Here is a 72,089-nt window from a genome sequence, read left to right on the forward strand (position 1 = left end):
AATTTATTAAATTATATTAGCCAATTAGCTATTTGTAGCCAAAAAAGGTCAGTTTTTTTTCTTTTGAGTGGGTGTTATTAGAATAGATTTGGTACATCTTAAGGAGCATAAATCTTAGTTTTGGGATGATTTGGTGGAGTTTTTAGGTGGTTTGAAATGAAAATTCTAAGTATAAGATGAACATGGTATCACATATGTATCATATTATATCAAATGTGTATCACGTGTTATCCATGTATACATATGTGTTAAAAACATGCAAGATACATGTGTTACAGAAAAAAATTTTGAACTCGATTTTAACTACGAATTTTGATACCAAATTAGTCCAAATCACCTTCAATCTTCCTCAAATTTTATATATTGACTCATCTATATGTTTTCAATGAATTTTAACCATATCCATTGAAAAGAGTCCTTTTTGCTTAAATTTTTGGAATCTTATATATATATATATATATTATTACCTTATTTGCATGAAATTTTATTTCATTCTTGCATCTGATGTTGCTGATCACGCTTAAAATATGGAAGAAGATCTTTATATGTGATTCTTGAAGAGAAAGAACCTTATTTATTTATGTTTTTAATTTTTATATGTGTTTGGCTTGTTTTAATAAATGTATGTTTAATGACTAGAGGTTGATAAGTTTGAACTTATTTAGGATATTTCTTTAAGATTTCCAAAAAATTAAGGGAGTTCTAAATAAATGCCCATGTGGCTAAAAAGGACGGAATTACGGCACATAGCCTAATAGCCAACTGAAAATGGTGTAGGTTTGAAGTTCTTACCCGGTTTAGCTAAGTTATACGTAACATGAAAGAAAATTTTCAGCTTTATCCCATTATTATAGACACACTTCTAGATTTCTTTATTTTCTTCTTTCTTCATCCAGAACATGAAATTCTCTCCCCCTTTCTATCTAACCCATATAGATCCCCTCCTCCTCTCTTACCCTAGACTCTGTTATTCTCCCTCCCCCTACCCCCTACCCCCTACCCCCTACTTAGTTCTTGCATCAATGGCTCTGAAGAAGGCTCAGGTTCCTCCTTCGTCGTCCAAGCCAACCAAGTCCGATGGTGGCAAGCAGAAGAAGACTTGAAAATTTTGGGGGAAATGAAAACTCATGCAGATATGAAAATTTATAGCTTTCAAAATGATTTGCAATGAAATATAGCCTCTAATTTTGGAAGATTTTGAAGTTTGAGATTGAGTCAACATTGTTACAACCTTTAAATCTCGGATCTGAAACTGTGTATCTTGTGTGGGTATTGAATTTGGAATAGTTGGCACAAAATTGTGAACCTATTGACGAATGGAATCATCCAATACATGCTGCTACAACTCAAACTTGGGACAAAAATCATAACCATGTAGCAGATATCCAAATGTTTAAAACTTGGGACCTTTAAATCACACTATTAATTTAAAATTTGACTAAGAATTCAGATATCCAAATGTTTCATCACTTAAAATATACTAAAAGATTTAAATATTTCATTGTCAAATCATGTTTTACCCTAAGAGAAAGAGAAAATAGGAGAATGTTTAATATAATACATAATTCGTTGATATTTATGTTGCCGACCCCCAACCTCTTTTTTTCTTTTAATTTTGTTACTGCAATCATTACTTTGTACCGATTAGATAATAAGTTAAAATTTCTAAAGTTAAACAGCAACATAACTTATAAAGAAATTTTCTCTTTCTAGAAAAAAAAGATCTTCGTACACTAAACGTTATTTCTTCCAATGGTAACTAAATTTTCCCTTTCTAGGAAAGTGGTGCCACGCACCCTCTAATGGGCATGACGACGGGCACCTAACTGACACGTCACATTATGCACACTGCCCCTACTACGAAGGCGACTAACACTAAGAAAGAAATTCCTCAGAAGTTTGATTATGCATATGCAGTAGCAGCTCCTACAAAATTCAAAGGTAAACGATTGGGGGATCCAAATGTCAAGGCAAGGATCAGTACCGACAATGGCATACCCACTATCATCTTTAAATCCACTGATTGCGATGGTGTGATGGTTGAGGGATGCAAATTCACAATCATCGGAAAGTTTCTAAGGAATCGCCCAAATATAGAGAGGATTAGGTCTATTTTGGCTGAGAAAATCTCTCTTAAAGGAGAGGTCAAAATTGGGGCCTATGATTTCCATACTGTCTTCATCGATGTTACTAACGATGAAGATTGCAAAACTGTATGGTACAAATGATCTATTGAAATTGATGGAATGGTCATGTGGTTACAAAAATGGACACCGAATTTTAGACCGGAGGAGGATTCCACAATAGTACCAATTTCAGTACTTCTGCTGGGTGTTCCCTTTCACTGCCATACGTGGTATTACATAAAGCAGATTTTGAGCCCTGTTGGTGTTACTCTATCAATGAACTTAGCGACAGATTATGGAACTAGGCCAGGTATGGCCAAGGTTAGAGTCGAGGTGGATCTAACAAAGCCGCATCTTTAATCTGTGTCGGTTGACGAATACAATCCTCTAAAGGGATTCACTTAGAAATTTGAATATGAGGGAGTTCTAAAATACTATAAACATTACAGGATTTTGGGCCATTTAGTTGTTCAATGTAGAATTCTGGAGATGGAAAGGCAAAAGGAAAAAGGAAACAAAAAATAAGGAATCGGAAAAGTAGAATGCCAACAATGAAAAAACAAGGAGATGCTAGGAATCAAAAAGAATCAGAAGCTAGTAAAACCAAATGGGAGCCAGGCGAAATACGTGAATCAGCAAAATAAGGGAAAAGGGAAGCTGGTATTTCTAACAAAGGTATTAGTCTTGAGCAGAATACTAAGGAAGCTATTGACTATAATCAATGGTAAGTTCCCAACACCAAAAGAAACATGAAAAAAAGAAAGCAGGAGGAGAGAGCGAAGGAATATAATGAAAAGAAGAAGAACTCTGATCAAGAAAAAGAACAAGAGGATGAATCAATCAACAAAGGGAGAATAATCAACAAGAAGAGTAAAAAAAAAAAGAAAAAAAAATGCCGCACAAAAGAAGTATAGTCCTTTTTAAACCTGTTGTTGTGCAAAGAAAGAGTAAGAAGAAGAATAACACATGAGCAAGAAAAGCAAAATACAAATCCTTCCAAATACAGATGTTGAAGAATTGCTTAAAGAGTTTACTAAGTCAAATTATGATGAACAAGCAAAGGAAGATCAAGGCAAGGAGAATATTTCTACAGGGGTTCTGGACAATGCCAGAGTGACAATACCATAAGAGAACAACATGAACAACACCGTAAAGGAAGGTCATAAAAGGCAGCCTAATAAGGTAATGCCCACAACAACTTCACAAGAAGTGGCGAAGTGAAACAATGGGTGCAATATCAGATGCGATTCTGTTGAAAATAAAGAAAAAAGTTTGAGTTCTGATCAAGAGCGCCTAGAGAGTACACAAGATAAAATGTATGACAGAAGAGAACAATGTGAAGATGATATATTTGAGACAGGAGAAAGGGAACATAGACTTCAAAACTTTCAAATAAGTAACATTCATACAGAGCTCAAAAAGCACTACCAATCCAATTGGTTGTGGACTTATGCTATAACAATGCTTTTAGTTGCGACAAGCAGAGAAATTTGGAGGAAGAAGAAAACTTACAGCAGCTCGAGGAAGTACATACGAAACCAAAAAAAGATAAAGAGATAAAAAATGCAGGGAACTCAAAAAATACTCAAAATGAAGATGGTACTGATAATGGTAATTGGTCACCTAATGGTAGAGGAAGAAGCAGACAATGACGAAGAGGAAAAAGAGTCATAGAGAAGAACACTTCTGTTTCACAGAGGAGATGTGCTAAAATAAGGGCCTCAAACCTCTAGTCTTGGTGCAATTTTCTGGAATATTAGAGGGGTAAGGTCAAAAAAGGCTATTCATAGATTAAAAAAATTAATCAACATCAATAAAAATGACTTTGTTGCTATCTTTGAACCTTTCATTGATAGTCGAAAGATTGAGGGCTACAAAAACTTCTTGAGCTTTCAACACTGGCTAGTAAATACCAATGACCAAATATGGCATTTCTGGAATTGTCAGGTGGAGATATCTAAAAACGAGGATCAACAACTCACTTTACATATTAAAGCACAGATAAGAGCGATATCCATGCTACTACAGTATATGCCATGTGTACTTCCAAAGAGAGAAAGGGTCTTTGGGCCAATATTGAAAACATTAGTAATGGCATTGTTGGCCCATGATCTTTTGGAGGAGATTTTAATGTAATCATGGACTCAGAAGGGAAGCTGGGAGGAGGGGAGGCAGACCTCATCGAGCTCATAGAAGCCTTGATTTCACTACTACTATGGAATACTGTGGCCTTATGGACTTAGGCTATGTTGGACCTAGGTATACTTGGTGCAACAATCGAAGACCCAGCAAAAGAATTTGGAAAAAGCTCAATAGAATTCTAGTTAATGATGAATGGATGCAAAAGTTTCAAAATAATTATATTAGGTTTTTAGTAAGGACATAGTCAGATCATCGACACCTCCTTATGAAATGTCACAGTGAGTAGCATGAAGTGATTAAATACATCAGGTTCCTTAATTTCTTGGTGCAACAACCAAATATTTTAGAGGTCGTCCATAATAATTAGAGTACACAGATAACAGGTAATGCTATGTGGAGATTGAAATAAAAATACAGGCCCTTAGTAAAAGGCTAGACCAATGGTATAGGGAAATCTTAGGAGACATCTACGACCAATTCAACAATTGGGAAGCGAAATTGCAACAACTTGAAGAACTCAACCTTCATATGAACACTGAAGACAGCAGGGAAAAATTAAATAAAGCTCATGTGGAATATGTTAAATGGCTTGGAGTACAGAAAATTATTTTAAGGCAAAATCACAAATAAAATAGTTCCGGGAAGGAGACTACAACACTAGCTATTTTCACAGTGTGCTTAGAGACAAAAGAAGAAGATCGTACCTCCATAGATTTAAAAATCACAGGAACAGGTGGGCCAAAAGAGATGACAAAATTACAAAGGCTACTATAAAACATTTTGAAAGTCTGTTTAACATGAAGGATCCAGTCATGAATGATCAACTACTAGAATTCATTCCTACTTGTATTTCGACAGAGGGGAATGAGTCCTTGATTGCTATTCCATCAATGAGAGAAATCAAAAATGATGTGTTCAGTTTGAATGTCAATAGTGCAGTTGGTCCGAATGGCTTCAATGGGGTTTTCTTTCAAAGCTGTTCGGAGATTATCAAAGAAGACATCATAGCCTTTGTTTAGGAAGTTTTTAACGGCAAAAAACTTACTAAGTTCTACTCTCATTCATGTTTGGTTCTTATACCAAAAGTGGAGTTTTGAACAACCTTCTCTGAACTTAGGCCTATAAGTCTGAGAAATTTTACAACCAAGATCGTCTCTAATGTGTTGGCAGCCAGACTAAACGGTTTCCTTCCAAGGATTATATCAAACAATCATATTGGTTTTGTGAAGGGAAAACTCATAACAGAGAACATCATGCTTGCTCAAGAAATCATAGAAGATATTGGCAAGGAAAACAGTGGGGGCAATATTATTATGAAGCTAGACATGGCCAAGGCTTACGATAGATTATCGTGTTCATTCTTAGCCTCAGTGCTGAGAATGTTTGGTTTTGCGGAACAATATATTGATATTATATTGAGATTAATATCGGATGTGTGGTATTCTATAGTAATCAATGGCACCAGGAAGGGCTTCTTTACCTCATTCACAAGGCCTTAAACAAAGAGATCCATTATCACCCTCCTTTTTTCTCATTGCGGCAAAAGTGTTAACTAGGTCTCTCAACAAGCTTCTTTCCAATCCTGATTTCATTCCTTTTAACATGAACCAAAGGGGCCCCAAAATCAATCACCTTGCCTACGTGGATGATATAGATGGGGGTTATAATAAGTCTATAAGACTAATAATGAAGCAAATTAGCAAATATGAGAAAGCTTTTAGAAAAAAAGTAAACAAAGAAAAAAGTTTTTTTTTTCACTGACCCTAAAGCAAGAGCCCACAGAATCAATAGAATGAGGGAAGCTACTGGATTTATGAATAATATTTTTCCCTTCAACTACCTTGGCTACCTATTATATGTGGTGAGAAAGAAACTTTCCTACTTCGATCCTATGGTGGACAAAATTGCTAAGAGATTGAACGGGCGGCAAGGTGGGATTTTGACTTGTGGGGGACGTATGGTTCTTATAAAAAGTGTTCTCCAATTCCTTGCAATTTATGCTCTATTTGCTACGATCCCCCCAAAGGGTACTTTAAAATTAATTGAAAAATATTTTGCTAACCTTTTCTGGAGTTCTGTAGGTGATAAGAGAATGTATCATTGGAGCTCTTGGAGGAATCTTTGCCTCCCTAAGGATGATGGAGGAATTGGTGTTAGGTCCATGGAAGACATCAACAATACTTTCGCCATAAAAATATGGTGGAGATTTAGAACTGTAGTTTCCTTATGGGCATCTTACCTTAGAACTAAATATTGCATCAGATCACATCCAGGGGCTATGAAATGGACATACGGAAAATTTGCATTCATGGAAACATATGACTCAATTAAGGAGCTAAGTGGAAAGTTATATATATTAGAAAGTTAACAAAGGCATTTGTAGCTTTTGGTAGGATAACTGGTCGGGAAAAGGTGCTCTAACATATCTATTTCCCCATAGGATAAAGAGCAAGATCACCACGGTGAGGGAATTCATTACAGCAGAGGGTTGGTGCTAGCTTATATAAGTCCACCAAACTATAGAGCACCTGATCCTCTATGAGTTTCTACTTATAACACTTATGAAGCAGTAAGTAAAAGAGACACGGAAGTTTTACGTGGAAAAATCCCACTCAAGGGGACAAAAACCACGACCTACCCTTGTAGGCTTTCAACTTCACTAACTTGTAATCTCACTATTACAAGACACTTTGTAATTAACTCTATTACAAAGAATTCAACTTAACTAACTTGTGATACTCTTACCACAAGCTACTTTGTCACTCTCTAGTTACAAAGACTTTAACTTATGACTAACTCTAGTCACTACACAAACTTAGAGGGTTGGTGATTTTTGGGTTTCCTAAAACACTTCTTCTAAGAAAGCAAGAGAGGAGTTATAATAAAGAACAAATAACAAAATTACAACTCAACTACGGATACACATAGACTCATTGTGAAACTGAACCTTTAGTGGAGTTGTCTTCTTGTTCTTGACACACTTGTGACTTCAATGCCGGATAAACACTTTTCTGATTAAGAGAATATCACTGAATGCCCAAGTGAATGTCTTGTGCCTTGTATTAGATTGTTATACTACAAAAGACATCACAATAGTGATGTCAATTCTTGGTATATGCTTCTTTCCAATGAGAAGTGACTGCTGCACTATCGCGTGTACAGTTGCAGACATTCACTTTCTGCAGTTACGTTCCAGCTGTATAGTTGACTTATACTTCTATCAAAGAACACCAAGGGATCAATTCCCTGCTGTGTTTCTCTTTGGAGCAGTTTATTAGACTAGACTTCGTTCATTTGAGATGTGTACCAAGTGAGTCAGGTTCTCTATCTGGTTCTTAACATAAGTTTGTTAGATCATCAAAATATAAGAAGCATAAGACAAAGACATTGAAAACCCATCAATTTCCCCCTTTTCATGATGACAAACTTAGGCATTGATAGTATTTGTTTAAAGTTGAAATAACTAGATGAGGTACCAGAAACTTCACAGGTTCCCACTGACCTTTTGCTTTTGATCCCCCAATTCAGAATACATACACCCACTATCATAGTGCATACACTACTCACTAATATCACAATGCATACTCTACTCACTATTATCTATCTTCTCCCTTTTGGCATCATTAAAAATAAATAAGCAGGCAAAAAACATAACGAAGTCTAACACAGCCAACTCATGCCACATATGTGCACACAACATGATAGAAAAACAGAAGCCAAAGGAAAACAACATTGTACAAGCAAAAAAGAAGAGTTGCCTCATGATATTAACAATGGACTAAGAAAAATAGGAGCAGGAATAGTGAGATCCAGCATGCCATCAACAAAAAGACAAATAAAAATAGAAACAACAGCCACAAACATCATAATAGAAGACAATGGTCACTAGGGGGTATCTAAGAGGCACTAGAAGAGGAAGACTAGGAGTGAGAAACATCAATGATTGTGAGAACCAGGTCCAGTCGGGCATTTGCAGACAGCTGCTCTTCAAGCAGTTTTGCGCGAAGCTTATCATTTTCCTTTTTCAGGTGGGCAACTTCTTCATTAACGGAACTGGGTCCTTTAACCGCTTGACTGACATGAGTTTCTAGTATGGAATTCTGAGCCCTCAATCTTCTGATCTCTTTAGAAGCAGCATTATGAGCATTGATCAGCTGAGAAATGGTCGAGATATTTCCACCAACCTTTTCTACGCACTCACATTCTTCTAGAGTGGTTTTAGAGAATGTTTGCTTGCATGTCTACTCTGGGATTACCCAAAGGGACCTTGTAAAATTTAAACACTTGAGTAAGGAGAAAGACATATGGTAGCCCATGATTTCCTCCTTTAAAGTTTGCTACCTTTTGCATATGATCTATCATGATTGCTGGCAGATTGATTGGGACAAAATCATCAAGAGCCTCCATTAGGACCATATCAGACTTTGTAGCAATAGACCGCCTCTCAAAATGAGGTAAAAGTACCTTGTTAACTAGCTCAAAGAGAAGCTGATACTCAGGGAGTAATACCTTCTTATGCACCTATTCCTCCTGCTGAATAGCTTGATCTTTCATGATACCTCTCCTAAAGTTCACACCATAGACACCTTTGACTAAGGACATTCCTTCACATGGAATTTGGTGAACCTTCCCTAATGCTGAAGCATCAAGTACAATGTCTACTCCATTACTAGCACACAGATGTGATTCCCCTCAATAGTAAAGAGAGATGCGTAGAAACTTTGTACCGCATCTTCATACACCAAAGGCATGTTCCCCTGAAACAAGTTCTCCTATTATTGAAATTCCACTATTTCCAGAATTTGCCTCATACCAGCCATCTCTGAAATTGCTGGATAAAATGTACGACCCCATAAGAATTTTTGAGTTCTTAATCTCTCCTGCCAAAGACCACTGTCACTGGGTATGGTCTTCATAGAACCAGGTTCCCCTACAGTTGCCCATTTTCATTTTCCAGATCCTTCAACATACTTCCCTTTCTGGTTTACCAGCCCCACAAGATCTCCTTCAGACATAGCTTGCTCAACTACACTCTTCTTAAACTTAGCTTCATCGGAAGCTCCATCCACAGACTTCTGGATTTTTATAGGTCATTCTACTAAGGAACTGAGCTCCTTTAGAGCATCTTTGTCAACCTCATCTACTGAAATACTTCTGCAAGTCACAAATACCTCTTGTTTCATTAACCTCTTCTTCCTTGTCTTGACACTCCTCTTACTTTTTTTCAAGGTAGACTTGTAGCCCTCTTTCTACTGCAACCTGATAGTGGGTGACTTGGAATAGGATTATAAGTGCTTAGGATAATCAAGAGGTTCAGGAGTGGGTTTACCTGTAAGAGAATTAGGTTCTCCAGCAGGTTTTCCTGGGACATTTTCATGGGTTAAATACTCAAAGAGTACTATGGTTCTTTCATCGCCTAGGAATGGAGTTTCTTCCCCTTTATACTCAAACTAGAGATATGCTCCTTCATTCATCAGACTCTCAACAGTGATAGCCATGATGTTATGCGCTTCTTCCTTTTCTAGTGACTCTGTGAGAGCCACTGAGTTCAAAATGGAGGAGTTCAGATACTAATCAGGATCATCCTCAGAGACCTATGACACCTGAGAGGTAACATCTCATGAGTGTTCTTTGATGAGATTAGAGGAATGAGGAGACATGGGGTTCTCAATACATGGAAGGGAAACATGGTTTGATAGAAAAGGAAAAACTAGATAAAATGAGGAGGAAACAGGTGTGGGTGCAGTAGTATTGGAAGGAGTGAAAGTGTGAATTTCTGGAGATGACTTTAAGGATGATAGGGAAGTGGGAGTGGTGTTCATGGTGGGAGAAGGAAGCGATTGTTTGGTTTCCATTATAGGAGGATTTGATAGGGATGTTGAGTGACAAAGAGATGAAGAGAGGATCACAAAGATACAAAAGAGATGAAGGTTCATGACTTGCTATGAGAGAGAAAAAGAGTTTTATGTAAAGAAGGGCTAATGATGAGTAGAGAGAGAAACGGGTTCTGAACAGTCCTAAAAATGGCAGTAGGTTTGTGGGAAAACGTTATCGTGCAGAAAGGATGAAGGGATTTAAAAGATAAGACATGACATGCAGATTTTGAAAAGTTGGATGATGTGGCAGTTGAATTAATTTTGTTAACCCTTTTTGAGAAAGCATGAAAAATAACACATTACTACTAACCTGTGGTACAGGAACCTGATGCCCGAACAGTTTTTGAAAAACAATTTAGCAGCTCTTCTTTGGCAATTCATAATTGCACCTTTAGCTTCTATGATCGTCATGCGTGTTTACCTACAATGGTATCGATGTGAGTTAGGCTTGGCTAGAAAACACTTTAGCTCATTTTACCTGAAGGTAGTTTTCATAGCCAACTGATGGAGAATCAGGTTCTCAATTTGGCTTCAATACCCCCAGGTTCACCTTGTTTCTTTTATGAAGTTCCCTACTCAAGGATTTGGTGAAGATATCTGCAATTTTGTCTTCTATGCTATAGAACTTCACATAGATCAACCCTTTCTCCACATTGTCCTTCAGAGAATGATGCCTCACATCAATATGTTTGGTCTTTTTGTGTTGTACTGGATTCTTGGCCAAACTGAGTGTACCGGTGTTGTCATATAGAACAGGCACCCAATCAGTTAACACCCCAAAATCCTCCAGTTGCTACTTAATCCATAAGAGTTGAGCACAATAGGATACTACAGCTACATATTCAGGTTTAGCCATTTCAAGGACCACTGAGTTTGCTGCCTTGTGCACCAAGGCATAATACATAATCATAGAAATTGGCCATTCCAAAAGTACTTTTCCTTGTACTACATCTTCAACTGTTTCTTCAGCTTTATTGGTAGTAATTGAAGTACCAGGTTCCTCTTGAGAAGTGGAAGAGAATGTTGCATTTTCATCACATGTGTCCTTCATCTGACTTATCATATCAGTTTTCCCATTTGGAACATCAAATATTTCCCAAGGACAGAAAGTAGTTCATTATCTTGATCGTTACTGTTTCCTTCCTTGTTAGAAGAAGGAGTCTATTTGAATAGCTCATGAACACTTTCTTCCACACACTGTGCTCTTTTGTTGCAGAATTTGTAGACTTTTGTTTTTGTATTAGATTTCCCAAGCTGGTCCTTTCTTTTGTTGAGATCATAGCATTCGCATCCAAAGATTCTTAGGAGAGTTATCCTTGATTGTCTTTCGTTGAGCAGTTCTTGGGGATTTTAGGAAGGACCTGATCATATACTTGTTCGCCAAGTAGTAAGCAATGTCTATTGCTTCTGCCTAGAATTCCTTGGCAATTCCTCTATTGATGAGCATTGTCAATTTCTTCCACAATATTGTTCTACATTTCAACAACATCATTTAGCTTTGCAGTCCTTGGTGCTGAGAAATTTTGAGTGATCCCATTTCCATTACTAGACCCATCAAATCTTGGTATTGACATATTTTATCCTGTGGTCAGATCTGATACGCGCTTCCTTCAGTTCCATATCCACTTGGATCTTCTTGACAAGTGTCGCACATACTTCAAAATCTCTTCCTTTCCTCTAACAAGCAGTGTCCAGGTGGATCTAGAATTTTGCAGTCCACGAACTAGGTTCTTCTGAGTCAGTTCATTCAGAAGTGGGAGCCTTGAGTGTTCCAATCCTTTATTCCAAGTTTTAGCATCATTGTCAACAGCCTTTAAGCAGCTCATATCACCAGTTTGTAGGGATTTAAGGTCAGCGAAGTAGATGTTCTTGTTGTTTTGGCGACTACGACCACTTCACCAGTTACCAGATTGGTAATTGTGTGCATTTTTTATAAGAACTCCACTTTACTCCCTTTACCACAGATTTGAGACACAGACTTTCCATCTTTTCAACATTGAGAATGTACCCCACTTTCATTTTCCTTTTTTTTATTATACATATACATGATACATTCTCTTTTCTGCAGGGCTTTCAGTGAGAGACAGTCCATAGTGTTTTTAGCATCCACTGTTCGTGAACCATTGCAGTCCACTTCTTCTCACTGTTCCCAGAACATATAAATAATGGGTTAGATTTAAGAACCCAAACTAGTTTGGGTCCCTTGTTATGAGAAAAGGGATGGATGAGGGCTTTTCTAGTCCATGCAGGCAATATTTGTTTCTTGCGAGAGGTACCTGGTCCCTCTTTAGTAGTCATTTTTTCAGTAAACACTTTGTTTTTCTGAACAGATTGAACCCTGGCCTGACAATTTTCTTTGAAGTACCCATTGTTCCCACAGTGGGTACATATCTAGTTATCAAGAACAGTGACGTAGTTGCTGTGAGGATTGTAGGGAGTTTTCTCCTTTTGGAACCCGATTCCCTGCATGTTTCCACTATTGTTGAAGTATATGGCAGTGATAACATCTGAGGACCAGGTCCACTTCAGAGATTTCTCAAGATCAATTTTTACTTTCTCCAATTCAACTTGAAGTTGCCTATTTTTCTCAAGTTAACCACATAGACTAGTTTTCACATCATTTAATTCCTTCTCAAGCTTGATGTGTGTCTCACTAGCCACTTCATTCCCTTTCCCAAGATTCACAGTCTTATGTTTTAAATTGAGTCCCTCTATGGTTTCCTCTAGGTCAGTGATTATTACCAAAAAGTCATCCCTCTCTTGCTTAGTAGCTACAATTTTTTCTTCTAGAGTGTGTTTCTTATTGCTAAGACCTTCTATAGTTTCCTTCAATAACAACTACCACTACAATAATATCATCTCTCTCATTTTCTACACTATTTATTTTTTCATTCAAAACTTCCTTTTCCTTTTCAAGATGGATATGGTCTCATTCAGGTCCACTAAACAGACCACCAGATCATCTCTAGATTATTTAAATTTTCCTAGTTCTATGGTCAGGATTTCCTTATCATTATCAATGCTATAATATGCATCAATTAGAACATTTGTTAATGACCTTAACTTCTTAGAAGAGTAGGATTTCAGATTTCTCTAAACATCCCTGAAATTTACCTCATCATTTCCATCCTCTTCATCATCGTCAGACTGAGCCATCAACGCAAACAACGAGCCATATTTTGTTTCTTCAGTTTCCACTGCCATCATGGAGCTATTTTCTGCATCTGGTTCCCCTTCTGATTCACTGGAGGAGTCTCCCCAAACAGCAAGATCCTGTTTCACAAAATTTTCAACTGCACTTTTTGACTAAATTGTTTGTCTGGAACCGGGTTCCCTTTTGCTTCTTTGTCAGGGTTTTGTTTGTATTGCTCCTATTTCAGAAGTGGACAGTCTTTGATGAAATGCCCTGGCTTTTCGCATCTGTGATAGAGATTATTGTTCCTTACCTTACTTGACTTGCCCCTCTTTGGTATACCGTCATTCCTTCGAACCATCTTTTGAAACCTTTTAGTAAGATAGGCCATATCACTATCTTCTTCACTTGAGTCACTGTTTTCAGCCTTGAGTACCAGGTTCTTTTCCTTCTTTGGCTCTCTCCTTTTACAGTTTTTCTTTCTTTTCATCTCGTATGTCTTCAGATTTCCAATCAGCTCATCCATGGTTAGAGTTTGTAGATCTTTAGCTTAAGTGATTGCATTTACCTTACTCTCCCAAGAACGAGGTAGAACACTGAGAATTTTCCTTACAAGCTTGTTTCTAGGAATAGCATCTCCAAGTGAATGAAGCTCATTTATGTTGGATGTGAATCTAGTATGTATATCCTGTATAGACTCATCATCCTTCATCCTGAAGAGCTCATACTCAGTGGTGAGCATGTCAATATTAGACTGTTTAACCTTAGTAGTTCCTTTGTGTGCGGTTTGCAATGCTTCCCATATTTTTGTGGTAGAATCACAAGATGAGACTCTATTGTACTCATTAGGTCCTATACAGCATACCAAGATTTTCTTGGCGCGATAGTCCTTTTCTACTGCTTTTCTGTCAATACACTGTACTCCTTTCTGTCTTTCGGCACCATTGGTCTAGTTTCTCCAAGATTCTTCATAGGAACATGTGGACCATCACAGATGATATCATATAGTTCTGAATCTTCGGCCATTATAAAATCATGCATACGAGTCTTCCACCAGCCGTAGTACTAACCATTGAATCTAGGAGGTTTGTAGGTTGATTGTCCTTCCTTAAAGTTGGGTAGAGCAACCATTGAGATCCTTTCTAGGTGTTAACCTTTTAGAAAGAACCCGCTATGATACAATTGTTAGCTTATATGAGTTCACCAAACTATAGAGCACCTGATCCTCTATGAGTTTCTACTGAAAACACTTATGGAGCAGTAAGTAAAAGAGACACGGGATTTTACATGGAAAAATCCCACTCAAGGGACAAAAATTATGACCTACCTTTGTAGGCTTTCAACTTCATAAACTTGTAATCTCACTATTACAAGCCACTTTGTAATGACTCTATTACAAAGACTTCAACTGAACTAACTTGTGATACTCTTACCACAAGTCACTTTGTCACTCTCTAGTTACAAAGACTTTAACTTATGACTAACTCTAGTCATAACACACACTTACAGGTTTGTACCTTTTCGGTTTCCTAAAACACAGCTTCTAAGAAAGCAAGATAGGAGTTACAATGAAGAACAATAACAAGATTACAACTCAACTACGGATACACATAGACTCATTGTGAAATTGATCCTTTAGTGGAGTTGCCTTCTTGTTCTTGACACACTTGTGACTTCAATGGTGGATGAACACTTTTTTTCTTGAGAGGATATCACTAAATGCTTAAGTGAATGTCTTGTTTATTGCACCAGGTTGTTATACTACAAAAGATATCACAATGGAGATGTCAATTCTTGGTACACACTTCTTCCTAATGAGAAGTGACTGTTGTACTGTCTGCTGCACTATCGCGTGTACAGTTGCAGACAATCACTTTCTGAAATTTCCTTCTAGCTGTATAGTTGACTTGTACTTCTGTTAGAGAACACCAAGGGATCAGGTCCCTATTGTGTTCCTCTTTTGAGTAGTTCATTTGCTGGAGATCAGACTAGACTTCGTTCATTTAAGATGTGTACCAAGTGAGCCAGGTTCTCTATCTGGTTCTTAACATAAGTTTGTTAGATCATCAAAACATAAGAATCATAAGGCAAAGACATTGAAAATCCATCAGCTGGGATATGACGAAGTTTACTAATACACTTGATGACCACACAACTCTACAAATCAGAGACATTGCTCTTTGAGATTCTAAAAAGGATGACTATGCTATTTGGGATGTTGAATCTAGCGGTCACTATACTAACAAGAGTGCTTGGCAGAAGATTAGAAGCAGGGAGAAGAAGAAGGATGCTTTAAATAAGATGTGGCTCAATTGCATACCTTTAAAAATCTCATTCCTTTCTTGGAGATTGTACCTCGGTAAGCTTCCTTTTGATTAAATTATTGATAAATTTGGTAATCAAATTGTTTTTAGATGCAGGTTTTGTTAGAGTCCTAAAGAGTACACCATTCAACATGTCTTCATTGAGGGGGATGCAGCCAAATTTATCTGGAATAGCTTCATAGCTCCTATGGGCATCAAATATGAAACATAGCCAGTTAGAAGAGTTATCAAACCTTAGTGGGACGAGAAGTCTAAGAACAATATTCACAAGTTCATTCTTTGAGAAGCACCATTAGCTATTAACTGGGAAATATGGAAAAGTTGGACAGTATGTAAATATGGCGAGCAAAAGAATTTTCAACCGAGAAAAATGGAGCATCAAGTGATGTGGACTATCCAAGCAGCTTTGTGCATGGCCTTCCCCAAATGCAAAGTTACATGTCATGGCGTATATTCTGTGAAAAAGTAGAGCATTGGAACTCGACTCCAATAGTGCATCAAGTAACTTGGCGAAAACCCCCTACTGGAACGATTAAAATCAATACTGATGGAAGATATTTAAAAGAAACGGGAAGAGCTGGAATAGGAGGCATTTTTAGAAATGAAGAAGGTGATCTGATAATGGCATTCTCCTTGCCAGTCCAAAGCAACACAAACAATAGCACTGAAGCAATGCCCGTTAAAGTAGGAGTTCAATGGTGTATATAACAGGGTTATAATGACTTCTATATGGAGATTTACTCGCAGATAGTAGCCAACATGCTCATTGCTAGAAACACCGAGAACCTTCATTTAAAAGGCCTGATTGAAGACATTACTAGGCTCATGAACCATGTCAAAGTTAACATTACACACTGCTCCAGAGAAGAAAATCAAGTGGATGATATTTTGGCAAAAAAATACAGTAAAAACCGGGAGTAGTGGCTATTATTACACTTTCCAGTAGCTCCCAGGAAATGCTAAAGGACCTTTCCAGCTGGATAAATGGCAACTACCTAGTTTCAGAATTAGGTATGATAAAGCCAATTTTTTTGTGAGCTGATGTACATTCTTTTGTAGATATGAGAGGTAGGATATATTTTGATTAATTACCTTGCCTTTCATATCGTTTTGTTAGGAGGTAAGGTCCATGTCCCCCTTCATTGTACGTAACATGTTTTTGTGGGAATAGACATGGTAGGGGTCTCGCTAAACCCCCCAACATTCCAGGTAATGAGAACCTGGGTGATTGGCTTTAATAAAAAAAGTTAAAATTGATGAAGTCCAATCTTCTAGGCGTATATTTAAGATTCATATTTATATTGCATTATTGGTCTATTATTTTTTGGGCTAGAGATTTGTGAAGTTGTGACTGAGCCACGTGGTTGCAATGTATAGGTACGAGTAGTACTTATATGTAATTCTCTCTTATTCCCGACTATACCCATGTAATCTTAATACTTTCAATATCCATTAAGCCAAGCCAAGTGAAGCCAAAATTTGACTTAGAGTTCATTTTGAAAGCCAGAGTTCAAAGTTTGTCCCCATTTTATAAAATTTTGCAAATATATAGACCAAATCACAAAATATCATTCTTCTTCTTCTTCTTCTTCATCCTCCTCCTTCTCCTCCAACAACTCAATGTAAAAATCAGGAGAACTCACCAAGCCAGAAAAATGGAGTAGTTGTCCCTTAAATACATATAATCCAAATATAGTTAAATTAAGAGCGTGTTTGGCAAGCCACCTAGGAATTAGATATGGGTGTAATTTCACAGTTTGACATGTTTGTCTCACCAAGTAATTACTTCGTTAACATATAATTGGTTGTTATTTTAGAGGTATAATTATACTCTCCAATTCTCGAGGGGGAGGTGAGAATTGATAATTACACTGTGTAGTTACAATGCTACTTTTTAATTTCTTTCCTTTTTATTTTTATTTTTATTTATTTTCTTTATAATTTTTTATTTCCATTATTTTAATTTCTTACTATTTTAATTTTTTATTTTATTTTTACTTTTTAATTTCTTTTTTAATTGTAAAATATATTTTGTTTGTATATTATATATATTTTATTTCTCTACCTTACTTCTTGTGATTCCATGTAATTGCTCATATATGTTATTTCTTATTTGTTTTATTTTCTTCATTTTGGGTAATTTTGTTATTATTCTAACTTTTGAAACTACACTTCCTAATATTAAAAATAATGTATCATCAACAAACATGGCATATAGTGAGTGATGTTATTAAAGTAGAATTTCGTTGTTGCATGAGATTATAAACTTATTATGTTTCTGTCACGACCCAATATCCCTCCTTAGAAGTCGTGATAACACCTACTCTTTAAGATTAGGTAAGCCTAATAGTTATTGAATTAATAATAGAATTTTAACCAATTAACTATTAAACGTCAACCAGAAATTTCTATATAGAGCAAACAATCTCAAGTAGATATACAACATTCCAAAACCAGTTGTACAAGTTATAAGCTCTGCTAAATTCACTACAAAATTTCTAAATACAATTTTTCCATTAGCGAAGACAACATAGAGGCGAGGAGCAGGAATTTTAGAGTGAGGGAACCGCATTCCAGTCTAGCAGCCAAGGTTCGGTAGAAGGCTTTAGTTAACCAAATAAATCGTATCCTTGATTTAATTAGCGGATACTAGTAAGTAGTAAGACATTCAATCTAATTGAAGGAAATGGAGAGATACTATGATAGGTGGCTAAACTAAATTGCAACGCTTGACACATCTATGAAGGGCAAATTCACTCTAAACATAAAAGCCAACAACGGTTGGGGCTTCCATATATCAACTTTGTCATATGCCTATAAATACTGAAAATGCTCCACCATTAAAGGGAAGTCAACCAAAGGACTCGATGATCAAAATTCAAACACTAAACATTCTAACATGTGACCTCACAACAGATTTTTCATTACAACGGTATTTTTTTTGATGGTTGTACAAGTAGGTTCCAAACTGGACTCTGCATGAGTCCTACGAGAGAATAAAATATTGGGATCGAAATAATATGGTGCATACGAAATCTTACAATGTAAAGCTGGTGGACGGTAAATCAGACAAGAAAATAATTATACTAAAATATGATACTATAATGGAGGTTTGGTCAATTGACCTACATATAAAAACTAGGATAAAAATATAAAAATTATTTAGAGAAAAATCTTCTCATAAACAAGACTCTTTAATGACTACATTGTGGATACTATTATTGTTGTTATGAGAAGAAAATGCCAATTTATACAAGTACAAAACTTCTCCTCTAAGAAAAGGATAAGGCATATGAAGAAAATTTATTCCTTTTTACAATCTTTTTCCATTCCTTCGAGAAAGAGAGTCTTAATAGATTAGAATTTCAGGACAAAATCATAACACAAAATACTAAATGCCATATATGAAACCAGCTCCATGAAACTTGTTTCTTGTCAATGCATCAATACGCTCAATTGTCATAGCATTCAGGTAGTTTTTATGATCCCCAACTACACCTTGTCGGAAGAAAGAATTATAGGGAACTTGAAACCAAGAAGGAAAATCTTCAGATTTGTTCACTTCATAGCTGCTCAGAATGTCAAAGCTGCAACTCTTCACAACCTCCTCTACTTCCTCCTCTCTGTCAAATGGGCATCCTAGAAACTCAGCCAATCTTTTGACATGAGTGTTTGTGTCTGTCATTAGCTCCTCATAAGTTATAAAGAAAATATTTTCAGGTTTCTCTAAGCTTGCCGTTTTGAATCCCATAACATGGTCATAATAAGGTCCACCAGGAAATATTCCAGCACAAAATTTCTCTATGGCTTCTTCAAGGGGCCATGGCCCATCTTCTACGTCCTTCCATTTATTTGTGAAATGCCACATTGATACCAGTGTGTCTTTTGGGTTTCGGGTAATGTAAACAACTCGACAGTGAGATGAATCAAGAGTTTCTCCTATAAGCTGGTAAGGAATATGGGTAGAGAAGAGCCTCCTTGAATCTAGATTCTCAATTTCAATTGGAGATGGTTCAGTTCCTCCAAAGACTTGGACCTCAAGCGTAGGAACAAGCTCGTGGGGATTGTGGTTGACTAATGACTCTTTGGAGGATCGATATATGATAGAGAAAAGAAGAGATTTAAGCCATGTTGTCCCAGTTTTTGGAAAGGATGCTAAAATTACATCATTATTACGTGGTTTGAACTCATTAAGAACACGAAAAGTTCTTGGCACAAATTTAGGAAGAAACCAGAAACCATCTATTTGACAGACATAGTTATCTCGCCACCAATTTTCTTTTGGTAAGGACGGATGGAGAAGCTCCACACTATTCACCATGAAATAATACTAGTACTGATACACGAGGAAGACGAAGTACTAAGAGAAGTATGTGTAATGAATCTGACAAATATAAGCAGTCACTCCTACAAAGCTTACTCCCTAATATATAGTTGTAAAATGTGAAGATTGTAGATCAAGCATTTAATGTAATTCAATAAAAGTCCTCTCCGGATATCGTAAACTTTGAACAAACTCCCACATGGGGCACCGACTATGGTCATTGGACCTTGTGGTTTGGCATTTGTTCAGCAACAACAGACATGAAATTTGTGAATTAATTTTTTTTTTAAATTATAAGGTGGGGAATCAAATCTCCAAAGTCGAACGACTAACAAAACAAAGTTCTCATAATCAACCAAGTGTACAACTAAAATTTCTCTAAGATATTTGTGTTTCATTATTGAAAGCTGTAGGAGGGCTTTTTAAAGCTAGCAACTCTAATTTGATTTGCCAAATGAGTTTCAATCTCATAACTAAATTGGTATGGAATTTTAGACGTTAAATTATTCAGTTGCGAAATTATACAGTCAAAACTAATTGGCGTCATTTATATTAAATCAGGGAAAATATTCGAATACTTAACGCGCTTAATTTTTACTATTTGTCTTATATATGCTCTACTAATAAATATCTTCTCATAGGAGCACACACCGTATAAGTCTTTCGTCTCAAATACCCCTTCCACCAACAGTTTTCCACCATCAAAATTGGCTTGATTTGACTGATTATGGAATATTTAGAGGTATACTTAGATTGTTTAAATTGTTCAAGGGTATTGTAGGTCTCTTCTTTGACGGGAAAAATATGAACAAAATTGGAAAAATTTAAGAAAATATAGCACTTGAACAAGCATCCATTAATATATTTTCTTCCTTTTAGTTTATTTCTTTTTGGTGTATTAGTTTTAAACCAAACCTAGCAAGAAAAAACATACAACAAAAACATTCACAAGCTTGTTCCATTGGTAAGGTTTCACTAGTAATGAAAAGATGATTTAATTTGTTTCGATACTGATACTGTAACGATCCAGCCGGTCATCTTGTATATTTGCGCCCTGTTTTCCCATTTGATGTTTCCCGTATGTGTATTTGTTGTTACGTGACTTGTGGGGATGGTTGGTTTTGTTTCGTGAAGGTTTTGGATTGAATTAGAACACTTAGATCCTAAATATGAAGCATAAGTTGGAAGGATTGACTAAGTTTGACTTTGGTGTATTTGATATCAGATCGAAGTTTTGATCGCTCCGATAGGTCTGGAGGGTGATTTCGGACTTGGGTATATGCCGTATTTGAGTTTCGATGTTCTTAGATGATTTTGAGGCTAGTTATCGAAAGTTAGAAGTTTGAAGGTTTAGAGAGTTGATTGGTTTGAGTCATAGTTGACTTTGTGGTTATAGATATCCGTTTAGGATTCATAACCTTGGAATAGGTTCGTATGTTGATTTATGACTTGTGTGTGAAATTTGGGTTCATTTCGAGTTGTTTGAACTTGTTCGAGGTATGATTGGAATTTAAAAAATTTGGATTAGTTCATTAAACTTGAATTGAGGCGCGATTCATGGTGTTGATGTTATTTTGTTTGATTTGAGCCTTGAGTAGGTCCATATTAAGTATTGGGAATGATTGGCAAAATTGGATGGAGTCCCAGGGGCCTCGTGTGAGTTTTGGATGGGATTCACATAATATTGGTGAAGTTTGGAACTGTTGAATTTCTCATGTATGGTGTGCCTCGCAATCGCAGAGAAAGTATCGCGATCATGAAGGCTATTCAGGGAAGTGTATTTTGATGCTCTTTCCGTTCACGATGGGAGTGTCGTGTTCACGGAGCTTGGTGGGCAGTGGCCTTTGCGTTCGCAATCTGAGCGTCACGTTCGCATATAGGGAAGGCAGGATAGGGTCGTAAAGCTTTTGGCCTTCGCGTTCGTGGATTGGCCATCGCATCCGAGTAGGCCATTGGTGGTTATGCATTGCGTTTGTGGGTTCCAGATGATGTCCGTGAAGTACAATTTTGGGCCAGTGCTAGGCTGTGCTTCTCGAACTCGTCCCATGGGCCGATATTTAAGTTCTTATTTTCAAACTTTGGGTTTGTTTTATGATTCCATCCTTGATGCAATTTTCAATACTTGAATTGGCATAAGTATTTTTGACTTGGATTTGATTATTATTCAAATTCCATCCTTGAATTTGGCATTTGATTGATGAATTTAAATGAGAAAAATTAAGGGGTTTGGAAACATTTTTGTAAAAAGAAAAATTGGTATTTAAACACTGATTCAGAGTCAAGTTTGGATGAAACTTGTATGGTTCGACTCGTATTCTAATGAGTTATCGAACTTTGTTACTTTTGTCGGTTTCCAGGAGGCACGCCCGTGTTGAATTTATGGTTGAATTTTTTTATTGATATAGATCCGAGTTTTATTACTTGGAATCGATTTCTATAGTCGTGAGTGATGTTGCTGAGTTATTTTTTGCTAGATTTGACCTGTTTGGAGGTTATTTGAGACGCAAGGGCTTCTTAAAATATCAATTTGGCTTGTTTGAGGTAAGTATCTTGCATAACCTTGTAGGGGAAATACCCCTTAGGATTTTGTTACATCTCACATTTTCGTACGTTAAAATTTCGTTTTTAGTTAACCGACATAGACTCAGGGATGAGATCATCTTGACGTTAACGTACTTACGTTTTTATAACAAGCGATAAATAAGTGTTATGAAGGATAAAGGAGTATATGGATTAAAGAAAACAAGTTTCGTTGAAAGCGGACAATTTGGAATAAAATACAGGTCGAGCGATAATACCCGATAATTATGAACTAGTACCATGCAAGGTACCATATGACCACGGTAGTATAATATATAATGTATATATGAAGTATTTTAAAAATAAATAAAATTTTAAGTAATTTGTGGTAATTTCTTAATTATACGGATAATTGGTACATATCTAAAAAGAATTTGGATAAGGTTACTAAGGCAAGAACGTGGCAACTAGGGGTTAAGTCATTGTGACTCATGGCTCTTGACAAATAAGTAGCATGTGTAGGAAATTTTTAGGATTAAATAAACCCCAAAAGTGGGCCCTACAAGTCTTTAAGGTAAGACATTCTTATATAATGAAATTAAGCACTTATGTTGCTTCAGCAAGTTGTTTTACGTGATTTCATTACAAAAAGACTCAAAACCCCATTTTCAATTCATTTTCTGTCTCTAAGATTAATGAAAAGGTGCAGCAAGAAGGTTTCCTCCAAGATGATACTTGATAGTAACGTACGTTACTTAATTTCATACGAAACTTCTTAGAAAAATTAGCCACGGGATTTTGCAACTCTAAAGGAGTACGGTGCAATCTTTCTCAAGAACATCATACAAATTTTTCCCTACTCCAGGTATGTTAAGGCCTTCCCTTCTTTCTTTTGGCATGGTCTAGATTATACGAAAGAAACGAGCAAATACACGGTTTCTATAAATTATTCTATTCATAGAAATAGTAGGGGTGTCTATATTCTTGATTCCCCATGAGAATTATTATTTCCTTCTGTTCATGGGTCTTAGAATAATACGCAGTTGGAAAAATTTATTCGGAAGGAATATTGAGATTATTACGTATTTTTCATGCATTTCGTACATGTGCATTGACCCATGACCAGATGGCGTTATATACGCGTATATATGTAAATATATGTATATGGGATATGGGAATAAGTTACGGCGTTATATACGCACCACCACCTGATCAGTTGGTATATGATCATGATATTGCCCGCAGTGGCTAAAATATGATTTAAACGGCGTTATATACGCGTATATATGTATGTATTCAAACGGCGTTAATATGTATGTATATATATATATATATATGGGATATGGAAAAGATTATGGCGTTATATACGCACCACCACCTGATCAGCTGGTATATGTTGATGATATTGCCCACAGTAGCCGAGATAATATGATGGGATTCCCCCAGTGGCTTGATAATATTATGTACACCATACCTATGCATGGCATGACATTTACATGCACGTGCATGACGTTATAAACGTTTCAGTATTTACAAAGTTATTCAAATTTTAAAATGTGTTTCAGTATTCCATGTTTCATCTATGTCTTTTACGTACTAATTTCCATGCCTTACATACTCAGTACATTTTTCGTACTGATGCCCTATTTCACGGGGCCTGCGTTTCATGCCCGCAGGTGCAGGTAGGCAAGCTGACGGTCCCCATTCTTAGGATCCTTGATCAGCGAGAGTTGGCGTGCTCTATTTGATCCGGAGCTGCTTTTGATATTGGTACGATATGTTTGTATATATATATGTATATAAGTATGACGTGGCTCAGTCCCGTCTTTGTACAGTTATGTTTCTGTTAGAGGTCTGTAGACAGTATGTCTAGTTGGGTTGCATATGGCCTTGTCGGCTTTCCGTTTTTAATGTATAGTTGTCTATAGCAGCCTTGCCAGCTCGCCCACTATATTCTGCTTGTATACGTACATATGCCTTGATGGCAGGCTTCTTTCACGTATATTAATTTTTTAATGCAGCAGATGTTATTCAGGTTCATATTTTAGACGCATGCTTAGGGGTGTTTGATAGGTAAGACTCAGGCGCCCGTCAAGGCCCATCGGTTTGGGTCGTGACAAAAGTGGTATCAGAGCAGTTCTATCCTAGGGTTGTCTACAGACCGTGTCTAGTAGAGTCTTGTTTATGGGTGTGTCATGCACCACACTTATAAACAGGAGGCTATAGGCAAATAGGATGTTATCCTCTCTCTTTATCTCAAGATCGTGCAATACAACAATTCTTGTTCCTAACGATACGTTATATTTTCAGCAATGCCTCCAAAGAGTACGGCCGCCCAGAAGGAAAAGTCTGTGGCTGGTGAGACTACTAGTCGAGCACCACGAGTTACCAGGGCTCGGGGAGAATCTCATGGTGAGATTCCATCTCAGACTTCACATACCCCGCCTTTTCCAAAAGAGTTCTGAAGGGCACCAGCTCCATTACCCGCCCCTATACATTCAGCACCTCAGCAGGATACGTCGGGTTAGGAGAGGAGAGATGTTGTTCAGTTATTGACCCGATTAGTAGCCGCACAGGCTCGGCGTTAGGAAGCCGGTATTGGTCACGCAGATAGGTCCGTGAGCGCGAGGGTTCGTGACTTTATTAATTTAAACCCTCCAGTATTCACTGGATCAGACCCGAATGAGGACCCTCAAGTATTTATTGATAGAGTACAGAGGACGTTACGGGTAATGAAGGCCACTGAGACTGAGTCAGTTGAGCTAGCTTCCTATAGACTCCGAGATGTTGCAGTTAATTGGTACGAGTCTTGGGAATTGTCCAGAGGTGAGAATGCCCCTCCAGCGGTATGGTAGGAGTTTACAGAAGCTTTTCTTCATCATTATCTGCCACCAGAGCTTAGGCGAGCCAGAGTTGATAGGTTCTTGACCCTTCGGCAGGGAAACATGAGTGTTCGGGAGTACTGTCTTCATTTTGATTCATTGTGTAGGTATTCTCCCACTATTGTATCTAAGATGGAGGATCGGATTCACCGGTTCATGATGGGATTAGAGCCTTACTTGCTTAATGATTGTATGTCGGTTTCACTTCATCCAGACATGGATATTTCTCGTATTCAGGCGTACGCTCAGGGTGTAGAGGAGTGTAAACAGAAACAGAGGGCCGATCGTGAGCATGATAGGGCCCAGAATAAAAGAGCGAGGTCTTCCGGTCCTTCTGGTGAGTTTCGAGATGGTCAGAGGCAGCAGTATTTGAGATATCCATCCCAGCCCTCGGCTAGCGCGCCCCCTCAGTTTGGAGGAAAGAGATTTGATCATTCTACATATTCAAGGCCTGGTCAGAATTTTAGGGCCTCAGGTTCTCAATATAGGGGTGAGTCAAATCAGATGAGGCCACCCTTGCCACGATGTACTCAATGTGGTAAGCAGCATACCGGGCAGTGCCGTATGGGACTAGATGTTTGTTATACTTGTGGTTATCCGGGCCACATTATGAGGGATTGTCCGATGAGAGGTGATGCAAGCATAGCTCAGCCAGCGGGATCTGTGGTTGGATCGTCATCATCAGTACGCCCCCTTAGGCAAAGTCCCCAAGCACCATTGAGTCATGGTAGAGGCAGAGGCGGAGCATCTAGCTCGAGCAGCCCTCAGAACCGCATTTATGCATTAGTAGGGCAACAGGACCAAAAGTCATTGTCTGATGTTGTTACAGGTATATTATCAGTCTCCTCCTACGATGTATATGCACTAATTGATCTAGGTTCCACCTTATCATACGTTACTCCGTTAATTGCTAGTAAGTTTGAAATAAAACCTAAATTAGTTAACCCTATTGAGGTGTCTACACCTGTTGGGGACTCGGTGATAGCTAAGCAGGTATATAGGGGTTGTATAATAATAGTTCATGGTTGACCTACCATAGCAGACTTAATCGAGTTAGATATGGTAGAATTTGATGTTATAATGGGTATGGATTGGTTGGCTCTTGTCATGCCAATGTTGATTGTAGATCAAAGATATTCCGATTTCAATTTCCCGGGGAGCCTATTTTGGAGTGGAAAGGCAACACGACATCGCCGAGATGTAGATTTATTTCCTATCTCAAGGCAAGGAAGATGATCAGAAAGGGCTGTATTTATCACTTAGTTCGGGTTCAGGATATGGAAGTAGAGTCACCAACCATTCAGTCCATCCCTGTGGTAAATAAGTTTCCAGATACCTTCCCTGATGAACTTCCGGGTCTCCCGCCAGGGCGAGAAATTGAGTTTTCTATTACCTACTACCAGACACTCACCCAATATCTATTCCTCCCTATAGAATGGCCCCCGCAGAGCTGAAAGAGTTGAAAGAACAACTAAAGTTCTTGCTTGAAAAAGGTTTTATCAGACATAGTACGTCACCGTGGGGAGCACATGTGTTGTTTGTAAGGAAGAAAGATGGTTCCTTAAGAATGTGTATTGATTATAGGCAACTAAATAAGGTGACGATCAAGAATAAGTACCCGCTCCCGAGGATTGAGGACTTATTTGATCAGTTGCAAGGTGCCAAGTGGTTTTCAAAGATAGACTTGAGGTCCGGGTACCATCAAGTAAGAGTTAAGGATGAAGATATTCCGAAGACAGCATTCAGGACTAGATATGGGCATTTTGAGTTTCGGGTTATGTCGTTCAGTCTGACCAATGCCCCAGCAGTATTCATGGATTTGATGAACCGTGTGTTCAGGCCTTTCTCAGATCTGTTTGTAATTTTATTTATTGACGATATATTGTTATATTCTCGTTCAGAGGATAAGCATACTGGTCATCTGCGTACGGTGATCAGAGTTCTATAAGAAAGGAAGTTGTATGCAAAATTTTCTAAGTGTGAATTCTGGTTTAACTCTGTAACTTTCCTTGGGCGTATCATTTCGGGTGAAGGCATCCTGGTGGATACAAAAAAGATTGAGGCAGTAAAGACTTGGACTAAGCCCACAACACCAACAGAGGTTTGTAGTTTTCTTGGGTTGGCATGATATTACAGGATATTTGTGGAAGGATTTTCTTCCCTTTCAGCACCTTTAACAAAGTTGACTCAGAAGGGAGCAAAGTTTCAATGGACTGATGCTTGTGAACGGAGTTTCTAGGCATTAAAGGACAGGTTAACTTCAGCACCGGTTCTAATGCTTCCAGAAAGGACCGATGGTTATGTTATCTATTGTGATGCTTCAGGCGTTGGATTGGGTTGTGTGCTAATGTAGCATGGTAAGGTTGTGGCTTATGCTTCTAGACAACTAATAAAGCACGAGAAGAACTACCTGACCCACGATTTAGAGTTAGCTGCGGTGATTCATGCACTAAAGATGTGGAGGCACTACTTGTATGACATTCATGTTGATATCTATACGGATCATAAGAGCCTCCAGTACATCTTCAAGCAAAGGGAATTGAATCTTCGTCAAAGGAGATGGTTGGAGCTACTTAAAGACTATGACGTTAATATTTTATACCATCCGGGGAAGGAAAACGTAGTTGCCGATGCTCTCAGCCGTAGATTTATGGGTAGCTTGTCGTATTTGCAGCCAGAAAAGAGGGGAATAGCCCATGAGGTTAATCAGCTAGCTAGTCTTGGAGTTCAGTTACTGAACTCAGGTGACATTGGAATTACTCTTCAGGATACGACAACATCATCTTTAGTAACTGAAGTAAAGGAACGCCAGTACGAGGATCTTGTGCTAATTCATTATAGAGATACCACTCTTCAGAAGGAGAAGACACCATTTGTAATTATCGAAGATGGGGTCCTCAGATATCAAGGGCGATTATGTGTTCCTAATGTTGCAGGGTTGCGTCGGCAGGATATGAGAGAAACTCACTATTCCCGTTATTCTATCCATCTAGGAACGACAAAGATGTATCATGACATCAGGGAAATATATTGGTGGGACGGTATGAAAAAGGATATAGCAGAATTTGTTGCTCAGTGCCCTAACTGTCAGCAGGTTAAGATCGAGCATCAAAAACCCGGTGGATTATTGCAGGTTATGGAGATTCCGACTTGGAAATGGGAAATAATCAATATGGACTTCATCATAGGCTTACCTCGTACCCAGTGTAAGTTTGATTCAATATGGGTGATCGTTGATAGGCTCACAAAGTCAGCCCATTTTCTGCCCGTTAGAACTACGTATTCCTCAAAAGATTATGTGAGGCTTTATATTAAGGAGATAATATGACTGCATGGTGTACCTGTATCTATTGTCTCAGATAGAGGAGCTCAATTTATAGCTAAGTTTTGGGGGTCCTTCCAAAAGTGATTGGGGACTCAAGTAAGTCTTAGTACAACATTTCATCCCCAGACAGACGGACAGGCTGAGCGTACTATTCAAACACTGAAGGATGTGTTGCGAGCTTATGTAATAGACTTCAAAGGTAGCTGGGATGGTCATCTGCCGTTTATTGAGTTCGCATATAATAATAGCTACCATTCCAGCATTCAGATGGCTCCATACGAACCTCTTTACGGACAAAAGTGTAGGTTACCTATAGGGTGGTTCGATGTTTGAGAATCTGGATTACACGGGCCAGACCTGGTTCAGCAAGCCATAGAAAAGTAAAGCTTATCCGGGATCGACTATTGACAGCTCAGAGTCGTCAGAAGTCATATTCAGATATGTGACGTCGAGATTTAGAGTTCAGGGTTGATGACTGGGTATTCTTGAAGGTGTCGCCTATAAAGGGTGTGATGAGATTTGGCAAAAAGGGTAAACTAAGCCCACGGTATATTGGGCCTTATAGGATTATTCGGAGAGTGGGCTGAGTAGCTTATGAGTTATAATTGCCCTTGGAATTGGAGTCTGTCCATCCAATTATTCACGTATCTATGTTACGAAAGTGCATTGGCAATCCTACCCGAGTGGTGCCCACGAATGATGTACAGATTATAGAGGACTTGTCATACGAGGATATTCCGGTTGCCATTCTAGACCGACAAATCCGTAAGTTGCGGAATAAGGAGGTAGCCTCCATAAAAGTGCTTTGGAGGAACAACAATGTAGAAGAAATGACTTGGGAGGCTGAGGAAGACATGAAGTCTAGATATCCATACCTATTTCCTCTTCCAGAAAAGGGTCTAACTAAGACGTCATAAACTCAAGGTGCGTGTATAAAGTTTTTTGTTAATAATTGTTGTTGTCATGTGTATCGTTGATTTATTAAGCTTCTACAAGGAGAATTGGTAGTAGTGCTATGACCAAGCCGACGCTGCCAAAGTTATGTTTCTAAGGGGGGAAGGATGTTACATCTCGCATTTTTTGTACGTTAAAATTTCGTTTTTAGTTAACCAACGTAGACTCGGGGATGAGATCATCTTGACGTTAACGTACTTACGTTTTTATAACAAGCGATAAATAAGTATTATGAAGGAAAAAGAGGTATACGGATTAAAGAAAATAAGTTTCGTTGAAAGCGGACAATTTGGAATAAAATACGGGTCGAGCGATAATACCCGATAATTATGAACTAGTACCATGCAAGGTACCATATGACCATGGTAGTATAATATATAATGTATATATGAAGTATTTTAAAAATAAATAAAATTTTAAGTAATTTGTGGTAATTTCTTAATTATACGGGTAATTGGTACTTATCTAAAATGAATTTGGATAAGGTTACTAAGGCAAGAACGTGGCAACTAGGGGTTAAGTCATTGTGACTCATGGCTATTGACAAATAAGTAGCATGTGTAGGAAATTTTTAGGATTAAATAAACCCCAAAAGTGGGCCCTACAAGTCTTTAAGGTAAGACATTCTTATATATTGAAATTAAGCATTTATGTTGCTTCAGCAAGTTGTTTTACATGATTTCATTACAAAAAGACTCAAAACCCTATTTTCAATTTGTTTTGTGTCTCCAAGATTAATGAAAAGGTTCAGCAAGAAGGTTTCCTCCAAGATGATACTTGATAGTAACGTACGTTACTTAATTTCATACGAAACTTCGTAGAAAAATTAGCCACGGGATTTTGCGACTCTAAAGAAGTACGGTGCAATATTTCTCAAGAACATCATACAAATTTTTCCCTATTCCAGGTATGTTAAGGCCTTCCCTTCTTTCTTTTGGCATGATCTAGATTATACAAAAGAAACGAGCAAATATATGGTTTCTATTAATTATTCTATTCATAGAAATAGTAGGGTTGTCTATATTCTTAATTCCCCATGAGAATTATTATTTCCTTCTGTTCATGGGTCTTAGAATAATACGCAGTTGGAAAAATTTATCCGGAAGGAATATTTAGATTATTACGTATTTTTCATGCATTTCGTACATGTGCATTGACCCATGACCAGATGGCGTTATATACGCGTATATATGTAAATATATGTATATGGGATATGGGAAAAAGTTACGGCGTTATATACGCACCACCACATGATCAATTGGTATATGATGATGATATTGGCTGCAGTGGCTAAAATATTATTCAAACGGTGTTATATACGCGTATATATTTATGTATATATATGTATATGGGATATGGAAAAGGTTATGGCGTTATATATGCACCACCACCTGATCAGTTGGTATATGTTGATGATATTGCCCACAGTGGCCGAGATGATATGATGGGATGCCCCCAGTGGCTTGATAATATTATGTACACCATACCTATGCATGGCATGACATTTACACGCACGTGCATGACGTTATAAACATTTCAGTATTTACAAAGTTATTCAAATTTAAAAATGTGTTTCAGTATTCCATGTTTCATCTATGTCTTTTACGTACTAATTTCCATGCCTTACATACTCAGTACATTTTTCGTACTGACGCCTTATTTCACGGGGCTTGCGTTTCATGCTCGTAGGCACAGGTATGCCAGCTGAGTGTCCCCATTCTTAGGATCCCTGATGAGCAAGAGTTGGCGTGCTCCATTTGATCCGAAGCTACTTTTGATATTGGTATGATACGTTTGTGCATATATATGTATATGAGTATGATATGGCTCAGTCCCGTCTTTGTACAGTTATGTTTCTGTTAGAGGTCTATAGACAGTATGTCTAGTTGGGTTGTATGTGGCCTTGTCGGCTTTCAGTTTTTGATGTATAGTTGTCTATAGCAGCCTTGCCGGCTCGCCCACTATATTCTGCATGTATACGTACATGTGCCTTGATGGCAGGCTTCTTTCACATATGTTAATTTTGTAATGCAGCCAATGTTATTCAGGTTCATATTTTAGATGCATGCTTAGGGGTGGTTGACAGGTAAGACTCAGGCGCCCGTCGCGGCCCATCGGTTTGGGTCGTGACAGATTTGGCCTTAATTGTTTTTCGTTTTATGTGAAAAAATGACATATATACGAGGTGAAGAGCAAATATATGGGTGTTATTTGTGTCTTATGACTGGATTAGACCTAAGACTATTAATATGCCTTAAGTTTAGGATGTTTTTTATATGAAACATGCTTAATTGCTTTGTGACAACATGAACATGATCTTTTCAATTGACTTTGTCGTAGGTATGCTTTATAAATTGAACACCCATATGCATTTTTATTGTTGTCATGTCCTTGTGCACATTGTAGAAAAATCATGAGCTTATATTTTGATAAAGTTTGACATTATTGTTTTGTGATTATTGTGGCACATGAAGATTGTTTGGATGTTGGAACGAGGGTTTTATCGAGTGATTGTTATTGTGATTTTTGTTCGGGCGGAGCGATACGGTTTGATATTATGAGTTGTGTCAGGACAGAGCGATACAGTTGGATATTTTGATTTGTGTCAAGCGATACAGTTGAATATTTTAATTTGTGTTAGGGCGGAGCGATACAGTTGGATATTGTGATATGTGTCAGGTCGGAGCGATACAATTGGATATTGCGATTTGTGTCAAGGCAAAGTGATACGGTTGGATATTGCAATTTATGTCAGGATGGAGCAATACGGTTGGATATTGTCATGACCCAAAATCTACTAGTCGTGATGGTACCTAACCCAATCAGCTAGGTAAGCAACACAACAATTTTTTCGATTTCCAAAGAAGATAAATATGAACTGATTAAAAGAAATATCTAAACTTCTATACAAAAATCAATGGATTAGTACTATAAATCATGAGTGTGTAAGACTTAGATTTTACAATGGTATGAAATAAATACATTATCTATTTGAAAAATGCATAAACAGATTAGCAAAACTAAAGCTACCAAGGACAAGTGGCAGCTATATCCGGAGAGCAGGTATATCTTAGACGCTGGCTCTCGCCATGCACAACAACATCAGCTCCAAGATTTGCATGCAAGGTGAAGAAGTATAATACAAGTACAACCGACCCCATGTACTCAATAAGTAACAAACATAACCTCAGGTTGAAAGTAGTTATGATCTCGAATGATGGTTAGAGTGCAAAACCAACAGTCAATAACACTCATGATAATGTAATGAAGATAGTAAAAGTGAATATCTTCAAAGTCATTGTGCTCAGCTCGTTCACAGCTACGGGAAAAGTAGACATGCTTTTCAAGAATAATAGTGAAATACAAAATCGTACTATTGAAATCCATTTAAATATGTGTTTATCAAAAGGGATTGTGTTTTCCTATTTACAACATCAGATAAGACTATTCGTTTACAAAATAGCATGAGGAAAGTATATCTTTATGCCTACATATCAAATATACATGTCATGCCATCTAATGTCATATTACTGTCTAGCATGAGGAGAATACATCTCTATTCCTATATGTGAGATATACATGTCAACTTAATGATCTCACAGTGATAACCTCAAGTACTCTCACTTTTAGCTCACTCAAGGTTCCTAACTCACTGCTCATTTCATCACACACCCACATAATCACTCAGCACTGTACGGGTGACTGGCATCAATGCCCCTCACCAAAGCACGTGTATATATATACTATGCCTGTGCTCACTGCTTGTATGTCAGACTCCGGAGGGGCGGATCCTACCCATGAGTTACTAATAAAGCTAATAAGGCTTGTTGTGGCGTGCTGCCCGATCCAAATAACAATTAAGCCAATATGGCATGTTTGAAGTCTCATGATCCCCCTAGCTACGTGAGTACACTACTATATCATCAACGAATACTATGATAAAAGAATCAAGATATGGCTGGCATACATTGTTCATCAGATGCATAAATGCTAATTAGCATTGGCCAGCCGAAAAGACATCACAAGAAACTCGTATTGACCATATCGGGTCTTGAATGCCGTCCTCAGAATATCAAAATCCTGAATCTTCAGTTGTTGATACCCGAACCTCAAATAAATCTTCAAAGACACTCTAGCTCCCTGAATCTGGCCAAGTAAGTCATCAATGCGCGGTAGTGGGTACTTGTTCTTTAATTGTAACTTTCTTCAACTGCCTTTAATCAATACACACCCTCATAGTACCATCCTTCTTCTTCTTCACAAACAAAATCGGTGCACCCAAGGTAATACACTAGTCCTAATGAATCCCTTATCAAGAAGCTCCTGAAGTTGTTCTTTCAATTGCTTCAACTCTGTTGGTGCCATACAATACGAAGGAATAAAGATGGGCTGAGTTTCTAGCACCAGGTCAATACCAAAATCCCTATTGGGTGGCATGCTCAGAATGTCTGTAGTAAATACATCCTGAAAGTATCTCGCTACCGGAATGACCTCAATGGTAGGAGTATCAACACTAACATCCCTCACAAAGGCCAAATATGAAAAACATCCCTTCCCAACCATCCGTTGAGCCTTCAAGTATGAAATCACTCTAATGGGAACATAATCCGGGGAACCTCTCCACTCAACCCAAGGAAATTCCGGCATAGCCAATATTAGGGTTTTTACGTGACAATCTAAAATACATAACACAGTGACAGCCAATACATGCCTAAAATCTCATCAAAATCAACCATGATAAGCAGTTAAAGATCAACTCTTGTCTCCTATCATCTAATAGTCACCACACACGACTGATATTGTCATGCCCCGACCTCAGGAGAGCACGACCAGCGCTCAACTGAGATAACCCGACCGAGCAAGCCTGCTAGATTTCCTTCTACCCAACTCACCCATAATTAAAGAGGAGATATATATCTCATTAATTAGATAGTGAGGAGTTCATGTGAATGACACCGATTCTTCTCCACTAGTTACTTCATTTTTAAGTCTCAAAATGCATACACTTTCATAGTTTGAAGTAGAACAAGTAATTCAAATACAACATTACTAGTTTGACTTTCCCCACACCAATATAAAACCCACACTATGTCTTCGGAGCCTCTAATAGATACAAAAAGGTACTATGATAGTATCGGCAATAAGGTCCCTGCTATACCCCAAAACATAATACACAAGGGACAACATATACACGACCTCGAAATTAAATGAAGCGGGGCTCACCAAGTCAGCTGGGAGGAGGGTGTACCATTATCACTAATCAATGCCGCCTGTTGTAGAACCACCTGCATCATTTAAAGATACAACGCCCTCGAAAAAGGGATGTCAGTATATATGGAATAGTACTAGTATGAATGACTAAAAACCCTCTCAATAGAATGAGTAATAATGCAAGAAAGAATAATCATATAATCAATGGGAGCCTCAAACAATACCAAAACATCAAGTTAGGAGCAAAATAAGATTTTCAAGTGAATTTTCATATTTTAGGTTGGGAGATCTTTAGTACCAATATACCATTGTGTCTTTAGGACGGAGTCCGATCACGGACCGATCGGCTAGGCCATCTCACCCGTAGACATCCAATCACAATCACAATCACAATCTCAATCACTATCTCAATCACAATCACAAACACAAACACAATCACCACCATGTGCGCGACAGGGAATTCGATCTCAATCCGATCGGCTAGGCCATCTCCCCATAATGCCGTGTGGATTGACATCACCCTTCGCTAGAATTCAACTCATCCCAATTAAAGGGAATAATCTCATTACATCAACCTCATCCCAAATAAGGGGAATAATCACAATCTACTCCTACACCGTCACATGTAGTTTGGGGTTAGGTTATTTTAACCTACCCTTCCTCGGTTACTAATGATACTCCCAAATGTTTATTATATAAAGGACTTTCAGCTCATTTCGTAGTCGTTTACTTATTCTTTTCATTTTATTCGCACTAGTGGCCACAAATGTAATATCATTCTTGGCATGTGGGCAATATTTCATATTTCATATTTCATATTCACTCTTTTCACTTTCAAGCATCATCAGGGATTATTAACAGCAAAGCATCTCTAATCACGACTTTTAGTACACATATAAGAAAATAAGAGTGTAAGGCACATTGAGTTTTCTTCCACAATTTGGCATAATAACATGCAATGGAAACCTGATTAAATGCATATATAATATTTTGACAGATTGCTCACATTTGAATACGTTCCCGAAGGATAAAACAATATGATAAGAGCATTAGAAACACATTTTGAACATATATCTTTCGATACAAAGTTTATTCGAAATAGTTAAATTTATAATAAATAACTCGGGACTTACAAGAACATCGTGGGATTTAATTCTAAGAGAGAAGTTTAGCCAACATACCTCACTTTGAGCTTCCTCAAATTACTACAATGTTCTAGAAATCCAAGCAACCCCAATCTATTTTGAGACATAACAAAATCGAACCCAAATTAGGAAGATATTCGTGGTTTCAGTTCATTTGAGCATTTTATCAAACACTAGGTGGGCATTACGATTTTAAGGTCCTCCTATGGTGGATTCCTTCATCCCACAACCCAATATCTACCCCTTTGAGATCAACAGCCTTCCCACAACTTTGTTGATACATGTATGCATAGATAATACCCCATACCTATGAATCACACTCCCCATTACCCATATTCTACCCCAAACTCGAAATTGAAGACTAGGGTATGGAACCTTACCTCTTGAATGAAGACCTTGGGTGTTTTCCTTGTGAATTTGCCAAGTCTTGAGCAACGATTGACGAAACATTATCTTGGGGATTCCTCCTCTCACTCTATACTACTTTCCTCTCTCCAAAATATCAGTTTAAACCAGCCAAAATAACCCTAAGTTGTTTTTATAAAAATGGAATCGGGTGAATTTTTTCCAAAACATAAACTCATGAAGTCGGGTGTGCGGTCGCAAACTGTTGTAGATACCCAATTTTTCCCTTACGTATTTTTAATATATATATACACTTTCAAAATAATACATATGCAATTATACACATGCATAAGCATTTTTATAATTTTTCCTACAGTTTTAAAAGCTCCAAATTAATTTATTTCTCCTCTTTTATTATATAAATATCAAATAATTATCCTTCAAATTACTTTTATGATGATTTAGCCATCCAAATTCATTATTTATGCTAACATAGTGTTTAAATATTTTTGAGCATTTTCCGTAATTATATTTACATTTTTAAGCTAAATTGCACATCTTTGCAATTATAGCCCTTACTAATGTATAATGACATTATTTATCCATAAAATATTCTTTTATATTTTTAAAATATTAAATAACTATTTTAAGTCATTTAGTACACAAAGATATTTTTGGCACTCATTTATTATTTTTTATAAATTATTTAGTTATTAAAAGTGGCTATTTAAAATTTGGCCTATTTTTGTTTCAATTTTGGTCCTAATTCAACCCAACACTAGCCCAATTTCAATTTAAACTTACCTAGCCCAAACCCTAATACCCGATCCGACCCCAAATCCTTTTAGTCTTGGCCGTTGATCATAAAGATCAACGGCCACAATCAGCCCCTTCATTTTATAGTCCCAAACGACCCCCAAACCCTTTCATTTCCCACCGTTCGCCGCCCTATAATCCCTCTCCTCTCTCAAATGCTCTCAAACCTAACCCTAAACGGACCTCGCCATCACTCATCTATGGCTATCTATGGTGGTTCCTCACCACCCCCAGGCTTCTAGTAGCCTCTATTGTACTGGTATCATCATCTTCAGGGTCCTCAAGGGACCAAGGTTAGTTTGCTTGCATCTATGGCCGTTTCTCGCCTATTTCAGGCTATCCTAGTTTGATTCCGAACGAGATATTCCTATATTCATCTCTTTGATTGTTCTTCTCGAAACACTAATTTCTTTCTTCTGAACTTCTTAGATATGTATAGATCTTAGATGGTTTAGACCTATTTCATATGAGTTTTACAAGATCCTTTTGGTTTTTACAAAAATCATGTGATTTTCGAATGATTTTTCATTTTTTATAAACTAGGGTTTTTGGAAATTTCTTTTCCAAAATATTTGATGATTTTTAAGTGTTTGATCTTCTACTTCTTATGTGTTTTGGCTGATTTCGTAAGTCTGCTACAACCTTAACTCATTTATACTAATAGCCCTAATTTTTGACATTCTTTGTTTGGTTTCTGAGTACTGGTGTATTGATTGTGTTCTTTCTTTGGTTCTCGTGATTTCTCTTTAGCCATTTGAATGTCTCGTGGTTTTTGAATCGTAATATGCCTCTACTAAGTTTCTTAGTTCAACTCTTTTACTGATTTTATATGTTTGTGTTCATTCTGACTATTCATGTTAAGACCTATATCTTTCTCCTTAAATCAGTGTCGTTTTCATTATTTACCAATTTGTTTCGTGTCGAATCCTGACTATTTATTTTTTAACTTATTTTTGTCTGTGAAACTTGCTGACTCTTTACGTGATTTTCTCTTTGATTGAACCCTTGACTATTCCGAGGTTCTTATTTCTTGATTTAATTTGAACTATTTTCTTTAACAAACTTTAATTCTTATTTTTGATTGAACTCTTTGCCTTAATTATTTCCCTTGACTTATTTGCTATTTGTTGATTCTTATTGATTGTTTTCTTAATTGAAACTTCTGTTCATTTACCCCTATTTACCTACTCTATACCCAAACCTTACTTGATTCTTTTCCTTAAATATCTATCATGATTTTACCGCTAATTGGTTATCCCTTGATTAAAGGGAAGACTTACTGATTTACATGTGTGATTGATTCCATGAATTTTCCTGATTGCTACTTAATTGATCCTTTACCTTATTTTATTTAACTCTTGATTACTGTATAAAATCCCTCATATTCTCACTTCTGACACAAACAATAGTTCAAAAAACTACCACTTTACACTCTAAAAGGCTCTTTCTCTACTCTCTCTCTGCTCTCTTTGATACTTGTGATCCCTGTTATTCTAGCCGGTTGCAAGCCAAAGTTGGGAATTGGACAATACCTTGCTCACATCTTTTGTCTTCTTTCTTTAAACTAGGTATGCTTCTGATTAATTTTAAGAATCGAAACCTATGTGTTTACTTACTGCTTTAGTTCATGTGGCCTGATGTCCCTTCTTACTTCAGTTTACTGCTTAACTAGCATGACAAATCCAGCCTACTCAAATTTGTGATCAACATGTTTAAACTATGCTTGCTTGTTTGTTGTCTTGTTTAACATATCTACATATGTAACTTAAGCCTGTTTGGACTAACTACTGTCATTCCTAAACTCTTCTTCTATATAACTAACATACCTTTATTGTTAATACTTGCCCAACATGCTCATTTAAGTCGTTGCCAGTTCTGTTTCACTTCTATTAAGTCAGTCAATCTCTTTAAAGTGATTCTAGTTGTGTGGTTTAGATGCCTTTGGCATGTTTCTTCTGTGAACTTTGCTGCATCTGTAGAACCTTCTCAAAACTCTCTATATCATATTGCTTGTATGCTTCATTAATGTGTACCCTCTATGTTCCCAACCCCTATCCCCTTGTGTGAAAGTTATTCCTAAAACTTGTTCTATGACTTGTGTTCTAATTGTAAATTGTTTTCTTCACACTTTCTCTCAAACTATTTTAACACTAATGGTTTTCAGAAGTTTTTTTCAGTCCTAAGACCTTTCTATTAAACTCTTTCAAACTATTATACACTTCCACTTACTCTTAGAATACTAGGTTCTGCCCCTCTTATATTTGTACTTCCTTGAGACCCTTGAGATCTCTGTGAACTCTGACATGTCAGGATTGGCACTTCCACACTGCACCTAAATCAGTTACTATTTGAGAAAGGTCTAGGTGTGAGCACTGATTGGGATCCTCGAGATCCTTAGGGAACTCTGACACAACTAGGCATGAAATTGGCTATGGAACTTTGGGTATTTGAGACTACTGGAGGCTTGGAAATCATTTGGGCCCACTTCAGGCTCCTTATAGATTAATTTCTATTCTATTTATGTAATTTTTATTCAGTTCATTAGTCTGTAATAATTGTAAACAAATAGTGGGGTGATTAGTGAAAAATGAAGGGTAGTTATATATTATAAAATTGGGTAGATACCATGCCTATAGGGTCTATGTTGATTCAAATGTGTTTGTTAGATAGCATGCCTATTGGATCTGCTTTGGTTTAAAATAAGTTCTGTTTGCTTTACTTCAACACAATTAGAAGCCATGCTTATAGGACTTAAATCATCCTTTAATAACTAGATACCATGCCTATAGGAGATAAAATAAGCTTTTAATTGAAATCATGCCTATAGGAGTTAAAATCAGATTTAATAGAAATCATGCCTATAGGGGTTTCACTTTGGTTAAATTAATGTTGTTTGTTCACCTTATGCTGAATTAGAAATCATGCTTATATGACTTAAAACCAGTTTAGTTAGAAAAATAGTTTAATTCACGTGTGTTAATTCTGAATTGGTTTAATTAACTAATCTGTGCACTTCTTTAAAAAGTTTCAACGCCGCCTTAAATAATTCTGCTAGAAAGCATGCCTATAGGATCCAAACTGTTGTCTAAAACTATTTGTTGTTTTGTTACATTCTTAATCAATAATAGATAACATGCTCATAGGACATTACCCTTATACGCCTAGGCAAGCCTATAGGACGATCAAAAATCCTGCACATGTAAAGCTGTATTCTGTCATTTGTAACTGCTCATAATCAACTATCTAAAATCAGTAGGCAACTAAACAGGTCTTTGACACTTTGGTCCTGATTCAATACTATGTAATCGCTGCTCACCTATATATCATGTTCTAAGGTTTTCTCTTGAATATTTGAAACTGTTTTTTGAGACGTGCACTTATTTGTTATGTTTGTGGAGGTAAATATGATCCTTTAATTGTTCTTTGAAATGCCGTCCTAATTGTTTTGATTGACTCTTAGACTTTTCTCCTTTAAATACCTTAGGATGTTCTACAACTACCCAAATTAGAGGTCCTAAATACCTACAGAGCCACACGAAAGGGACGGGTAGTGCACGCATAGGATATCTCTCAAGGTTGCTAGAGTGCTTTAGGCTATGACCAAGGGGAGGTGTTAGTTTGTATGAGTCCACCAAACATTAGAGTACCTGGTCCTCTATGAGGTTATGCTGCGAATACTAATAAAATTGTAAGTAAGTGAGACACGTGATTTTTATGTGGAAAAATCCTAACTCAAGGGGACAAAAACTACGACCTACACCTTGTAGGCTTTCAACTTCACTAACTTGTAAACACCTATTACAAGCCACTTTGTAATAACTCTATTACAAAGGATTCAACTCAACTAACTTGTGGCACTCTCATCACAAGCTACTTTGTGACTCTCTAGTTACAAAGGCTTTGACTAACTTGTGATACTCTCACCACAAACCACTTTATCACTCTCTAGTGACAAAGACTTTAACTTATGACTAAACCTAGTCACAACATAAACTCAAAGAGTTTACAGATTTTACAAGAGGATTCCTAATCAACGCTTCTAAGTAAGCAATTTAGGAGATACAATAAGAACATTCACAAAGTTACAACTCAACTATGGACAACAACATACTAACTTTAGGAACTAGTCCGTAGTAGCGTTTAACTTTGTTCTTCAAGTTCGTGAGGATTGATTTCTCTGTTTTTGCAAAAGGCTTGAATAAGAAACAGAAATGTTCAAGTGATATTTTGTATAAACTCATTGTTGATACACCTTGAAGACATCACTTGAAATGATGTAAGCACTTTAGTTGGTCAAGGAATAAGTGGATACTGGAAACAGTGCAGTGCTGGCAGAAACAGTGTAGGCAGTCACATCGCTTCCAGCTGTGTCCAATTGACTTTATACTGCTGTGAGGAAATCACAAGGGTTTTAGGTCCTTGTTAGGTTTCCTATCTCTTGAAGCTATAGCAGTTCACCTTTAGCTGAAATCCATTAAACTTGCAGTATAGTCCAAGTGGGTCAGGTTCCATATCTTGTTCTTAACAATAAGTTTGTTAGATCATCAAAACATAAGGCAAGTACATTTAAAACCTATCAATTTCCCCTTTTTTGATGATTAGAAACTTAACATTGATAAAGTGGATTTAGGTTAGTAAGAACCAGATTAAGTAACAGGAGAACACAAGTTTCACAATTAGTTCCCCCTAACTTTATGCCTTCCTTATTTCTTATTTTTATCTACTACACTTGTTTATCATTTTTTATTCTCCCTTTTGGTATCATTAAAAAGGCACAAATAGATAAACATCATGAAGAAGTCTAGCCGAACTAACTCATGCCACATATGTGCACACAACATGATAGAGTAGAGAAACATAGAATTTAAGCAATGAGATAATAAAAAGAGATATATTTGATATTGATAAAAATTTATATGCCTTTGCTTAAAAAGCGAAGGCAACATTGGATTGTTAAGACGGGAGCAACACTATTTCATCCCAACCACATCAAAAAAGAAAACAAAACATCTGCCAAAAAAAAACTTAAAAGAACATATCCAGAAATTGGTCACTGAAGAGGTACTTTGGGGGCACTAGGAGTTCAGGGCTTGGAAGATGCAACAAGTGTTTGAAGAACAAGGTCTATTCGGGCATTGGTCGACTTTTGCTCAATGAGCAGTTCTGCTTTCAAGTTCTCTACTTTCACCCTGAGATCAACATTCTCTTTTGTCAAACAAGCTACCTCATCATTTGACGCCGGAACCCCTTGGGCTTGCTGACCTTCCAGGATAGCATTTCTGGCCTTCAACCAACGAATCTCCTCAGTTGCACTATTCTGAGCATTAATAAGTTGTGAGATGATTGATGTACTTCCTACTCCCCACCTTCCCTGTCCCCAGCGGCACCTCAAAGAATTTAAACACTCGCGTAAGCAAGAACCCGTACGGAAGGCCATGATTACCATCTTTTAAGGTGACATCCTTTTGCATGTGTTTAATCATAATAGTAGGCAGACTCATAGGGGTAAAGCTGTCCAATTGCTCCATCAAGAACATGTCAGACTCAGAAGTCAGTGATCTCCTCTCAGCGCGAGGCAATAGAACTTTGTTTACCAATTCGAATAACAGCTTATAGATAGAAATAACACTTTCTTATGGATCTGGTCCCCCTTATGGTATGCATTGTCTTTTGCCACAGCATTTCTGAAGTTAAACTGCACACATCCTTTACACTAGACAACCCAGCTATAGGAACTTTAAGAATCTCTCCAAGTAACTTTACATCGAATACGATATCCACTCCATTCACCAAAGCACAAATGTGGCGTGTCTCAACAAGAAAGAGGATAGCAATGAAGCTTCGTAGCTCATGCTCAAATGCCTTAAGTGCATCTATTTGGAATAGATGTGCCCATCGTTGAAACTCGAACATTTCAAGAGTTTGTCGCATACCAGCCATCTCAGAGATTGTTGGGTCAAAAGTACGACCCAACAAGACTTTTTGGTGCCTCAAGCGTTCTAGGCCAAGGTTGACTTCACTTCTTATCCTTTTCAAAGAACTAGTTTCCTGAATAATTTTAGACTTTCGTTTGCCATATTTCCCACCACTGATTTCTCTTTTCCATTGGATTTGACTAACACATCCTCGTCAGACATCGAGAACTCACTCATATCATCCTTTTACTTGGAGCTAGAGGCTGAAGCCTTCTCTACTAAAGCAGGTTGCTTCCTTTTTTGAGACCGTCTAACCAATGAACCAGGTTTATTTGGTGTTTCCTATTCCACTTCTACTACAGGGATCGCCTTATCACTTACAGACACACCATCTTTCACCAGCTTCCTCCTTTGTGTCTTACTATCCCTTTTGATCTTTTGAAGGGCAGAGTAGTAGGACACTTTAGCTTGCAACCTAGTAGTGTGTCACTTGGTGGACGACTCAGGGGTGGACACCACCTTTCGCTTTACTATGAACGCATCAAGAGCTAGGTTGTCTAAATATTCCTCATCATTGGACCTCATCTCAGGTGCCTGTATTTCCATGGGCACAACATTGAATGTAGGACCAAAACTGTCCTGGGAATGAGAACCCTGACCTGGGTCTTTTGGAGAGGGGTCAGGTTCCTCATGTGAGGGCCCAGTAGTATCTGTGAGTGTAGCGCCTTCAATAGTTACAATGGCCCATTCATCCCCCATACCTTGTACCTCATTTTTCTGGGAGATTATCTCATGTAGTACAACATCAGCAAACACCACAAAGACGGTTACAACATTTTCTTCCTCAATCGGTACTACTACCACCATAGAATCGGTAGCAATAATCGTTGAACCCTCTGTGACCTCAGGGTTTTAGCCTTGTTTACCACTTGGTCTTTTATTAGTGGGAACCCTAGAAGGTGGAGAGAACGAATCAACAATTTTAGGGGTTTCTAAAATAGAGAGAGAAGGGGAATCTGGGTGAGGTGTGATTTTAGCGGGAACTGTAGGAGTGGTTAAAGAGGGCTCAGTAGGGATGAAGGACTCCATAAGTCTTTCAGTAACAGGTATGACTGAGGCAGTAAGGTCGGAGTTTGTATCAGCCATTGGAAAGATGGAGCGAAGGTGCTTAGGGAGGTTTGAATAGAGGACTTATGGATTATGGAGAATAAAAAGAGGGGTTTTATTAAGAGTAGATAATTATGAAGATATAGAGATAGGCACCGATTCTGAAACAACGGTTGGGCGTGGAGAAGTGCAATGTTTCAGAGGGAGATGGAATGATTTGAAGTGAAGATATGTGACAGTAGGATTTGAAAAGTTTGATGACATGGCAGTTGTGTTTTGTACCTTTTTTAAGACGTGTATTAAAGAATGCGCAGAACTACTAACCTTTGGTACAAGAACTAGGTTCTTGACCTATTATTTGAAAATATTAAACCTCGTTTATCTTCCATGCACTGCATCTAGCTTCTATAATCATCATGCGTGTTTACCTGCAATGGTATTGAAGCGAGTTAGACAGGGCCATAAAACACTTTTAGCCAATTTTTCTTGAATATGTTTTTCATAGTCAAATAATGAGGAATCAGGTTCTCAATTAGGCTTTAAAAGCCCCAACTTCACTTTGTTTCTTTCAAAATATTCCCTACATAGTGCCTTGGTAAAGATGTCTGCAATTTGATCTTCTGTGCTATAGAACTTCATACATATCAACCCTTTTCCTATATTGTCTCTCAGAAAGTGATACCTCACATCAATATGCTTCGTCCTTTTGTTTTGAACTGGATTCTTGGCCATATTGAGTGCACTTGTGCTATCACATAGAAGGGGCACACTCTCAGTGAGTACCCCAAAGTCCTCTAGTTGCAGCTTGATCCACAAAAGTTGTGCACAGCATAATGCTGCAGCTACATATTCTACTTTAGCTGTTGAAAGAGCCACTGAGTTTTGCTTCCTTGTGCCCCAAGAGATGAGACATGAACCTAGGAACTGAACCATTTCAGAAGTGCTTTTCTTATCCACAAGATATCTTGCATAGTCTGTATCAGTATATCCAATAAGATTAAAGCTGTCACCTGAGGGATAATAAAGGACCAGGTCCTGTGTTATTTAAGATATATCAGAATTCTTTTGGCTTTCTTCAAGTGAGATTCCTTGGGATTTGATTGAAATCTCGTATATAACCCCATACTGAAGACAATATCAGGTCTACTTGTAGTAAGATAGAGAAGAGACCCAATAATGCCTCTATACATGGTTTGATTCACAGGAAACCCATCTTCATCCATGTCTAGTCGAGTGGCCATAGCAATGGGAGTGTCTATCACCTTTGATGCTTCCATGTCAAACCTCTTCAAGAGCTCCCTGATGTATTTTTGCCGACAAATGAATGTACCCTTTGTGGACTATTTTACTTGAAGACCCAATAAGAAGTTTAGTTCCCCCATCATACTCATTTCTAGAACACTTCCCATGAGTTTTGCAAATTCTTTACACAGAGAATCAGATATTGCCCCAAAAATGATATCATCAACATAAACCTGAACAATGAGCAGGTGCCTTCCCCATTTCTTTAGGAACAGGGTTTTGTCAATTTTCCCTCTTTTAAAGCCATTTTCCAAGAGGAATTTTGACAGCATTTCATACCAAGCTCGAGGAGCCTGCTTCAGCCCATACAATGCTTTGTCCAGTTTAAACACATTTCGGGGTGTTCATGACATTCAAACCTTGGAGGTTGCTTTACATAGACTTCTTACTTAGGAAGTCCATTCAAAAATGCACTTTTCACATCCATTTGGAACAAGGTGAATTCTATATGAGATGCAAAAGCAATTAGAATTCTAATAGCTTCCATGCGAGCTACCGGAGCAAATGTTTCATCAAAGTCAATCCCTTCCTACTGATTGTAGCCTTGAACCACTAGTCTGGCCTTGTTCCTTGTGGTATTTCCATATTCATCAAGCTTGTTTCTAAATACCCACCTGGTTCCTATAATGGTTCGATCTGAGGGTCTGTGTACCAGGTGCCAGACATTGTTCCTTTCAAACTGATTTAACTCGTCTTGCATGGCTGTAATCCAATCTACATCTTTCAAGGCTTCCTTGATATTCTTGGGCTCTATTTGACCTGATTTGTACTCCCTGAGAAGGCAAGTGAATTTCTGGCTTTTGACCTAGTTTGTACTCTAGAATCTAGAGGAGTAATTATGTTGTCAAGAGGATGAGAGCTTTTGTGTCTCCAGTTAGACGTTTGAGGTTCATTTAGAGAGAATGTGGGTACATTTGACTGGTTTTCCTGTGTTCTCTTAGGTGCTAGTGGAGTACCCTGAACTGCATCAACCACTCTTTCTTCAGCTTCAGTGATTGTAATTGAAGTACATGGTTCTATTGAAGATGAGGCAGTGTTGTCTTCACTCAGGTCTTTTACTTGGCTCATCATGTCTACCTTTCCATTTGTCATGTGAATGTCTTCACCGGGAACTAGTAAGGGTTCTCCATCTTGATCTTCTTCAACACTCTTCTCACAGGATGAATAAGACTCATCAAAAATAACATGAACACTTTCCTCAACATATTGATTCCGCTTATTATATATCTTGTACGCTTTGCTTTGAGACGAGTAGCCCAGAAATATTCCTTCATCACTCTTGGCATCATATTTACCAAGCTGATCCTTTCCATTATTGAGAACATAAAATTTGCAACCAAATGTTCTTAGGTGAGTTAACTTGGGTTTCCTTCCATTCAGCAACTCATATGGGGTTTTGTTCAGGAGGGATCTGATCATGCACCTATTCACCAAGTAGCAGGCATTGTTGACTGCTTCAGCCCAAAAGTTCTTTGCAATTCCACTATTGATTAGAATTGTTCTTGCCATCTCTTCTAGAGTTCTGTTCTTCCTTTCCACTACTCCATTTTTCTGGGGAGTTCTGCGAGCTGAGAAGTTGTGGGTAATGCCATTTTTATTGCAGAACTCATCAAATTTTGCATTGTCAAATTCTGTTCCATGATCTGACCTAATACATGTGACTCTAGACTCCATCTTTACCTGGATTTTCTTCACAAAGGCCACAAACACTTCAAATGTTTCATCTTTAGTTCTAAGAAATAGAGTCCATGTGAATCTGGAGTAGTCATCCACTATCACAAAGATGTATCTTTTTCCTCCACTGCTTTGCACTCTCATAGGACCACATAGGTCCATATGCAGAAGCTCTAGTTGCTTTGAAGTGCTCACATCCCTTTTAGACTTAAAAGAGGACTTCACATGTTTTCCCCTAGCATAAGCATCGCAAAATATTTGCACCTTGAATTCTGACATGGGCAGGCCATGGACCAGGTCCTTCTAAATTAGTTTGTTCAGAAGAGAAAATCTTGTGTGCCCCAGTCTTCTGTGCCACAGTTCGACATTATCATCAATGGCTTTCAGACAACTCAGATCACCACTTTGTAAGGACTCAAAATCATCAACATAGATGTTCTTGTATCTCTTGGCCACAACTACCACTTCACCAATTGCCAGATCAGTAACTGTACATATCTTGGACAAGAATTCAACCTTGTTTCCCTTATCGCAGATCTGAGAGACACTCAAAAGACTGTACTTAAGGCCATTGACATAGTACACATTTTCAATAGAATGAGTGAGTGACTTCTCGACTTTTCCAACTCCAAGAATGTATCCTTTTTTCCCATTGCTAAAGGATACACTCCCTCCTTGCAGGGCTTTTAATGAAAGAAAGTCCATGGTATTCCCAGTCATGTGCTTTGAACACCCACTATCCATAAACCATTATTGATCGCTTTCTTTCACTGTTCCCTGCACAAGAAGGTCAAGAGTTAGTTTTAAGTACCCAAACAAGTTTGGTTCCTTTATAGTAGGCAAGAGGATAAATAAGAGCTCTCTTAGTCCATGCAGGTAATGTGCATTTTTTGTGAGTGGAACCTGGTCCCTCTTTTGTAGTCACCTTTTCAGCAAATACTTTGTTTTTCTAAACAGATTGAACCCTGGCCTGGTAATTTTCTTTGACATGCCCATTGTTCCCATAGTGGGTATAGAGCCAATTATCAGAAATAGTGACATACTTACTATGAGGGTTGTAAGGAGTTTTCTACCTTTGGAACTTCCCAGACTGTTTCTACCACTATTAGTGTATATGGCAGTGACAGCTTCTAAGGACCAGTTCCACTTTAGGAACTTTTCAAGATCATTTTTTACTGTTTCCAGATCAGTTTGGAGGTTCTTGTTTTTCTCAATTTCATCACACATCCTAGTTCTCACAGTTTCAACTTATTTTCAAGCCTAATGTGTTCCATACTGGCTATCTCTTTTCCTTTTCCAGAATTTCCAAGTTTTGACTTAGTCCCTGGTCTCTCTATTGTTTCCCTTAGGTATGCAATTACTGCCAGGAAATCATTTCTATCTTTTTTGAGTTTTTTAATGGTTTCCTTATGGTCAATAACTACAGCTACTAAGTCATCTCTAGTTTGTTCAGCTTCTTCTAGTTTTACTGTCAAGGAATCCCTATCCTCCAGAAGACTATGATAGGCATCAATCAATATACTAGCTAAAGACATGAGTTTCTTAAGATAGTAGGATTTCATATTTCTCTGAACATCCCTAAAATATACCTCATTGTTGTCATCGTCTTCATCATCATCTGATTGGGCCATCAAAGCAAAGGCTGAGTCATATTCATTTTGCTCGCCTTCAACTGCCATCATGGAGCTATCACCAGCATCAGTTTTATCTTCAGACTCACTAGAGGAATCTCCCTATGCTGCAAGAGCCTGTTTCATCACATTATCAGCAGATCGTTTTCTTTTGAAGTCCTTAAAAGAGACCGGGTTTCTCTTAGCTGCTTTTTCAGGGTTGTTCTTGGAGAATTCTTGCTTCAAGAGAGGGCAGTCTTTGATGAAGTGTCCAGGCTTTCCACACTTATAATAGAGATTATAGTTTTTTGGTTTGCTAGAGCTGCCCCTTTTTGGCATTTCTCCATTTCTTCTGAAACCTTTTGGTTAAGTAAGTCATGTCAACATCTTTATTACTTGTGTCATTGCTATCAGCTTTGATTACCAGGTTATATTCTTTCTTTGGTTCTCTTCTTTCACTGTCTATCTTCCTCTTCATCTCGTAGGTCTTCAGATTTCTAATAAGCTCTTCTGTGGTCAGCTCCTGCAAGTCCTTTGATTCAATAGCTTCATTGTCCTTCATCCTGAAGAGTTCATACTCTATAGTGAGTATATGGATCTTAGATTGTTTTACTTGGGTAGTTCCCTCATGAGTTGTTTGTAAAGCTTCCTATATCTCTTTAGCAGTGTCACAAGTGGAAATTCCATTATATTCTTCAGGTCGTATTCCATACACCAGAATCTTCTTGGCACGAAAATTCTTCCCCACAGCTTTCCTGTTTGCTTCAGTGTATTCTTTACTATTTTTTGACATTGAAAATGGGAGTTCTTCCAGTACCTTTGTTGGAACATAAGGACCATCATATATGATATCCCATAACTCAGAATCCTCAGCCATTATAAAATCATGCATTCTTGTCTTCCACCACCCAAAGTATTGTTCATTGAACCTGGGTGGTCGGTATGTAGATTGACCTTCTTCAAAATTTTGTGTATTAGCCATAAGGATCTTTCCTAGGTGTTAGCCTGATAGGAGGAACCTGCTCTGATACCAATTGTTAATTTGTATAAGTCCACCAAACAGTAGAGTACCTGGTCCTCTATGAGGTTATGTTGAGAATACTAGTAAAACTGTAAGTAAGTGAGACACATGATTTTTACGTGGAAAAATCCCAACTCAAGGGGATAAAAACTACGACCTACACCTTGTAGGCTTTCAACTTAACTAACTTGTAAACACCTATTACAAGCCACTTTGTAATAACTCTATTACAAAGGATTTAACGCAACTAACTTGTGGCACTCTCACCACAAGCCACTTTGTGACTCTCTAGTTACAAAGGCTTTGACTAACTTGTGATACTCTCACCACAAGCCACTTTGTCACTCTCTAGTGACAAAGACTTTAACTTATGACTAATCCTAGACACAACATAAACTCAGAGAGTTTACGAATTTTACAAGAGGATTCCTAATCAACGCTTCTAACTAAGCAGTTTAGGAGATACAATAAGAACACTCACAAAGTTACAACTCAACTAAGGACAACAACATACTAACTTTAGGAACTGGTCCGTAGTAGCGTTTAACTTTGTTCTTCAAGCTCGTGAGGATTGATTTCTCTGTTTTTGCAAAAAGCTTGAATAAGAAACAGAAATGTTCAAGTGATGTTTTGTATAAACTCATTGTTGATACACCTTGATGACATCACTTGAAATGATGTAAGGACTTTAGTTAGTCAATGAATAAATGGATACTGGAAACAATGCAGTGCAGGCAGAAATAGTGCAGTCAGTCACATCGCTTCCAGCTGTGTCCAATTGACTTTGTACTGCTTTGAGGAAACCACAAGGGTTTCGGGTCCTTGTTTGGTTTCCTATCTCTTGAAGTTACAAAAGTTCACCTTTAGCTGGAATCCGTTAAACTCGCAGTATAGTCCAAGTAGGACAGGTTCCATATCTGATTCTTAATAGTAAGTTTGTTAGATCATCAAAACATAAGGCAAGGACATTTAAAATCTATTAGGAGGGAATTGGGTAGTAAAGAATATGATGACTACGCGCTAATGTTACGTGTAGCCCCTCGTTGAGGAGTGTTTACCGGGCATTGTATGGGTATGATCATATAGGCTAATCAACCTAGTACCCCTCTTTCCCAACTTCCGTTGTTTAAATAAATTTACTTTTCTTTATATATGTGCATCTTGTTCCATTGTCCCATTACTTGAATCTTACACTTGCTTTAAATATCAAAACATGCCTTTAATTGCAAGTACGTGTTAAAACTGTTTATTTATTAAAATGACTAATTCACATAGTTTAAGTTCAGTCGGGACCCACCATTGTGGTCCGCGAGGAGTGCCTAACAGTTTCCCCTCAAGGTTATTTCGAGCCTTTACCCTAAATCTCTGGTAATGCAAACTAGTCCATGAGTTAATTGCTCAAGGTTCCCTAACGCACCATAATCTGTTAGGTGGCGACTCTTCAAATACCCAATTCCCAAAAGGAAACGAGTTATTCCCCCCATGAATGTCGAAACCTGGACTTCCCTGTCAAAAAGGGAAAAGGGGGGCGCGATAGCATGGCGACTCTGATGGGGATATCTTTAGGCTCTTACCATAACGAACTTGTCTTTTGTGAATTAGTCGGACCATGTCCTATCCCACGTACCCTTTCCGCTTATTTGAATTTAACTATTTATTTTCAAGCATTTATGATCTCTTTTCCTAAAACTGACTTGTCTCCTTGTTTTCTTTTTCTGTAACCATCTCTTTAATTATTTAAATATTGCATTTATTATTTTTTACGTGCAAATACTTGACAACATGCTATTTATTGCTGCATAAATCATGCTCAACATCATACTCCACTCGTACGTAATTAATTCTATAGCAATGCTTGATGAGTGTTTGCGCTATTCCTATATATCAACCTTTAAATTCGAAAAGGCGTATTTCGGTAAAACTAGTCGATTATCAGTGTGTTTGATGGTTCTGTGCCTTTCCCCCTCAAAGGTTCGTCTGATTTAATTGTATATGCATCATGGTCAAACTTAGCCGGGTGAATATGTTGTCCACATAATAACCCTTTAAGACCATCCTTGTCCAAAAGTCCATCGGGTTTTCCATAATCCCAACGGACGTAACCACAATTATGTGCATTAATTTGGAGAAATAAGTGCCAATATGCTAATTATTATTGTATAAATAGATGAACCTGGAGGGGGAAAGGGCCTAACTCTCTTTATTTTGCAGAAAATGAGGCACGAGGTCCCCAGATTCGGTATGGTTAGAATACCTTCACTTTTGCTAGATAGGTGGAGGGATCTTCCTTCTTATGACCAAAACCATATGAAATGAGTCTTAGAAAACTTTCCTTTTTTGATGGACCTTCAGCTCAACAAAATGCTGATCGAGGTTGCAACTATGTTTTGGGAAAAGGAAAGGGTTGTGTTCCGTTCTGGGAACATAGAAATGACACCTCTTCTAGAAGAGATAGGTGGATTTGCTGGGTTACCTTGGGATAGTCCTAATCTTTTGGCACCTAAAAATTGCACTGCCAAGGGATTTCTGAAAATGGTAGGGATGAAGAAAAATGACAACTTGAAATGCCTAAAGGACTCCTACATACCTTTTGAGTTCCTTTATGAAAGATACGGTCACAGTAGTTCTTACCGCCTCTTTGATGATGAGTTCTCAATCATTTCTTTAGGTTGGATTTATCGTAGGGTCTTTGTATTTATCATGTGTTTTTTGGGCATGCTGGTATTCCCAATCCAAGAGGATAGGATCGATACTAGGTTGGCCATGGTGACCAAAAATTTAATGGACGGGATCGAGGGGGAGACATACATTATTATTCCTATGATTGTTGCAAACATGTACTGGGCTTTGGAGCGATGTCAGAAGGGGTTCAGGTTCTTCGAGGGCTGCAACTTACTACTACAAGTCTGGTTGTTGGAACATCTCCAAAAGGGACAATACCGTCAAGAATTTCCACGAAGGCCGTGGAATGATCATATAGCCTTCCATCATCCCAAAAGAATGAATTATATTCCAGATATGTTTGCTCAGCCAGAGGACGCTGCAAGATTGGTACAACCTTTTGAAAATTTGACTGAAGATCAAGTCCAGTGGATGTTTGAGTGGTTCCCTACCAATGAATTCATCATTAGATCCAGGGATTTTCCGCAGTTGGTGATGTTCGGGTTGAGGGGCATATATCTTTATGCTCCTCTCAGGGTTATAAGACAAGAAGGCAGGAGACAAATCATACCACAGGTCACCAAACCGTGTAACTTCAGACCCAATTTCCAAGGTAACGCCATTCGGTATAAGAATTAAGTGCAACACATGTGGAACATAAAGATTATTGTAGAGAAGGATACTATTGAGCCGGACCGATATCACGCGGGCCACTCATACCTTTACTTTTCGTGGTTGGAGGACAACATAACTGGGGTTGTTGAGCCAAGTGCTGGGCCAGGAAACAAGGTTATAGATGAGGTTGCTGAAGTGGGGGTGAAGTACAACAAGCTGTGGAAAAGAGCATATGGCACTGCATAAGGCTGATATAGAGATGATTAACGAGTGGAAAGAAAGAGCTGTTAAATCCAGTGAGAGCCTGGAATACTTGGAGTACAGTTTAATGGAATTGGAAGGGAAGATGAGAAAAAGGGTCACTGACTGCCAAAACATTGAAAGAAACGAAGGAGGGCATCTTGCAAGGGCATTCCTGCTGCTGAACCTGCACGAGTTGGGAGAGTTGATCGACAAGAGCATCCAGTCTGGAGAGGGTCCTTCTGGGACCAAGTAGATTAGATTTATTTGCTTTCCATTCAAATGTAATAAGGCCAAGAACCGTTAGTGAAATTATCTTATTTAGTTTTGTTTTGGTTCGTTTACTTTTACTTTAATGAAATGAGGCAATTATTGGCACTAAATTTCTCCAAATTTATTTGTTGCTAGGCCTACCTCGGGAATAATAAGGCTCCCAAATTAGGACATGAATTTACATTCCCGCAATATGTGTTTAAATATTGCAAACATTTCAGAATCCTCACTGGCTTGTTTACCTTATTGCTTTTCTTTATTTCTTATTCCCATCCCCTAAGGTTGGTTTGCTCATACTGGTATTGTCAGCATACCACACTAAATCTAGAGGCCCTCTACCTCCTCCTCCTCCTCCAAGAAATACAAAAGGAAAAGGAAAAGCAAAAATGGATGATTTAAGTGGTATCTGAAAGGAGAATGCTAAGAATGCAGAAGCTTCAGATGGTCGGAGTACTCCGGCACCAAATGATCTAGTGTTGAGGTTGGAACAAAATATATTAGAGATACAGGGAGAGCTTGAGCAGGTTTGTAATTTGAAAAACATGTCACTCACCCTAAATATCCCCGACGATACCCAACAAGGCATAAAGAACCCAACACCTACCCAAAACATACCAAACCAACATCTGCATAACCCTCATGTACTGCATCAATACGCAACCCCGCCCTAAAATCTCAATCCCCTACCAATACCAATTCCGCCACAACACCACCATCAACCAATTCAGTACCCACCAACCACCACTTACAACACTCCCCAAAACACACCACAACCCATTCCCGTTCTTCAAAACTCTACTAATGTCCACCATTACACCCAAGCACCGGGCACTCACCAAAACAACCCCATATACGTGGAAACCATGCCTCACTCTATCCAACCAATCTCCTATACCCCAGAATCCTCCGAGAATGACCCGCTTATTCAAAACATAGCTAAAGAACTCAAGAAGTTCATAAGCCGAGTTGAAGGTATCGAAGGCGGCAAAGGAATATAAGGTTTGAACTATAAATACCTATGCATACAGCCAGATGTAAAACTACCAGAGGGATACAAACATCCCAAATTCGAGATGTTTGACGGCACAGGTGATCCCAGGGTCCATTTGAGGACTTATTGCGACAAGCTTGTTGGTGTCGGGAAAGACGAAAAGATCCAGATGAAACTCTTTATGAGGAGTCTTGCTAGATATGCTTTGTCTTGGTACATCAACCAGGATCCCAAGAAATGGTCCAATTAGGTCAGTATGGCGTCAGATTTCATGGACCGGTTCAGGTTCAATACATAGAATGCACAAGATATTTTCTACATCCAAAATCTTAAGAAGAAGCCCACCGAAACCTTCCACGAGTATGCTACTCGTTGGAGGTCAGAAGCGGCCAAGGTCAGGCCATCTTTGGACGAGGAACGGATGAATAAGTTCTTCGTCAGAGCACAGGATTCCCAATATTATGAAAGATTGATGGTCATTGAAAAGCATAAGTTCTCTGATATTATCAAGCTTGGGGAAAGAATTGAGGAAGGCATCAAAAGCGGGATGGTAACAGGCCACAAATAAGGCATTACAATCAGGCGGTATATCAAAGAAGAGAGATGTTAGGGCAGTAATGGTGTCTCAAGGCCCGAAATCTCCACTTACCTACCAAACACCTCCACCCACATACCAAACACCTCCATCCACATACCAGACACCTCCACCCACATATCAGACACCTATACCCGCATATCAAGCACCACCACCCACATATCAACCCTCATCTCCCAGATATTCCCAACCAGCTACTGTCCATCACACCTATAACTCCAAACCATCCCATTTCCAATCACCTCCAACTCGACAAAACTTTACAAGACCACGACCAAACTTCGACCGCAAGCCACCCAGACAATACACCGTCATTGCTGAACCCGTCGATCAACTATATGAAAGGTTGAAGGCCACTGATTATGTCACCCCCATTCCTGCTATGGCATTAGAGAATCCATCCCAATAGGTCAATCCAAAAAAAACTTGTGCGTACCATTCCGGTATGAAGGGGTACACCACTTATGAGTGCCAAACATTGAAAGATAAGATCCAGACGCTAATTAAAAACAAGGTCATATAGGCAAAAGAAGGTTGCACCTAATGTCCGCAACAACCCTCTCCCTGATCATAGAGGTAGTGGGGTACATGTGATGGGGAGGAATGAAGAATGGGACCCTGAGAGGTCGATTGGGCTTATTCAGGAGGGCAATGACTTTAAACCCTCGGTCATACTTACTCCTATAATAGTACGGACTCAGTCACCAATCGAGGTTGAGGTAGCTGTATCAGTTCCATTTGAGGTAGAGATGGCTCCACCTACGGACACATCTACCCCGTTTGAAGTAGAAGTGGTCACACCTTTTACAGTCAAAGTATCAACCATACCTCCTTCCCACTCAAAAGCAATACCTTAGGATTACGTTGCCGAAACTCGGCGAAAAAAGAAGGCAAAGGTAGAAGAATCCGATGCTACACAGGGAATGACCAGAACCGGAAGAATGTACTCACCTGAACACTTGGGAGGACCAAGTAAGGTTGCCACTACCAAATAGCATGTCATTGAAACATGGCCAGATGACATTTGGAGGAAATTAAAAGCAAAGGAGTATTTCGTCATTGACCATTTGAACAAAACCCCAGCTCAGATCTCCATCCTGTCACTGCTGCAAAATTCAAAGGCGCATAAGAATGCTTTAATGAAGGTGTTGAGTGAAGCTTATGTACCCAAAAACATCACCGGTAGAGAGATGGCCAATATGGTAAGGCAGGTACTGGAAAGTCATAAGATCATCTTCCACGAAGATGAGCTACTGCCTAAGGGGTTGAATCACAATCGAGCATTGCATATGACAATGCAATTCGAAGACAAATTCATTGCCAGGGTCTTGGTTGAAGGGGGTTCAAGACTCAATATTTGTCCATTGGACACTCTAAAAAGGTTGGACAAATGTTTTCATGAAATACGGGCAGGAATCATGAACTTGAAATCTTTTAATATGTCTTAAAGGGCCACGATCGGGGAAATTAACCTTTGCTTGTAGATGGGGCCAACTTGGTTCGACGTCGAGTTTTAGGTGCTCAACATACCGGCCTCATACAATCTTCTATTGCACCGACCATGGATCCACGCCACTGGGGCTGTGGCATCCACACTATATCAAGTAGTGAAATTCGAATGGAATCGTCAGGAGGTAATCATTCACGGAGATGGGAGTAACCCCATTTACACCAGTCAAACCATCCTGGTTATTGGACATAGAAGAAGGCTAGGAGGGGAAACCTATCATCACATCGAACGTGTCAATGCCGTCAAGAAAGATATATGGTGGAGCAGTAAAATAGAGAGCATACTGGCATGGTCTGGGTATGAACCAAACAAAGGGCTTAGGAAGAACCTCCAGGGGTATCACTAAACCAATGCGATTGAAGGGTCACGGTACTACCTTTGGGCTCAGATATCAGTACACATGGCAAGAGTATAAAGATTGGTCGCCTCCATGGCCTGTACCATATTATCCTCTCGAGTAACCAGTGCCACATCTAGATCTAGCTTTTCACCAAGCTGATACAATCTGGGGAACCGCAGAAGAGGAGGCATTAGCCGAGCTAAAGAATCTGTTCTTGGAAGATGAAGACATGTACTGCAGTGCCATAATTGAGGAGGAGGAGGAAGAAGGCCTCACTATTCAGATTGTGGAGAAGGGAGTTGTTCTTAGGAATTGGACCACCACACCATCCAGGGCTCGCCGAGTCCCTAGGTAGCTTGGCAGATTTTATTTCTATAGCCATTCTATGCATTCAAGATTTTCATTAATTTTGTTTTAAAGACTTACTTGTTTCAAAAATAAATGCTCGATTCATCGAGCCGCACTTGACTGGATGTTGTTTAATTTTAAATCAAATGCATTTGCTCTTTATTATTCATTACTATTTTCTATACTTTTTTCTTTCTACAGAATTATTATTACTTTTCCTGATGAACCAGTGACTGTGACATGTAATGAGGCAACACAACATGAGAATAGTGGCTCGGATGAAGAAGATGAGATACATGAGGAAGTTGTCAGGGAGGTTGAAAACTTTGAGAATAAGCCTAAATCCAATCTAGATGAAACCGAAGTAATAAACTTGGGGGAGGCCAAGACCGTCAAGAAGACTCACATTAGCATTCACTTATCACCAACAGAGAAGGAAGAGTACATCCTTTTTGTAAAAGAATATGAGTACATTTTCGCATGGTCATATGATGATATGACCGATTTGAGCAAGTCTATAGTAGCTTACAAGTTGCCAACTAATCCCATGTGTCCGCCAGTAAAGCAGAAACTCAGAAAGTTCAAACCAGACATGAGCCTGAAAATCAAGGAGGAAGTTACTAAGTAGATCAAAGGTAAAGTTCTCAGGGTGGTTGAGGACCCCACCTGGTCAGCCAACATTGTACCAGTTCCGAATAAAGATGGGAAAGTCAGAGTATATGTAGACTATCGAGATTTAAACAGAGCAAGTCCCAACGACTACTTCCCACTGCCAAATATACAAATCCTGATCGATAATTTCACCTAGCATGAACTCCAATCTTTCTAGATTGCTTCGCGGGTTATCACCAGATCTAGATGGACGAAGAAGACGCTGAGAAAACAGCTTTTATCACACCTTGGGGGTATACTGTTACAAGATGATGCCATTTGGTCTCAAGAATGTCGGGGCTACATATATGAGAGTGATGACAACCATCTTCCATGATATGATACACAAAGAAATAGAGGTATATGTGGAAGACATCATTATTAAATTCAAGAGGGCTGCAGATCACATAGCAGACTTGATAAGGTTCTTTGACAGTTAAAGAGGTACAATCTGCAGCTGAACCCCGCAAAGTCTGCATTTAGGGTTCCCGCAGGAAAGTTAGTGGGATTCATCGTCAGCCATCGAGGGATTGAGATAGATCCATCTAAAGTCAAGGCTATTCTGGAGTTACCGTCACCTAGGAGCAAAAAGGACGTGATGAGCTTCTTGGGACGTCTCAACTATATCAATTGCTTCATAGCAAACTCCACAATCATATGTGAACCCATATTCAAGATACTGAGGAAAGATGCCGAAACAAGTTGGACCGAGGATTGTCAGAAAGCTTTTGACAAAACCAAGGAGTACCTGTCCACGCCACCAGTTTTGATCCAGCCAGAGCTGGGACGGCCTTTGCTACTCTATCAATCTGTATTATATAGAGCCTTCGGATGTGTTCTAGGATAACATGGTGAGACAGGAAGAAAGGAGCAAGCCATATATTACTCACGCCTTAAGGAACAACCCATATATCTTGTTGTGCTTTGACTTGGATGGCCTGGAAGTTGAGGCATTACTTATGTGTCTATACTACATACCTCATATCCAGGATGGCCCCTTTAAAGTACGTATTTCAGAAACCAATGCCAACTGGGAAGCGAGCCAAGTGGCAGAAACTGTTGAGTGAGTTCCGTATCATCTACGTAACTCAAAAGGTGGTCAAAGGGCAAGCATTGATAGATCATCTTGCGGAAAACCCGGTGGGAGGAGAATACGAACCCTTAAAAATGTATTTTCCTGATGAAGAAGTGTCATTCGTAGGGTAAAACATTACCGAAGAATACGATGGTTAGAGGATGTTCTTTGACGGAGCTGCAAATTTCAAAGGAGTGGGCATTGGAGCAATTTTGGTATCAGAAACCGGCCAACATTATCCGGTATCTGCTAAACTCATATTTCCCTACACCAACATGGCAGGGTGTGAAGCCTGCATACTAGGACTCAACATGGCAGTCGACATGAATATTCAAGAGCTGCTGGTAATCGGTGATTCAGATTTGCTTGTGCACTAGGTACAAGGAGAGTGGGACACTAGGAATTCCAAGATATTGCCATATCTGCACCATGTGCAGGAATTGATAAAGAGGTTCACAAAGATACAGTTTCGACATGTGCCCAGAATTTAGAATGAGTTTGCCAATGCATTGGCCACCTTATCATTCATGATACAGCATCCAGATAAGAATTACATTGTTCATATCCCAATGAGGATTCATAATCAGCCAACATATTATGCCTATGTTGAAGAAGAAACAGATGTAAAACCTTGGTTCCATGACATCAAGGAGTATTTGGCGAGAGGGGAATATCCGGAGCATGCGAACCGCACTCAGAAATGCACACTCTAGAGATTGTCCAGTCACTTCTTCCATAGCGGAGGAAACTTGTACAAGAGGACTCCCGATTTGGGATTGCTAAGATGTGTCGACGCAAAAGAAGCTTCTAAACTACTTGAGGACGTACATGCTGGGACCTATGACCCGCACATGAATGGTTTTGTCTTGGCTAAGATTATACTTAGGGCCGGTTACTTTTGGATGACCATGGAGAAAGATTGCGAATAGTATGTCCGCAAATGCTACCAATGCCAAGTGCATGCCGATATGATAAAAGTGCCACCAAATGAGCTCAATTCCACAAGCTCACCTTGGCCATTCGCCGCCTGGGGAATGGATGTCATTGGTCCAATCGAGTCTACTGCTTCAAATAGGCACATGTTTATTCTAGTGGCCATTTATTACTTCAAAAAATGGGTAGAGGCTGCATCTTACAAAGTTATGACCAAGAAAGTCGTTGCAGATTTCGTCAAAGATCGTATTGTTTGCCGATTCAGAGTTCCCAAGTCCATTGTCACTCATAATGCCGCCAATCTCAACAGTGATCTAATGAGAGCCCTGTGTGAAACTTTCAAAATCAAGCACAAGAATTCCACAGCTTATAGACCTCAGATGAATTGAGCCGTAGAAGCTGCCAATTAAAACATAAAGAAGATAATAAGAAAGATGGCAGAAAACCACAAATAATGGCACGAGAAGCTACCTTTGCTTTGTTGGGATACGGCACTATAGTTCGCACATCAACCGGAGCAACCCCTTACATGTGGGTTTATGGAACCGAGCCTGTCATCCCCGCCGAGGTAGAGATTCCTCCTTTATGAATCATACAGGAAGCCGAACTTCACGATGCAGAATGGATAAGGAGCTGCTAAGAACAATTGGTCCTTATCGATGGAAAGATGATGAACGCAGTGTGTAACAGTCAACTATATCAGAATAGAATGTCCAAAGCTTTCAATAAAAGGGTCAAACTAAGGTAATTTGTGCCAGAACAGCTGGTGCTAAAGAAGGTTTTCCCACACCGAGATGAAGCCAAAGGGAAATTCTCTCCCAATTGGCAAGGTCCGTACATGGTTCACAGGATGCTAACAGGAGGAGCACTCATACTTGCAAAAATAGATGGAGAATTTTGGCCAAAACCAATCAATTCGGATGCAGTCAAGAGATACTATGCTTAGACTATTTACATTTCTTCATCTGATATAATTGAATTATGCTTGACTTGATTCCCGTTTAAGAGGGGATACGTAGGTAGCCTTATGAATTCGGTCATATCATAATAAAATTTCCATTTCCCCCCAAGACCAGAAACCATGGAAGAATTTTGAGGAGGACCCTCAAAATTTCGGAGCAAGCCCAACCAAGGACAACATATGTCAGACGATCGGAAATCGGTTAAGAAACTGAGGCAGAATTTTGAGAAGGATTCTCAAAATTTCGAAGAAGGTTCAACATGGCTTATTACCTGTAAACAGCCGAAAGGTCATCCACCAAACTGGGGAAGAATTTTGAGGAGGACCCTCAAAATTCTAACATGAGAAAGCTGCAATGTCTCTAAAATGAGTTACAATCACTAGTTCATTTAAAAATCTACTTGATACTTCAACTTGTTTCTAAAATAACTCTATTTTTGTTAATAATTACGTATTTTCGAAAACTCTATTTCGGTAATGGATCCGGAAAGCAGCAAATAAAGGCCAGCGGACAGAGGCACGAACAAACCTCCCCACATGAAACTTACAATTTTTCTTTTAACATAGGCACATTTGGCATAGCGATAACACTCACAAACATATATACACAAAGAAAATTCACAATCGATCCGGCCATCAGACACGGAATATATCTCAAGCTAAGAAATATACTACTCTTATTTGATACTCACTCTTTGCATGGAACTAATCCTTGTCCCGCATATTTGCATAAGGCTAATCCTTGCCTCAATATTTCCATGAGGCTAATCCTTGCCTCCCTACCTGCATGAGGCTAGTCCTTGCCTCCCCATTTGCATGAGGCTAATCCTTGCCTTCCTATCTGCACGAGGCTAATCCTTGCCTTCACACCTGTATGAGGCTAATCTCTGCCTCCCCATACCTGCATGAGGCTAATCCCCGCCTCCCCATTTGCATGAGGCTAATCCATGCCTCCTTACATGAGGCTAATCCTTGCCTCCATACCGACATGAGGCTAATCCCTCCCTCTATATGCAAATGAGGCTAATCCTTGCCTCTATACCTGAATGAGGCTAATCTTTGCCTCCATATATGCATGAGGCTAATCCCTGCCTCTATAATTGCATGAGGCTAATCCTTGCTTCCATATCTGCATGAGGCTAATCCTTGCCTCCCTATGTGCACGAGGCTAATCCCTGCCTCCCCATTTAGATGAGGCTAATCCTTTCCTCCATATCTGCATGAAGCTAATCCCTGCCTCCATACCTGCATGAGGATAATCCCTGCCTCCAAATCCGCATGAGGCTATTCCCTGCCTCCCCATTTGCATGAGGCTAATCCCTGCCTCCCTATTTGCATGAGGCTAATCCCTGCCTCCATGTCTGCATGAGTCTAATTCCTGCCTCCCTATTTTCATGAGGCTAATCCCTGCCTCCATATCTTGTATGAGGCTAATCCCTTCCTCTATATTTGCATGAGGTCGATCCTTGCCTCCCTATTTGCATGAGGCTAATCCCTGCCTCCCCATTTAGATGAGGCTAATCCTTGCTTCCATATCTGCATGAGGCTAATCCTTGCCTCCCTATTTGCATGAGGGTAATCCCTGCCTCCCCATTTAGATGAGGCTAATCCTTTCCTCCATATCTGCATGAAGCTAATCCCTGCCTCCATACCTGCATGAGGATAATCCCTGCCTCCAAATCCGCATGAGGCTATTCCCTGCCTCCCCATTTGCATTAGGCTAATCCCTGCCTCCCTATTTGCATGAGGCTAATCCCTGCCTCCCTATTTGCATGAGGCTAATCCCTGCCTCCATGTCTGCATGAGTCTAATTCCTGCCTCCCTATTTGCATGAGGCTAATCCCTGCCTCCATATCTTGTATGAGGCTAATCCCTTCCTCTATATTTGCATGAGGTCGATCCTTGCCTCCCTATTTGCATGAGGCTAATCCCTGCCTCCCTATTTGCATGAGGCTAATCCGTGCCTCCATATTTGCATGAGGCTAATCCCTGCCTCCACATTTGCACGTGGCTAATCCTTTCCTCCACATTTGGACGGGACTAAGCACTATCCCTCCTTACATAAATATTGCTCTATTCTGGTACTACCTGTTTGTTTTTTGATCGGGCTAAGCCCTGCCATGCATTTCACAAGACTAAGCCTTATCTTGGTAGCATTGTATTATTTCATCTCATGGGCTGAAATATCGCCAATCTATCCAAAGACGTCATATCCCTCAAATTTGCATATCATTATTCAAAGGTGTCATGGTTCGGAGGCATCGTCTGCATGGCCCGAGAATACCATTTCATGGCCTGCGAATCCCTCATTAAATAATTCATGACCTAGGATATCATGGTCCAATGACATCATCCTTAACCGTTCGAAGACATCTTTCATGGTCCAAAGAGAATCTGTATCATGCTTAAATCTTCGCATAAATACATGGTCGTAGCATCTCTTTATCTGCAGGTAACCATCAAACAACCGCTATCCTAGCAGGAGCGACCTCGCTCCAGTTCCTTCCAAACTATCTCGAACTGAACCATTCACCATGACCACCCTTGCATCCGGTCCGAAGTCTTGTGTCCGTTCTTGTAATGATTTCATCAGTATATTCTGCCAATGAATCTCGAACTACACATGACCTGATTCCTATAAAACTAGGGATATGTAGACAACTCAAAGATCAGAGTTCAGCCTCTATCATCCAAAACATCCCATCCGGTCAAAATTGGCCATCATTTCTTTATCCGAAAACTCTTTTCATCCTTCCCGGGTAAAGAGGGGCAGTTGTTGATACCCAATTTTTCCATCACATTTTAATATATATATATATATATATATATATATATATATATATATATATATATACTCTTTCAAAATTGTACATATGTAGTTATAAGCATGCATAAGCATTTTTATAATTTTTCCGACAGTTTTAAAAGCTCCAAATCAATTTATTTCTCCTCTTTTTTTTTATATAAATATCCAATAATTATCCTTAAAATTACTTTTATTATGATTTAGCCGTCCAAATTCATTATTTATGCCAAAATAGTGTTTAAATATTTGTATGTAGTTTTCGTAATTATATTTATATTTTTTAAGCTAAATTGCACATATTTGCAATAATAGCCCTTACTAATGTATAATTATATTATTTACGCATAAAATGGTATTTTATATTTTTAAAATGTTAAATAACTATTTTAAATTATTTTAGTATACAAAGATATTTTTTGTAATCATTTATTATTTTTTATAAATTATTTAGTTATTAAAAGTGGCTATTTAAAATCTGGCCAATTTTTATTTAAATTTTGGTCCTAATTCAACCCAACACCTGCCCAATTTCAATTTAAACTTACCCAACCAAAACCCTAATACCCGATCTGGCCCCAAATCCTTTTAATCTTGGTCGTTGATCATAGAGATCAACGACCACAATCAGCTCGTTCCTTTTTTAGTCCCAAACGACGCCTCAAACCCTTTCATTTCCCACCGTCCGCCTCCCTAAAATCCCTCTCCTCTCTCAAATGCTCTCAAACCTAACCCCAATCGTACCTCGCCATCACTCATATATGGCTATATATGGTGGTTCCTGACCACCCCCAAGCCTCTAGTAGCCTCTCTTGTACTGGTATCATCATCTTCAGGGTCCTCAAGGGACCAGGGTTAGTTTGCTTGCATCTATGGCCATTTCTCGCATGTTTCAAGCTATCCTGGTCTGATTCTGGGTGAGATATTCCTATAATTATGGGTTTCTATGTTTGATTCTTCATCTCTGTGATTGTTCTTATCGAAACCCTAATCTCTTTCTTCTGAACTTCTTAGATCTATATAGATCTGAGATGGTTTAGACCTATGTCATATGAGTTTTACAAGAGCCTTTTAGTTTTTACAAGAATCATGTGATTTTCGAATGATTTTTCATTTTTTCTAAACTAGTGTTTTCGGAAATTTCTTTTCCAAAATATTTGATGATTTTTAAGTGTTTGATCTTCTGCTTCTTTTGTATTTTGACTAATTTCGTAAGTCTGCTACAACCTTAACGTTTTTATACTAAAAGCTCTAATTTTTGACATTCTTTGTTTGGTTTATGAGTACTGGTGTATTGACTGTGTTCTTGCCTTGGTTCTCGTGATTTCTCTTTAGCGGTTTGTATGTCTCGTGGTTTTTTTATCCTACTATGCCTCTACTGAGTTTCTTAGTTCAACTTTTTTTACTGATTCTATATGTTTGTATTCATTCTGGCTATTCATGTTAAGACCTATATCTTTCTCCTAGAATCAGTGTCGTTTTCTTGATTTACCAATTTTTTTCGTGTCGAATACTGACTATTCATTTCTTACCTTATTTTTGTCTGTGAAACTTGCTAACTCTTTACGTGATTTTCTCTTTGATTGAACCCTTGACTATTATGAAGTTCTTATTTCCTGATTTGATTTGAACTATTTTCCTTAACAAACTTTTATTCTTATTTTTTATTGAACTCTTTGCCTTAATTAGTTTTTCCCTTGCCTTATTTGCTATTTACTGATTCTTATTGATTGTTTCCTTAATTGAAACTTCTGTTCGTATACCCCTAATTACCTACTCTATACTTAAACCTTACTTGATTCTTTTCCTTAAATATCTATCATGCCTTTACCGCTAATTGGTTATCCCTTGATTAAAGGGAAGACTTATTGATTTACATGTGTGATTGATTCCATGAATTTCCCTGATTGCTACTTAATTGATCCTTTTCCTTATTTTATTTAACTCTTGATCACAATATAAACTCCCTCATATTCTCACTTTTGACACGAACAATAGTTCAAAAAACAACAACTTTACATTATAAAAGGCTCTTTCTGTACTCTCTCTCTGCTCTCTTTGCTACTTGTGATCCCTGTTATTCTAACCGGCTGCAAGCCAAGGCTGGGAATTGCACAATACCTTGCTCACATATTGTGTCTTCTTTCTTTAAACTAGTATGCTTCTGATGAGTTTTAAGAATCAAAACCTATATGTTTACTTACTGCTTTAGTTCATATGACCTGATGTCCCTTCTTGCTTCTGTTTACTGCTTAACTAGCATGATAAATCATGCCTACTCAAATTTGTTATCAGCATGTTTCCACTATGCTTGCTTGTTTGCTGTTTTGTTTAACATATCTACAAATTTAACATAAGCCTGTTTGGACTAACTACTGTCATTCCTAAAATCTGCTTCTATATAATTAACATGCCTTCATTGTTAATACTTGCCCATCATGCTTATTTAAGTCCTTGCCTGTTCTGTTTCAATCCTACTAAGTCAGTCAATCTCTTTAAAGTGATTCTAGTTGTGTGGTTTAGATGCCTTCAGCATGTTTCTGCTATGATCTTTGCTACATCTGTCGAACCCCCTCAAAACTCTCTATATCCTATTGCTTGTATGCTTCATAAAGGTGTACCCTATATGTTCCCAAGCCTTATCCCCTTGTGTGAAAGTTATTGCTAAAACTTTTTTTCTATGACTTGTGTTCTGATTGCAAATTATTTTCTTCACACTTTCCCTCAAACTGTTTTAGCACTAATGGTTTTCAGAAGTTCTTTTCAGTTCTAAGACCTTCCTATTAAACTCTTTCCAACTATTATGCACTTCCACTTACTCTTAGAACACTAGGTTCTGCCCCTCTGATATGTGTACTACCTTGAGACCCTTGAGATCTCTCTAAACATTGGCATGTCAGGGCTGGCGTTTCCACATTGCACCTAAATCAGTTACTCTTTGAGAAAGGTCTAGGTGTAAGCACTACCCGGGATCCTTGAGGTCCTTAGGGAACTCTGACACACCTAGACATGAAATTAGCTATGGAACTTTGGGTATTTGAGATTACTGGAGGCTTGGAAATCATTTGGGCCTACTTCAGGCTCCCTATAGATTAATTTTTGTTCTATTTATGTAATTTTTATTTAATTCAAGTGTTTGTAATAATTGTAAAAAAACAGTGGGGTGATTAGTGAAAAAATGGGGGTAGTTATATATTATAAAATTGGGTAGATACCATGCCTATAGGGTCTATGTTGATTCAAATGTGTTTGTTAGATAACATGCCTATAGGGTCTACTTTGGTTTAAAATAATTTCTATTTGCTTTACTTCCACACAATTACAAGCCATGGCTATAGGATCTAAATTGGCCTTTAATAACTAGATACCATGCCTATAGGAGTTAAAATTGGCATTTAATAGGAATCATACCTATTGGAGTTAAAATTAGCTTTAATAGAAATCATGCCTATAAGGGTTTCACTCTGGTTAAATGAATGTTGTTTGTGTCACCTTATGCTCAATTAGAAATCATGCCTATAGGACTTAAAACCAGTTTAGTTAGAAAAATAGTTTAATTCACGTGTGTTTATTCTGAATTTGTTTATTTAACTAATCAGTCAACTTCTTTAACAAGTTTTAATGATGCCTTAAATAATATTGCTAGATAGCATGCCTATAGGATCCAAACTGCCATCTAAAATTGTTTGTTGTTTAGTTACATTCTTAATCAATAATAGATACCATGCTCATAAGACATTACCCTTATATGCCTAGGCAAGCATATAGGACGATTAAAAATCCTGTAACTGTAAAACTGTGTTTTGTCATTTGTAACTGATCATAATCAACTATCTAAAATCAGTAGGCAACTAAACAGGTCTTTGACACTTTGGTCCTGATTCAATGTTGTGTAATCTCTGGTCACCTAGATATCATGTTCTAAGGTTTTCTCTAAAATATTTGAAACTGTAGTTTGAGACGTGCACTTATTTGTTATGTTTGTGGAGGTAAATATGAGCCATTAATTGTTCTTTTAAATATAGTCCTAATTGTTTTGATTGAAGCTTAGACTTTTCTTCTTTAAATACCTAAGGATGTTCTAGAACTACCCAAATTAGAGGTCCTAAATACCTTCAGAGCCACAAGAAAGGGATGGGTAGTGTCCGCATAGGATATCTCTCAAGGTTGCTAGAGCGCTTTAGTCTATGACCAGGGGGAGGGAATTGGGTAGTAAGGAATATGATGACTACGCGCTAATGTCATATGTAGCCCCTCGTTGAGGAGTGTTTACCGAGCATTTTGTGGGTATGATCCTATAGGCTAACCAACCTAGGACCCCACTTTCCCAACTCACGTTGTTTAAATAAATTTATTTTTCTTTATATATGTGCAACTTGTTCCCTTGTCCCATTACTTGATTCTTACATGTGCTTTAAATATCAAAACATGCCTTTTACTTGCAAGTACGTGTTAAAATTGTTTATTTGTTAAAATGACTAATTCACATAGTTTAGGTTCGGCTGGGACCCACCATTGTGGACCGCGATAGGTGCCTAACACCTTCCCCTCAAGATTATTTCAAGCCCTTACCCTAAATCTCTAGTAATGCAAACTAGACCATGAGTTAATTGCTCAAGGTGCCCTAACACACCATAATCAGTTAGGTGGCGACTCTTCAAATACCCAATTCCCAAAAGGAAACGAGTTATTCCCCCTGTGAGTGTCGAAACCTGGACTTCCCCGTTAAAAGTGAAAAAAGGGGGCGCGACAACCATACCACAAAACAACTATGCGGTCTGCAAAGGGGACCGCAGAAATGGCCCCAAGAATTGGGTAGGCCAGATATCACATATCAGTTCTACGATCGCATAATGGACTGCAGAACCTCATTTTGAAGTTTTCTCTTGTTGGTTCTGTGATGGACTGTACGACCCGCGAAATGGTCATGCGGCCGCATGCTGGACCGCATCATAAGCTCAAGTTCTGCACCACTCTACGGCCGATCTGCGGCCCGCAAAAGGGTTCTGTGGTCGCATAGTAGACCATAGAAATGCCATGGTATAAATAATCATTTCTTCAACTCCCGATGCACTGTACAATCCTCAAACACATTATCCTACCTCGGTACCACGAAACCCCAAGTTCTAGGTGAAATTTAATTTTTACGGGACCTTATAGATACACACGGTCCACAAAATATAAAATCACCTACCGGTGTAGATATATGAACGGGCATAACTAAGGAATAATTAGGCATATCCAAAGAACGAGCAAAGTACGATGATACATATGAATAAATGGAACTAGGGTCAAATAATACTGAAGCATCCTTGTGGCACACTGAAAACCTACCTGTGATCACTGCATTTGAAGAAACAAACTTTGGCTTGGGGGGAAAAGAATAGCATCGATCTTGACCACCACCTAATCAACCTCCCCCTCTAGGGCGACCTCAATTGCATGAGTCCCACCCCGAGTTAGCAGAGCGGATGGTGATGTAACTAGTGCGCAATTCATAGCCTGACATTCCTACTGAACTGGACCTCCTATGAGACGGGGTAAATACCTCCTTAAATGTCACAACACTCCACACTCGAAGCAACCTCGATCCAAAGATGGCGGTGGGCCTGAATCGGGCCCCGAGAACCAGAATAGCCACTAGAAGAACCTGGTACTGACGAATTGTGAATTGATAGAGTACATGATGAACTCTCAGCTGGGAGGACACTAAAAGATTAATGACCTGGACGAGTTTTGTATGAACCATGACTAGTTGATTCACCATGATGAACTGGACAAGCTATCTGAGTGGGCTTATAAGAACAACCTCTACTGTGATGTGACTAGCCTCCGATGAGGAACCACTGAAACTACCTGAAATACGGGGCCTCTCGACTTCCCGCTTTTCATGCTCAAGCTTGCGAACTGACTCCAATCACCTAGAAATCTCGATCCCCACATCAAACCTAACATCTATCTCGGCCTCTTAAGCCAAACTGAAGAGTAGAAGTTCAGATTTAGGAATTAATAAATCCGTATGACAAGAATGCAAGAAAGTTAAGTTTCCTAACGGTCCTCTCGAATATAAGTACAAAAATCTCCGTACCAATCCACAAGACTCTACTAAACCTTTTCATGACTTGCAGGACCTAAGGAACCTAGTTCTTTAATACCAACTTGTCATGATGCAAAATTCCAACCCGTCGTGATGGCATCTAACACACTTGTTAGGCAAGCCGACAATCACAAAACAACTAAACATTTGAATAAACATGTTTTAATAAACTTAACAGCGAAAATATCATAAATATCTAATACAAATAACTGATATACTTCTACAACCACCACAAAATTTGGTGTCAACGAGTACATGAGCAATACTAAGTATCAACATTAACCAAAAAGTCTAGTACAACTATTAGAGTAATAGAACAGTACTCGAGAAAATAAAAGTAAAGAGAGTCAAAGTCTGCAAACGTCATAGCAGCTACTTTGAAGTCTCCAATCATGTACTAGCACAAATATAGCAATCACCGCATCTAGATGTACCTAGACTTACACATGAAGTGCAGAGTTTAGTATGAGTACAACAGAAGGTAATTTTCATACTCTGATATGAAAATTAAGAATCATGATCGAGTATATAATTATAGTTAATGCAAATAACTCAAAACAACATAAATAACCTCATTAGATCTCAACAAAATAAGCACATAGCGTAAATATGATTTATAACATGAACCACATGTTAGTTACTCTAACAAGTAGTGATTACATGGATGAAACAAGACTTGATAGCAACATCGTACAAAATTAACCCGGATCATGATTACCATAGTGCATGCCCACACGCCCATCACCTAGCATGTGCGTCACCCTAACACAACACAAATAACACATTTTCCATGGATAAATACACTCAATTCCAAGTTTAGAAACGTTATTTACCTCAAAGCACGCAACTTAATGCTCCAACAAACCCTTTCTACGTGAATCGGCCTCCGAGCTATTCGAATCTAGCCAATGCAATGTAATTCCATTAATAATAGGTATAGGAAAAAATTCTGACATATAAAGCTCAGGTGTTTAATAAAAATTAGAATGAAAACCCCGGCCTGCACTGCAGAACCCGAAAAAATTCACAAAATCCAAACACCCATTCAATTACGAGTCCAACCATAGTAAATTCATACAATTCCGACCAAATATCGGCGCTCAAATCCCAATCTCACACTCCAATACATAGTCCAAATATCCCCAAATTCCCTCTTAATTTGTGAAAAGTAGGCATAATAATCAATGGGTAATCAATATTTATCAATAAATATGATGAATCTTCACTTACATTTTCAATAGTAACCAAAAACCCGCTAAAAATTGCCCTTAGTCGAGCTCACAACTCCAAAAATGAGAAAAATACCAAACCCTTCGACTTATAAAATTTGCCTGTTAAATCACACCTGCGATCACTATTTCTGCTTATGCGGGACCGCTTCTGCAGTCCAAACCTCACACCTACAAGATTCACCTAAGTCCCAGCTACGCGCACATGTTGTTCCCTTTCCGCACCTACGGAGTCGCTTCTACAATGAAACTCTGCATTTGCGGACCACAAGCCCCCAACAAATTTCGCTTCTATGAACAACAAGCACATCTGCACTTCTGCAAATTCAGCACCCCATCCATATCTACAACCACTGCCAAGCCTATATCCTCCGCTTCTGTGATCGCATTCACGCACCTACGACCCCGTAGGTGCGATAAATCCTCGCATCTATTAAGCTTCCCATCTCTATCCCAATTCTACATTTGCACATACGTGGCCGCTTATAGGGCTCCCCTGTGGCCAAAAACTCACAGATGCGCTTACACCAGACCAGGAGCTTAAGCATTTACTTAGGTCTAAATCTCATTCTAATTTCAAACTGAATCACCCCCGAGACCTTCGAGACCCCATCCAAATGTACCGACACGTCCTAAATCATGATACGAACTAAGTCAAAGCCTCAATTCACTTCAACCAACATCAAAATCATGAATCGCACCCCAATTCAAGCCTAATGAAACTAATGAACTTCAGACTTCTAAAACTAATGCCGGATAGTGTCAAACCAACTCTAATTGACCTAAAATAAATTATATGTTTTGAGGCCTTAAAAACATCTTTTTGTCTTATCTCGATTTGCGTGTGCAGTCCGAGCACGAATCCAGAAAGCCATTATGTGAAAATCTGTGAAAAATGATAAATTTTGCCTTTAAAATCAATTTGAGTTGACTTCAATCAACATTTTTGGTAAACAGATCCGGACCCAGGATTTGACGGTCCCGGAGGGTCCGTAGGAAAATATGGGACTTGGGT

At 38.5% G+C, this 72,089-nt stretch overlaps 3 protein-coding genes across 3 annotated transcripts; 1 reads left to right on the forward strand and 2 right to left on the reverse strand.

Annotated features, from left to right (window-relative positions):
* Positions 1-13,827: 13,827 nt before the first annotated feature.
* Positions 13,828-14,350, reverse strand: LOC138889674 (uncharacterized). The gene is made up of 2 exons (XM_070173009.1): positions 14,321-14,350; positions 13,828-14,226 (listed from the first exon to the last, which is right to left on the reverse strand). Exons 1-2 carry the CDS (start codon positions 14,348-14,350, stop codon positions 13,828-13,830), a joined length of 429 nt encoding a protein of 142 aa, XP_070029110.1.
* A 4,642-nt stretch (positions 14,351-18,992) lies between these two features.
* LOC104243479 (cytosolic sulfotransferase 12-like) lies at positions 18,993-19,922 on the reverse strand. Its single transcript, XM_009798667.2, has one exon. It carries the CDS (start codon positions 19,920-19,922, stop codon positions 18,993-18,995), a length of 930 nt encoding a protein of 309 aa, XP_009796969.1.
* A 40,097-nt stretch (positions 19,923-60,019) lies between these two features.
* Positions 60,020-60,373, forward strand: LOC138889675 (uncharacterized). Its single transcript, XM_070173010.1, has one exon. It carries the CDS (start codon positions 60,020-60,022, stop codon positions 60,371-60,373), a length of 354 nt encoding a protein of 117 aa, XP_070029111.1.
* The last annotated feature ends 11,716 nt before the right edge of the window (positions 60,374-72,089 follow it).

This window comes from Nicotiana sylvestris, chromosome 4 (assembly GCF_000393655.2).
Source record: "Nicotiana sylvestris chromosome 4, ASM39365v2, whole genome shotgun sequence".
NCBI lineage: Eukaryota > Viridiplantae > Streptophyta > Magnoliopsida > Solanales > Solanaceae > Nicotiana > Nicotiana sylvestris.

Coding starts and splice junctions, on each gene's coding strand:
- LOC138889674 (XM_070173009.1), bottom strand. CDS start 14,350: ATGGTTAGTACTACGGCTGGTGGAAGACTC. Junction 14,227..14,320: donor CTACGGCTGGTGGAAGACTC/GTATGCATGATT, acceptor TGGAGAAACTAG/ACCAATGGTGCCGAAAGACA.
- LOC104243479 (XM_009798667.2), bottom strand. CDS start 19,922: ATGGTGAATAGTGTGGAGCTTCTCCATCCGTCCTTACCAAAAGAAAAT.
- LOC138889675 (XM_070173010.1), top strand. CDS start 60,020: ATGATAAAAGTGCCACCAAATGAGCTCAATTCCACAAGCTCACCTTGG.